At 39.2% G+C, this 71001-nt stretch overlaps 7 protein-coding genes across 18 annotated transcripts in view; 2 read left to right on the top strand and 5 right to left on the bottom strand.

Annotated features, from left to right (window-relative positions):
- Window positions 1-18597: 18597 nt before the first annotated feature.
- Window positions 18598-21664, bottom strand: LOC133740775 (probable receptor-like protein kinase At2g21480). Its single transcript, XM_062168724.1, has one exon. It carries the CDS (start codon window positions 21482-21484, stop codon window positions 18818-18820), a length of 2667 nt encoding a protein of 888 aa, XP_062024708.1. The 5' UTR covers window positions 21485-21664; the 3' UTR covers window positions 18598-18817.
- A 10109-nt stretch (window positions 21665-31773) lies between these two features.
- Window positions 31774-32442, bottom strand: LOC133737345 (uncharacterized). Its single transcript, XM_062164923.1, has one exon. It carries the CDS (start codon window positions 32440-32442, stop codon window positions 31774-31776), a length of 669 nt encoding a protein of 222 aa, XP_062020907.1.
- Window positions 32443-33177: 735 nt separating this feature from the next.
- LOC133739541 (26S proteasome regulatory subunit 10B homolog A) lies at window positions 33178-36552 on the top strand. The gene is made up of 10 exons (XM_062167325.1): window positions 33178-33383; window positions 33575-33694; window positions 33892-34028; window positions 34113-34274; window positions 34411-34497; window positions 34602-34688; window positions 34769-34906; window positions 35041-35232; window positions 35315-35413; window positions 36136-36552. Exons 1-10 carry the CDS (start codon window positions 33278-33280, stop codon window positions 36208-36210), a joined length of 1203 nt encoding a protein of 400 aa, XP_062023309.1. The 5' UTR covers window positions 33178-33277; the 3' UTR covers window positions 36211-36552.
- A 5002-nt stretch (window positions 36553-41554) lies between these two features.
- On the top strand, window positions 41555-44305 carry LOC133740128 (26S proteasome regulatory subunit S10B homolog B-like). The gene is made up of 10 exons (XM_062168051.1): window positions 41555-41645; window positions 41786-41866; window positions 42092-42211; window positions 42502-42638; window positions 42738-42986; window positions 43111-43197; window positions 43275-43412; window positions 43521-43712; window positions 43806-43904; window positions 44008-44305. Exons 2-10 carry the CDS (start codon window positions 41797-41799, stop codon window positions 44077-44079), a joined length of 1164 nt encoding a protein of 387 aa, XP_062024035.1. The 5' UTR covers window positions 41555-41645; window positions 41786-41796; the 3' UTR covers window positions 44080-44305.
- Window positions 44306-46136: 1831 nt separating this feature from the next.
- On the bottom strand, window positions 46137-53808 carry LOC133738390 (bifunctional phosphatase IMPL2, chloroplastic). Of its 8 annotated transcripts, none has more exons than XM_062165920.1 (13): window positions 53666-53808; window positions 52038-52193; window positions 51717-51766; window positions 50749-50834; window positions 50003-50665; window positions 49750-49828; window positions 49029-49123; window positions 48851-48900; window positions 48290-48414; window positions 47906-47972; window positions 47283-47372; window positions 46828-46939; window positions 46137-46641 (listed from the first exon to the last, which is right to left on the bottom strand). In XM_062165920.1, exons 5-13 carry the CDS (start codon window positions 50337-50339, stop codon window positions 46571-46573), a joined length of 1026 nt encoding a protein of 341 aa, XP_062021904.1. In that variant the 5' UTR covers window positions 50340-50665; window positions 50749-50834; window positions 51717-51766; window positions 52038-52193; window positions 53666-53808; the 3' UTR covers window positions 46137-46570. The 8 variants fall into 8 exon arrangements, with proteins under 8 accessions (XP_062021904.1, XP_062021905.1, XP_062021903.1 ...); XM_062165921.1 differs by having other exon boundaries at window positions 53669-53780; XM_062165919.1 differs by lacking the exon at window positions 52038-52193 and having other exon boundaries at window positions 53666-53800.
- A 6790-nt stretch (window positions 53809-60598) lies between these two features.
- On the bottom strand, window positions 60599-61855 carry LOC133735433 (embryogenic cell protein 40-like). Its single transcript, XM_062162838.1, has 2 exons — window positions 61094-61855; window positions 60599-60996 (listed from the first exon to the last, which is right to left on the bottom strand). The coding sequence occupies exons 1-2, from the start codon at window positions 61610-61612 to the stop codon at window positions 60787-60789; spliced, it is 729 nt and encodes a 242-aa protein (XP_062018822.1). The 5' UTR covers window positions 61613-61855; the 3' UTR covers window positions 60599-60786.
- Window positions 61856-68661: 6806 nt separating this feature from the next.
- LOC133736338 (uncharacterized) overlaps window positions 68662-71001 on the bottom strand; it is a 6831-nt gene continuing 4491 nt past the window's right edge. For 2 of the 5 annotated variants that reach the window (XM_062163794.1, XM_062163798.1), the window contains exon 5: window positions 70519-70810. The gene's annotated coding sequence lies outside the window, so the exon portion shown is untranslated. Of the gene's footprint in view, window positions 69019-70518; window positions 70811-70833 lie in introns of those variants that run through there. The other 3 variants (XM_062163797.1, XM_062163796.1, XM_062163795.1) reach the window with 3 other exon arrangements.

Raw genomic sequence — 71001 nt, 5'->3', positions numbered from 1 at the left:
AAAAATAAACTTAAACATACAAAATCTCTCTCTCTCTCTCTCTCTCTCTATTATCTTCTTGTGTTTCTCTATTATCTTCTTGTGTTTGTCGGTATATGTTTTAAATTTGGGTTAAATATTGTTTACTCCTTGAACTTTTGCCTGAAAAACACTTCAGTCCCTCGTTTTTTAATTTCACACGTTTAGTCCCTGTACTCTCAAATTTTGGACCAATAGGTCTTTTCCGTTAGTGATGAGCTCAAATGTGAGTTCTCAAAATTAACCCTGTTGACAATTGTTAGTATATAGCAAGTATGGATCGTTCTATCCGGGGATTGAGGGTGCTCCTGTCATTTAAACGTCAAAGAAAAGAATATTAATTAGAAGTATACAATATTTACTAAAATTACAAAGAATTAAAGGGGGTTTCGAAATTATTTATTTATAACCTAATTTAACTAAGTAATTACATTGACCAATCAACCAAGAATCAAAGATAAAATGGACAGATAAGATGTATGATGAAGTTAACAACCTTTAACACGAATTCAAGATCACAAATCATAGTTCACGAATCAAAACACATACTTGAACAAAATCAATCAAGAACAAACCATGAACGCATGCACAAGTTCTCTTTACTTTCCTTAGTTAAATTAACTAGATGAACGCACCATAGTTAACCCTATTAAACATGCAATGCTAGTGAGTGATCAATCCAATAACACACATATTCAACGCATTAAACACTTAGAAAGTTTGATTGATTTAAGAAATACACACAAGTTAGAACGCTAATCAAGCATGCAATTCTCTTTGTTGATTTACCTAAGTAATTATAGGTTTTCCACTTTAATTAACAAGACCTAGAACGCTAGCATCTTATTATGAATTCAATCATGCATTTCGAAACCTAAGTTGGCCATCAAAGAAATCGAAAACATGATAGGTGGGATTGAAGAACAAAACCAACAAACATTCAAGAACACATAATGAAATCGCAAAATACAAATATGAAAATCCTAAAACGAATTCATGCTTCAAGGTATTCGAAAACTAAATATCAAAACATATACTTTAATCTATCAAGAAATCGCAACATCCAATAAAACCAAAAATATAGAACGCTACATAATCTGATTTTTAAAGTACAAAACAAAGAAACCGAAAATAACAAGTTAAAGTTCATGGTTACACTTTTAAAGAAGCTTCAAGAACGCAAGAAGGTCTTCAAAGGTAGTGGACGACAAGGAGAGTCACGGCAAGGATGGATGAATGGTGGATGAACTTGCTTCACGGCTTCAAAGTCTTGAACAATTGGAGAGGCCGAAACTTTGAGAGAATAAAGGGAGGAATTTACGATTTTGATTCAGGGTTTTATGATGATTTCTCACTGCAAACATCCCTCCTTTATATAGTGCACGGCCTAGGTTAGGGTTTCCTAGGAATTCGATCTCCTCTTGTGACATCATTCGACCAATGAGAAAATTCCTTGAAAATTGGAGAACAAGTCATCTTCTTTTTGCCAAAATTCTTCAATGTATCTAGCCATGATTCGGCCACCATGCATGTAGAATACAACCAGGAAACCTAAAATGATTTTTATTTTCTTTTATTTTATTTTCCTGATTGCACACGAAGTAAATTTTCTCCCAAACTCTCCACAATTGCTCTTGCCGAAATCTTCTTGAATCTTCTATATAATTTAAGGCAAAAATCAATAAATATTGATAGAGGAAAAGACGCCAAGAAGGATCTAGAAACTCATGTGCAAGTCACATGCTTCAATCTTTGGGCCAAACTTCTCAATTGGACAATTTCAAAGCCCATTCCTTTGTTGCCGAAATTCCTTGTGCATTCTAGAACATTCTTAAGCAATCTTGAGTCATCTTGAAGCCACAGCATCTCCTAGCCTCACCAGGTATCCTAGCAGCATCAGGTTTCCTAGTCCAACTGGGACTCTGTTATTTCTCATTTCTGAACACCATTTTTCCGAGCTCACTCCTAGTTGCATTAGGATTCCTACTTCAACTGGGATTCCTTTTCCTGGTAGGATTAGGAAAGCTTCATTTCTCCATTTCTGCGCCACATTTCCTCCTTGCCTTTATTTCTTTCATTTCTAGCTCTTCTTAGCTCATTTCTTGCGTTTGGAGCTCAAATGTACCTAATTACAACAAAGTAAGTTAGAAATGATATTATTAAGAGAATAACTAAGTAAAATGTAGGGAAAATGACGTTAAAAACATAGAAAATATTAGTCCGATCAGTTAGTCTCCGTCCAAACTCTCTGTTAACTTGCTGATGTGGCAGTCATTCTACGGGAAAATGTCCATTATACCCTCATTTTTTTTATTTAAATTTTATTCTTTTCTCTTTCTTTTTTTTTCTTTTTTTTCTTTTTTTCTTTTTCCGGTTTATCTCTTCTTCCCTCTCCCCTGCAGAAACCTCAACAATCAGCACAATGCCTCCGTCGATCTCCTCAGCAACCTTCCCCTCCTCCTTCAAATAAACAAAAACCCATTGTCAAATGCTTCTCTCTCCCATTGATAAAAACCCGAGAGGAGACGAAGCTCCATGCCCCAATCATCAACAATCCATGAGCTCCATCCAATCATCACAGACAATGGCACGCGGTTCAACAACAAGGAACTCATATCTTTCACCGCTAACCTGGGCACCAAGATGAGCTTTGCATCTATCGCCCACCCCCAAACCAACGGCCAGGTCGAAGCAGCAAACAAGATAATCAAGAAGCTGCTAAAAAAGAAACTCGACGACGCCAAGGGTTTATGGGCGGAGAAACTCTTGGAAGTTCTGTGGGCTATCCGGACTACCCCAACTTCCGCCACTGGTGAAACACCATTCTGTATGATGTACGGTACTGAGGTCGTCCTACCCATTGAGGTCACCCAACCTACCGCTAGGGTCGAGGGCTACTGCTCCGAGACCAACGGCGAGGGCGTTAGCCTCGACAAGGACCTCCTTGAGGAGAAACGACACAAGGCCCATTTGCACAACTTGCAAAACAAGCAGCGGGTATCGCGTTTCTACAACGCAAGAGTCAAAGCCCGGAACCTCCAACTGGGGGACTGGGTAATGAAGGAAGTCATTCCACCGCCAACGGCACTCCGCCCAACTTGGGAAGGACCATACAAAATTGTGGAAGTCGCCCCGGCACCTTCTACTTAATGGACAAGGATGGCGTCACAACGACCCACCCTTGGAATACCGAACACCTTCGGTATTATTACAAATAGTCATGCCGCTACCCAAGAGCATCTTGACTTAGCTAAATTTTTGTTCTATATTTAGCTAAGGGAGGCTACCCAACGGGTACAACCCCACTTTTATAAACGCTGATCTGTCAGCTATCAATGAAACGAGGAATTATTCAAACCATTGTCACCAAGTCCAAGCACAAGAATTAACTGGCAACGCCAACAATATTCGGCGGACCACGTCCGCTACATCGTGCACTTGGAACAATTTTAATTCCTTTAATGTTTCGTTGATTGACAAAAGCCTAAGTCAAAACTCTAGCGTTATGTCAACATGCAAACAAGGCAATCATTACAAACAATCCCACACTTAGACAATTTCAGAGCAACAACGTTTCATATATCTAGGGTCGGGACTACCCGCCCAAAAGGCATTGTCAAAATTACAAAAACAAGAGGCCCTAGCGGCATTACGAAAAAACTACGATGCTGTCCTCATGGATGGTTAGGCGTAGCAGTGGCACTCTCCTCAACCACTGGCGGCTGTGGGTGCACCAGTCGACTTGTTTGTGTCCGAGCCACGAGCGGTGGGGCTCGGCGTCACCATAGTGCCATCTTCCCTAGTGTTGGCCGCCATAAACTCAGCACGGGACACTTCAGATTCGGTTGGCATAGGAGTCCGCTGACTATCATCTGCCGGACCGTGGTCACTCTCACCACTGCCAGAGTGTGCACCCTCAGTGTGGCCAGTGGCAGACCCACCCACTGGCACCGGCGGCCGGCTCGAGGTGTTGGCGAATTGAGACGCTTTGACCCAATCAATGGCTCCCTTTTGGTTCAGCGAGTCCAAGTTAGCTGCGGCACCAGCCTTCGCGGCCTCCATCATCGCTTGCTTATACGCCGCAGACTGCTTGAACGAGTCCACTACGGCGGCCTCTACGCGGCTTTTCTCACTCCCCAGCCTGGCGACTTCATCCTCAAATTTTTTAGCTCCGCGAATTTGGCGGCAGAATCCCGCTGGAGGATCTCAACTTTCTTCACCTTCGCCGGTAGCTAGTCCTGCAGCAGAGCTATGTCTTACTCCAGCTTGGACACATGGTCGTTCCGCTCGATGGCGACATTCAGCTTGCCGCGAGCATCCATAGAGTCGCAGTCTGCCTTGGTCAGGCGCCGCTCAACATCCGCCAGCTTGTCCTTCACCTCCTCCAACTCCCTCTGGAGACCCTTGATCTACTCCCTCAGCTGCCGCTCAATCTGATGCTGGCTCGACGCCGCCAGGAACAGCTCATGTAGCCCTACCGACAGATACCCAAAGGCCGAGCTGAATGGCGATTGGTCAATAGCGGTCGAGGGCACAATCCCCTCCAGTCCACCGAACCCCAGCCGCTCACAGATGTGGAAGAGAAACTCCCTCTTGGGGTCGGTCAGAAATTCACCGTACGCGGCGAAGGAGTCCAGACCGCTCGCATTCACTTCACCGCCAATGACCACAGTCGCCTTCGGCGGAGCCTGTCTTGCCTTCTTCTGCTGGCGGGCCCTAAGGGTCTCGTTAGTAGCCTCCGTCTCTTTATCGGGGTCATTCTGCCGCCGTTTCCTCTGCAGAACCGCTCGTGTCACGCCAGCGGCGACAGGCCTCGATGGCATCTGCTGCTCCGACCCCGCAATGGAACTTGGTTCCTTCGAGGGCACCACCCTCTCCCTCTGGGGCCCACGCCGATTGGCGGGCGCTCTCTCTGTCGGCTGCACAGGAGCAGCAGGGGCCTTGCTCCCTTCAGCAACCCTTTGCCCGTCACCACCCTCAACTGACGCCACGGTCTGGTCAGCGGGAGGAAGATGCGAGTGGTGAGGCATTGGCATCACCACAGGAGTCTTAGACTGGCTCACCGCCAGTGTCTGTGGATCAACAACTGTTTGTTGTGCCGCCAGCCCAGCGGCATACATGCTCTCCAAATAATTGTTAATCTCCGCGCGATCCATAGATTTGGCAAAGGCGTCACGGCTCGCTTTGTTACCCAGCGGAGAATCTACAACAAACACAACGAGTTAGCCTGGTACAAAGTGAGCTAAGGTTCGGACCAGCGGAAGCTCCTTAGCAAGGGCACGCGTCAACTGTTGATCGACCAGCAACTCTCAACCGGTGAGCAAACGAAGGTCCAGCAGGTTGCGATTCCTCCAACAGCCTTTAATCCTTGCCACGCGGCACTCTTCCTCGCGCGTCAGGTTAAAGCGCAAGCCCGCTACACAAAAAAAAAAAAAAAAACGAGGTAATGGTTAGAACAAAATAGAAGAATTATCATGCAAGCAAAACTAGCAACTCCGATCAGTGGAAGCTAGCAACAACCTCGGATAGGTTGGAACTCCGACTTAATCCTGAATGTCGGCACCCCATCATTCAACCCCGCTTGATATTCCCATCCCGCGGTCGCAATGCAGAAGGTCCCCTGCCAAGGAGATATGGAATCCTTCAGATTCTCGACTAGCTTGGGCGCCCCCTGGCGACGGCTCAAGTTCACTTGCCCGCTGCAACCTTGGCGCTTCACGTACACAAGCTCGTAGAACTGAAGTACTTCCGCCACGGTCGGCCCTTTACATCCTGACAAACGCCAAAGTGAGTTCATCGCCATCAGCAACTGCCACATGTTAGGACAAATTTGCCCAAACGCGAGGTCGAACTCACAAACCAAAATTTGGAAGTTTGGCAGCAAGGGAAATGTCACTCCCTGGAGGAAGATCGCCTCGTGCACGGCAGCATGCCCCGCTGGCAAAATCGACGCCCTCTCATCCTTCATCGGTGGTTGCAGCTTCAGAACCCCAGGCAGCCGAAACACCCGCTTCAACCGGTTCACGGCGGCAACAGTCATCGCTCCTCCCGCCTCGTCAATAGGAGTACCGTCGCGGAGGACCCAGGCTGACTCAATTTCCTCCCCGCCAGTCTCTCCCCCATCAGCGGAACCACTAGCGGCGCTATTGCTCGCTAACCGCTCCTCAAGCCTATTGCGGGCGGCAGCTTCCTCCGCTGCTCTACAACTCTCTAGACGCCCGGCACGACCCATTGCCACTTCCCAGGGTATGGTCTGTAGCGGCTCGATATCTAGCGGATCGGACAATGAGGTTCCTGCATGGGCAGAAGGACGCAATAAATATCCTATCCGCCACACTGAACGACACGTCAGACTCGGAATCCTCACTGCTCGAGATCTCTACGACGCTAGCCATCACAAACCCTAAAACCCAAACCAGTCAGTTCCAACAAGATCTAAACCATCCCTATGTCAGATTTTAGCCAAGAACATCAAGAACAACCATACCCAGAAAACCCAGAAAGTGCCAAAACAAGAACACAGCGCATATACATCCAAAAACCCAAATTCAACCATCTAAAAGATTCCACAAACCTCAACTGTCTATCAAACACCTAAACCCATCCCCAAAAGTCATCCTAGATCCTCAAAACACACCGGAGAGCGACAGAGATCACTTCAAATCACAAAAGCAGAAAATGACAGAAGCAATAAAACAGGAACAAGATTCAGATCACCAACCTGTAAAGATGGGAACTCTGGTGCGCTTGAAGATGCTCGTCTTCGCTTCAGGAGGTCTCCGTCCTCCAAAGATCGGTAACTTCACGCAAATTGCATAACTTTCTTCTCGGATCTCGGAGCGAAGCTTGAAGACGACGATACTGGTTCAAGGTGCAAAGTGTTGAACCACTCAGTTTCCCTCTCTTTTATGTCAACATCAAACCAATCTAGGCCATCCGCTACAAAACGACATCGCACGACAGCCGTACATGTGCCTAAGTGCCCAACGATCACACTTACTCTCTGGATTAACCGAGGCGACGTTACAAAATCCATAATTACTCGCATTAATGGCGAGGATGCGGGCGTGCTGAGGAGACGTTATCCCACACGCTAACCCAATGAAGGATGGCCACGTGTCGAGCGCCGTCAAATGAAGCGTCTATCCAAAGTAACTGTCCACAAAGCAGGTATACCAACCGTCTTGCAAGCGAGAGTCTCCGCTAAGCGCAACACCGCTAGCGGAACTTCTCCCTGTTCATCTCGCAAGCGAGAGTCTTTGCTAAGTGCAACACCGCTAGCGGAACATCTCCCTTTTCATCTTGCAAGCGAGAGTCTCCGCTAAGCGCAACACCGCTAGCGGAACTTCTCCCTTTTCTTCTTGCAAGCGAGTCTCCGCTAAGCACAACTCCGCTAGCAGAACTTCTCCCTCCCGCAAGCAAGACAGTCCGCTGAACGGCAACCAGCCAGGTCCCCGCGACAACTCTTGCCGCTTACTATCAGCGGAGGGACTTTCGCCAACGGCGATTCCCGAGGTAACGCCTCATTCTGACGACGACCGCCACACTGCGTTACAGTCAAACCTACGATGACCGCCACGAGGCGTCGCAGAAGCTACGTCCCTACGGGACAGGGGGACTTGTCAACAGTCTACGACGGCCCTGATCAGGCATGTTGACCCCCGCTACTCGGGTATCAAAGATTGGGCTCACTACCTAACACCCTCTGCTCCGAGCAGCTCCCCTCAACAAACAATACACCGACCAAACGGAGAACTATCTTAGCCGGGGAGTGGGGGACTCCCTGGGGGGCCTAGCAGGGGTCCACCCAAAAGGGTATAAAGCGTTTGCTCAGTAAGTCCATGGTTGACAACGCACTGACGCTAATTATGCTCTTGCAAGTCTAGCAGAAGTAACGCTTCAAACCGCTAGCCAACTCTCTAACCAAGATTGCCCTCCTTGACTGGGGACTTGGGGGACTTGTACTTACATGAGCATTTGCCGAGCATAATTAGCTAGAATGAGCCACGCTCATGCTACCGCCAGTGGTACCAACTACCACCAACGGTGTGACCTACGGAAACACAGCCAGGCAGGCTACCGTCTGAGCCCCGGCTCACCCCCAGATCACCGCTGATGCACCGCCACGCGCCGCGCCAAGATAGCGTCAGAAGCTCCAGAAGCTGGGAACTGAAGCATATCAGTCCTACATTGAAAACAAGGAAGAGGTCAGCCTCTTCCCAACCTATAAAAGATCCTCATTAATTACGCATTTACTACTTACCTACTGTTACGTTGTCAACATAAATACATTGACTAACTTAGATATCGGAGAAGAGAAGACCGCCCAGCGTGGTCTCCCTTTGACGCCTCTTTGTATTTTACTTGACAGGTAGCGGGAGTCTCGATCATATCGCAAGTAGCGGTCCGCCCATCGGACCAGCGTTAACCAAGGTTCAGCTACCGCTGAACTTTAGACATTAACATTTGGCTTGAAGCAAAGTACTTACTAATGAATGCTTTCCCCAGTTGGATAAAAGCTCTCAAGTAACGAAAACCATGTCCTCCCTCTTCTTTCCTGTTACAAATTTTATCCCAAATACACCAATGAATGCTCTTTTCTGCTTAATTACCTTGGATTGGTATTTTTTGCACACACCAATAGGCAGGTGGAAAACACTCATAGAATAAATGTGAATTGCTTGAGCAATCACTTTGATTAACACAAGTTTACCCGCTTTTGAGAGGAACTTTCCTTTCTATCCTTGAAAATGCACATCCAGTTTTTCATTCAATTTCTCAAATACATCTTTCTTGTCTCCTAATTGTTTTCGGCAATCAAAGATATTTCTCATAGAAATCAACAACCGATACATCTAAAATAACCTTATCTTCATTTTTCACCTATTTAGGAACATTTGGTCCGAATGAGAGAGTTGATTTTTGGAAGTGTATGCGTTGTCCAGCCGCACACTCATGGAGAAGAAGACATTGTTTCAAAGCAAGGTTCTAAAAAACGCTAGGAGCTAGTCGGGCGGTGACCCGGGGACTAGCGCCTAGGGGCCTAGGCAGAGACTAGGCGGTTTTTATTTTTTTAATTTTTAAATTATTTTTATGACCTATAATAATATAAATAAAAATATTTAAAGTCTAAAAATTAATTATAAATATAAAAATAGTCAAAATATAGAATAAATTAGGGTTTAGGGCCGCTTAGTCCCCGCCTAGCACCGCCTAGAACCGCCTAGTCCCCGCCTAGCACCGCCTAGCCCGCTTAGTCCCCGCCTAGGCGGACGCCTAGTAGCCCAGCGCCTAAGAGCAACGCCTAGGCTAAAATCCGATCGGTTCCTTACCGCCTAGCGCCTAGGAGCCGCCTAGGCAGTTTTTTAGAACATTGTTTCAAAGATACACTTCTCGGACCGTAACATTAACAAATAAGAGACTATTGTCCGCAAACAGCAAGCGTGAGATCGAATGTGCAGCAGGGGCTGCCCAAACAGCATGAATCATAGTTGTAGAGTCAACATGATGGAGAAGCCCAGATGTCTCTGAAAAAAATAAGAAACAGATATGGAGACAATGGATTGAAAAAGATGCAGACCTAACACACTTCATAATTAAAGCTACCCATTTCTCCACAAACCCAAGCTTCAGCATAACTTCTTTTAGAAAATCCCACTCCATCCTATCATACACTTTGCTGATGTCCAATTTGAGAACCATCTTTGGTGATGTTGTATTCTTCTGTACTCTAATAGTATGAACTGTTTCGAAAGATGGAATCATATTATCTTGGATGTTTCTTCCTAGTACAGATGCACTCTGAGCATAGGAAATAATGTTAGGTAGGTACTTCTTGAGTCGATTGGCCACAGTCTTCGAAATCAGCTTGTAGATTATGGAGCATAAACTAATTATTGGTCTAAATTCTTTCACATTCTTGAGGTTTAAACATCTTGGAATAACAGAGATGAGTGTATGATTGAAGGCATCAATATCTCTCCCTTCATTTATTCATGCAGTTTATTCAATACTTGATTGGTTTCTCCCATTATTCATCGTAGTGTCTCAATAATCATATCATAATTAGGGGGCGTATCTTGAGGTTGTTGAAGAGGAACTTGAGGTGTTTGATAAAATCCTTGAGGTCCTCGATTGTAGGTGTTATGCTTGGTGTTTTGGATATTGTCATCCACCTAAAGTTTGGATGGTTCGTCCATTCTTCATTGGAAGTGTTGAAGACTGCGTTGTTCCTTGGACGAGGTTACCCCTGCCCTTGTCCTTAAAGGCCTACAAAATTCACGCTCTCCCATTTGTGAGAGTCACAGTGAGCAATTTGGCTTTTAAAATTCTTGTGGCTTCAAAACAAGCGACGAATGAAGAAGGTGTTCATGCTCCAGCTTATATTGCTCTTGCTAATCCGATTGCTCATCAGGTAACAATATGTGATTTCAGGGTTTTGATTATTGCAGAAGTTTGATCCAAAATTTCGAAGCATATGAAATTTTTGATTGAGTGATAAGCCGTGTGTTATCAATCGTTTCATTGGAATGATAACAATTTTAACTTGCTTTGGGTTTTTTGATTGTGTTTTAGGGATCAGAATGGAAGGAGAAGGCGGAGACATTGGAACTGGAATTTCAGCAGTGCTATAAGGCTCAGTCTTGATTGTCGGAGCAGCTAGTGGTGGAAGTAGCAAAGTCCAGGACTTCAAAAGCTTTACTTTAGGAGAAACAAGTAGCAATTGCGAATAAGAAGAATGAGATAACAGAAAAAAGCTAGTAGCAATTGCTTCACCTACTTGAAAAAGAGTTTGAAACAAATGTTAAAAGGAGAATCCTTCACCTATTCCTTTATGGTTTACAGCTCCTTGCCAAACTCTAACTCAAAAACGTGAAATATATGAGAATTTTTTAATAACCCAGCAACGGCGCCAAAAATTGAGAAGCTAAAAACAAGTGCACTACTTAAACCCTGCAAAAAATTGAAGAATAGTGTAAGTATGGTATCTTTTAAGCCAGGGAATGAGGGTAAATCATACAAATCATGAACAAAAAATAAAGAAACAAAACAAAATCTAATTTACGAAAATAAAAGAAACCTAAACTCATTAGACCAAAAATTCCAATCAAACACAACCTAAAAACCTTAAACAAATAATGAAAACACAAAGAAAAGGATTAGAGATCAGATGTACGAAAACTAAAAAGAAAACTAAAAGAAAACGATCTGGGGTTTTGGGATTTGAAAACATATAGTTCAGTAAACAAGAATAGTTTTCCGTTTGTGAAAGCAATGAATAGAAACGCTAGAAACAAATATTTATCCACAACCACAAATGATCAAATCAAGTTATGAATCCTGATGTCCTTTACTATTGCCATGAGAAAATATCAATCAAGAAACAATTTTAAAGCAAACAATGTCCCTTATTATTTTCCTTAAGTTATTTAACCTAGTGAATGCACGTAAGTTAAAATCATTCGAATGCATGCGAGATCAAATCACTTAGTGAACGCACATAAGCAATATATTCAATGGATGCACAGATCATTACTCACAATGGAATTTGATTGATAATTATAGTCAATTATTACACAAAGCATGTCTAGTTATGAACATAAATTAATTGATTTAACTAGTTATGAATTAGGGAAACAAAGCGTTAACCTGATTCTAGTTCCAATTACATGCATATATTTCTAAGTTGCGCACCAAAGAATACAAACGTGTAAAAGAAAACAAAATTAATCATCTCACGAAATCGCAAGGCATAGGATATCAAGAACACATAATCATGATTATCACATAATATGGGGCTTCAAAATTGCCACCTAACAATAGAATTAGTTCCTCATGAGTTCGAAATACACAAAGGAAAGATAAACATTTTTCTAGTCCAAAAAGAATAAAAAACCGTAAAAGTAGGATGAGTTGATCAAGATGGCAACTCTTGGTGACGTCCCAAAGATCCAAAGCAGCACTAAGGTGGTGGCACATGAGGAAGATGACGATAAGGAATGGTGGTGATCACGGCTTGGCTTCTTCTTGATGTGTAGAACGAAAACTAGAGAAAACTTTGAGTGTTTGCATTGAGAGAATGAAAGAAGGGATGAAATTGACGTTGAAAGTTTGCCTTTATATAGAAGAATGTCCACCCTTGAGTCATTGTTCAAGTCTATTTCAGTTTTTCATGTTTCCATTAGAATAGTTTGCCTCTGTATTTTCTGATTGGTTGACAAAACCTTGAGCCAATTAAACACATCCACATCATCAAAATTGTGTCACAACACCAAGCCATATCCAAATATATCTCTAGGGAGTCTTTGACGTCATACATGTCTCAATCTTTTAGAATTATTTCCAAAATTCATCCAAAATCAATCTGAGTTCAATACGAACTCCAAATCTGATCTTTATTCATCTTTCTTTTGTCAAAAACGACTTCCAATCCATATTACCTTTATATAAGACATTTTGGACTTCTTCTAGATGCTTCTTGAATGTTCTTGACATCTCTCCTAGTCCACTCAAGTCTCCTAGAATCATCAGGACTCCTAATGCCATCAAGTTTCCTAGTTCAATAGGGACTCTTTTGTCAAAATATTTTCTAGATGTTTCCAGACCTTCTTGAGCACTCCCTCTTCAATAAGGACTCTTGGTCATACTAGGATTCCTAACCCAACTAGGTTTCCTCATCGAAGTAGGACTTCTAATTCCATGATCTTAAGAGTTTGAATCCAAGTCAGCTTATGATTTCTACTATAGCTAAAATTCCTTTTCCTAGTAGGATTGTGGGAACTTTATTTCTATCATTTTTCCTCATTTTTGTGTCCTTTGTGCTCACAGAGACTTTAATTTACTCCTAAGGTATCTCATTTGCTATAATGTACCTAGAAACAAAAACTAAGTTAGAAATGATAATGTAAATAAAATAACTTAGCAAAATGTAGGAATATAATAATTATAAACGTCACATATTATGCTCATATCAACGTGGCATAATCAGTTTTTAGTTTGGCTGCTGATGAAACATCAACTCTTGTTGTGGACTTTTATGCTCAAGAAGTAGTCGCAGTTTTGGGTTCTATAGGAAATTACCTTTTGGTTGTTGCTTTTGTTCTTGTGAGCAACAATATATTGAGGTAGTCGTTTTTCCATTTGGTGTTTTCACTTTCCGTGAGTGTCTTCGGGTGTAATCGGGTTTTGGTTTTGAGTGCTAAACACTTGTAATCTCCTTTTGATATTAGTGGAATCTCCTCACTGTTCCGCCCGTGGATGTAACCCTTTGATTTTGGGGTGAACCACGTAAATATTTGGTATTCTGGATTTTTTCTATTTATTTATCTTTTTCTGATACTTCATACCTGTTTGACGCTTCCACACAACAAGTGGTATTAGAGCTCAGGCTACGCTTGAGGCTATTTGATTCAATGATGAAGTCTGCTTCTTCAATGAAATATGAGATTGATAAATTTAACGGAGGAATGATCTCAACCTTTAGTGTTTGAAGATGCGAGCCCTATTAGTTCAGCAAGGGTTATTAAAGGCATTGAAAGGTGTGAATGCTTTGCTAACTACTTTGTCAGAATAAGAAAAAGGAGACATGTTAGAATGAGCACATAGTGCAATTTTGTTATGTCTATCTGATGAGGTTCTGCGTGAAGTTGCTGATGAGACGACTGCACCTGGATTGTGGCTAAAGCTGGGGAAATTATATATGACCAAATCCCTGACCAGTCGACTATATTTGAAACAACGACTATACATTCTTCGTATGTCTGAAGGTACACCGGTTCAAAGCCATATTCATGAATTTAATAAGCTTATATCTGATTTGAGAAGTATGGATGTGAAAATTGATGATGAAGATCAGGCTTTGATTTTGCTATGCTCTTTGCCTCTTTCTTTTGATAATTTTATTGACACCATGCAGTATGGAAGAGAGGCTATCTCTTTAGAAGATGTCAAAGCAGCTTTGAGTTCTAGAGAACTGAAGAAGAAAGTGTCAGAGAATTTGAATGATAATCAAGATCATGGTTTAGTAGTTCAAGGTAGAGAAGAAAGTAGTAATAGAGGAAGTCTGAGATCTAAGTCTCGAATTAGAAAAGATACATGCCACTATTTTCACAAAGAAGGTCATTGGAAACCTGAATGCCCTAAACTCAAAGATAAAGGTAAGTATTTTGAAAAATCTTCTGGTGATGATGCCAATTATGTGGATGATGAGTCTACTTTTGATTTTGCCTTATTTGCTGGTGATTCCTCTATTAATGCTTGGTTGCTTGTTTCGGGTTTCTCGCACCTTATGTGCTTCAATCGAGACTGGTTTGACAATTATCAGTCTATTGATGGAAGGTCTGTCTTTATGGGGGATAATACTCCTAATAAAGTAACGGGGATTGGAATAGTTCGAATTAAGATGCATGATGGAATTATCAGGACTTTGACAAAGGTTAGGCATGTCCCATATTTGAAGAACAATTTGATATCTTTGGGTACTCTTGACTCACAAGGCTATAAGTATTCGTCTCAAGGTGGAGTTTTAAGAGTTAGTAAGGGTGCTCTTGTTGTGATTCAGGGAAAGTTGATTTGCCATAACCTCTATGTACTTCAGGGTAGCACATTTATTGGTGCTTCATCAGTTGCCTCTTCATCAAGTCCATATTCAGATTTTGGTACAGGTGTATTTGTTGAGGGCCAATTTGGTCAGTTTTGTGAAGATCAGATAGTGAGACACCGCACTATTTTGAAGACACCACGTATAAAAATCGCAGAATATATTTGTGGATCCCTTATAGGGAAAGCGCTTTGCATGCTTTCTAACTTGGATAAGACTAAGGACTTTGGTGTTGAATCTGTTAGTTCTTGCTACTTGATTAATTGGTCTCCATCGTCCGCAGTTTGTATGAAGACTCCAATTAAGGTATGGTTTGGTAGTCATGATGATTATTCTGATATTAGTTGTCCTGTCGGTGCTCATGTGAGTGATGGTAAACTTGAGTGGGGGGCAAAATTTAAATTTCATGGATTTGCGTATGGGGTGAATAATTATGACTTGTGGTGTGTTCAATCTAAGTCACCCAAATTTGTAATCGGCCAAGTTATGAACTTTGAAGAGTATGCCATGCTATTGAAGGAGAGTCTATTGATGTAGGTTCAGGCCACGATGTCAGTAAGCAGGTGGAGCTTGTTAAAGCTTCAGAGAAAGTGTCAGACTGCACTTTTATTCAGCCTAGTCAGGAGGTGCTTGCTTTTGTTGGTGATATTGAAGAGAAGCAACTTCGGTTCTACAAGGTTGCTTTGTATGAAGAAATTCAGTCTGTTCGTCAGAATCATCTAATTTTGATCAAGCCAGTTCCTATTTGCAAGTTCAAGCTTTGCTTGGGCTTGATTGCTAATCGCAATTAGTACCCTTCGGGGTTTGATGGAGGAGACATTTGGAGGATATTTTTACTTTGGAGATTTTAGTTAATTTAAGCCAAGGTGGAGATTGTTGGTCTGTGGCTTAAATTAATAAGCCCATCAATTATCTTTTGGACTAAGCCCACATAATTAAACCCAATTCTATTAGGTTTTGGAGTTTGCCTCATGCACATATAAATATATGCTTTCTGTCACCAATTAAGGTGTGTGAGAGAAAAGAAAGGTCGCAACTTAGGGTTATTGAGAAGTAGCCGCAGTTTTGGGTTCTATAGAAAATTACCTTTTGGTTTGTTGCTTTTGTTCTTGTGAGCAACAATATATTGAGGTAGTCGTTTTTCTATTTGGTCTTTTCTCTTTCCATGAGTGTATTCGGGTGTAATTGGGTTTTGGGTTTGAGTGCTAAACACCTTGTAATCTCCTTTGGATATTAGTGGAATCTCCTCACCGTTTCCGCCTGTGGATGTAACCCTTTGATTTTGGGGTGAACCACGTAAATCTTTGATCTTATAGATTTTCTATTTATTTATCTTTTTCTAATACTTCATACATGTTTGACGCTTCCGCACAACAGGACCAACAAAGAGAGCCAACAGATCAGACAATGTATGTTGATGAAGAAGTACTTCGAGGCCTTAAACCTCATAGTAGGTTGACAGAGTTGGAAATAAAAGCCTATCATGGCGTAAGTTTGATGGATTGGTTGGGCAATGCCTCTTGCAAGCTTGAGAAGCTTGTCGTTAATTCGTGTGTAGAACTGGTCGGTCTACCTTCACTTCATTACTTAAGTGGATGTATTGTATTTGGATTTGTGCAGACTTTTTTTAAATGACAGACTTTTTGAAAAGTCCACAGACTCTTTAAAAAGTTAATAGACTGTTATGGATTTCTTAAAACCATTGATTTTAGCAACAAACTTTTATTGATCCATGAAAATCTATATAATTTATTATGAATGACTTCTACAGATTTCCTAGGATATACAAAATAAAATAAAATAAAAAACAAAAACAAAAAACAAAAAAAAATAAAACAAATGCAGCCCAAACACAAAACAAAATAATAACTTGTTGTCTCTTCAATGCTCCAGTATCTTCTAATAGAAATTGACTCAAATAAATGATTGTTAGTTTGTCTAGCGAGTTTGTTCTCATTCCTAATCTCCCAACAACATAAATATACAATATAGATCACTTGATGTTTATGGTTAATTATTCTCATCAATTTTGTTTTCGCCGATTAACATATATTGTAGCAATATTGGTCAATGTCTTGATCTATAATCAATCAATTGAAATTCAATTGTTCAACCTTTTTTTGAACCATAATATAAATTCAAATTAATGAGAATAATTAATTAATAAGATAAAATTTAGTATGGTTCAAGGTCTTAGGGTTAGACCGCAATATTTGAGTTTTAGGGTTTCATAAATCATTTTTATTGCTATTAGGGTTCGAAGTATCACAATTGAAAAAAAAAAAAAAAAAAATCACATTCAACAACTACAATGAACATGTTGGGTATCAAAAAAGGTTGATATCATAAAAGATTAGAGAAAAGACAAAAAATTAAGAAAGAGAGATGATGAAGGACAAACTTCTTTGTGCGTAGAGAGAAGAACTTTGATAGACCTTTTTTTTTTTTTTTTTTTTTTTTGAAGAGGAAACTTTGATAGACTTTTTGAAATCTTTGGTCTGGAGGCTGGAAAATTATTGGAGTTTGGTATGTATAGTTAACACTACAAAGTCCATGATTATCCATGATTTTCTAATTCCATAAGTATGAATGATATTTTGAATATCTCTGTACTTTTATTCATTTTTAAAAGTCCTAATTGAATACCCATAGATTTTGGTGGAATTCATGAAGTCTTTAAAAATTCTAATTGAATACCTCAAGACTTTATTTCTTTAAAAGTTCCACTAATTTCATATACAATACACCCCCCCCCTAAATTCACTCAAGAAGTTAGAGATTCAGGGCTACCCTAAGCTTGTATCATTGCCCCTGAGCGGACTACGTACCTATCTCAATTGAAAATTTGAGTATTTCAGAAGTGGCATAATAAAGCAGCAGTGTGAGCAAGGGGTAGTGAGTGGGAAAAAATAAAATATAATCCCGTATATAGTAGAAATTGATGGTCAGCGTATACCAACCCTGCCTTCTCCAATGCCATGAATCGAATTTTGTATCTTCATCAACTGTGGTAGCCAACTGCATGAGTTTGATTACAGGTACCTCAACTTAATGATTTTGTATTTGTTAACTAATACCATTGGTTATTTGATGTTCATATATCTCTAGCTCACTAAGAACCATAAGTTTCAATCTTCCTATGGTATCAAGGCTGGAATCAGCTAGCATCCCTTTGATTAAATTTAGCCTATCATATATCTTGTTGTGTTTGTTGTAAAGCTGGTCTGAACTGTAAAGTGCAGCCATGTTTTTAGTACGTACTGCTCCCATAGCCAATCTAGGGTGCCTTATATAATCATGTCTAGCGTTGAGGATTATAAAAGATCACCCATTCTGAAGCAGAATATGTAGAGTTAAGCCTGCCTATTGTCTATGATGTATAACAAAAATTCTTGTTCCGGAGAAAATCTGTCATGTTTTTGCATGAGTTGAGTATATCCTTCTCTTGGTGACATATACTGAGCAGTCAAATACAGAATTTTTGTTGCACTCAATATTTCTTGTGCCAAACAAGAAACTCAAATATCACTGCTATATTTGACCAAAAAAAAAAAAAGAATATGACTGCTATAAGATTTGTTTAGACAAGAGAAATTGACTGCTAGCTTGTTAATCTCATCTGTATATCTGCTAGAAGTCTGACATATTTTTCCGAATTGTAAATTTTGTTTTTGCTTTTGTAAATCGTTTTTGTCCCTTTCGCATATAACATGAGCTTTTGACTACTGCATGAGCTTCATTTTTCTTCGGTGCAGTCAAATACAGAATTTCTTCTTCATGAGCTTTATTGATTCTAGTTCAAAAATATCCTACAACATCAATTTTTCAGTGGTTTGCATAGGTCCAAGTGTCCGACTATGCAGTAGTTCATTTTTTTAATTTGATGTAATCTATGAGAACTTGATCGAAATCCATTTATGAATGATTCATTTTCAGGTTCATCTATGATCTATACTACAATGAAGTGAATACAAAAAAGCTATACACTTAAATACGTATAGGATTAATGGTACTGTACTAGATGTTATACACTCCTCATACCAGTATCATTACGGTATAAACATAAACAGTTCAATGACCCCAAACTCAAGAAAAAGAGGAACGTTGATCATCACAATCTGTTTTGGCTCCTTCATGGATTACACTGAAGAACTAGACCATGTGTTTGTCAATTAGTACTGGACTAAAATTTTAAACTTTTTACCTACCATTGAGGTTAGAAAATTGAGACAATATAGCAGTTCCAGATTGATCATTAATAGTCTGTTCTGTAGGGGGGGCTTCTTCCTCCAGGATAGCAGCCGGGAGAGGAACGGAAGCAGCGGCAGTAGGAGCGGCAGCAGCAGCATCAGTAGGAGAGGCAGATGCAGCATCAGCGGAGGGGGTAGCATTAATGCTGTCATCTTCGCCCTTTCCTTCGGTGAATGCCTCTTGAAGCTGCAGAGCATACTCCAAGTTCCACAGCACATCTCCCATCGTAGGCCTATCCACACCGTGCTCTAACAAGCACTTCTCGGCAGCCTCACCAAACTTCTTCATGGATTCAGGGTTGATGGTTCCAATGAGGAGAGGGTCGACAATCTTTTCCAGCAAGCCTTTCCTCTTCCACTGCATTCCCCAGTCGGCCAAGTTGACTTGCTCTCTTGGAAGTGCTGGATTTATAGCAGGCCTAGCGCACAATGCCTCGAGCATGACAACTCCAAATGAGTAGACATCGGATTTGTCTGTCAGTTGCTGCCTCCTAAAGTACTCAGGGTCCAAGTACCCAAAGCTTCCCTTCACTGCGGTACTCACATGATTCTGTCCCATTGGCGCATCTTTAGACAACCCGAAATCAGCAACCTTGGCAGTGAACTGGTCATCGAGAAGGATGTTTGTTGTCTTCACATCGCGGTGAATGATGCCTTGTGCTGTGCCCGTATGAAGGTAGTGAAGCCCGCGAGCAGCGCCAATGCAGATCTCTAGTCTTTGCTTCCATGACAGTGGTGGCAAGTTCTTACCATACAGATGATCTCTGAATGGTCCATTTGACATGAACTCATAAACCAAGATCATCTCTTGGTTTTCATCACAATAGCCAATTAGAGAGACCAAATGCCTGTGCCTGAGCTTTGACAACATTTGAATCTCTGTTTGGAACTCTGTAATCCCCTGTTCAGATTGTGGATTTCCTCTCTTGACAGCAACACTAATCCCATCATCAATCACGCCAAGATACACATTGCCAAATCCACCAACACCAATGATTTTGTTCGAGTCGAAATTGTTGGTAGCTTCCTGTAACTCCGCGAGAGAGAAGAATCGGCCAAGGCCCATAGAGGAAGAGTACATGCTCTTTCCCACTGAGTTCTTGCTTGACATAAAACTGCTGTCTCCAGCATGTACAGGAAGTAACCAAGAAGAGAAGCTGTTCCTTTTCTGCCAATCTTGAGGTCTCTTCTTCCATTTGTACACCATTGCCCCAAGTCCAATAAAAGCTCCAAACATCAAACCAAATCCGACTGCAGCCACCGCTCCCTTGTGAACACCTCCGCTGCTATCTTTTGATTCTTTTCCATCGACTCCGAACTCTCCATCCAAACTATTAACAGAATTGCTTATTTTCATAACCTCCAAACCATTTAGAATGGCATCCTGAGCACCACTCCCCAATTTAGACGGACCAATCTGGATTGAAAGCACGTCTTTTATCAATGAAGAGTTGACCACAATGTCCTTGTAGAATGGAATTGCCAAACCGTTGACGGTTTGTGACAAATCCAAATCACTTATTGCCATCTGCCCATTGATGTAGACATTGAAGTAAAGATTACCAAGTGTTTTGCTCACAATGTCGCAGAAATGCAACCGGATCAAGTAACCATATGCATTTTCAGCCTGAAAGTCCCATGTCACATTGAACTTTTGATTGCTGACACCTGCATCTTCCATATGCGCAGCAGTTGCATAAACTATTGGTGGAGCTATTTGGGGTGTGAGCCCTTGAGGATACTTGATAGTTTTGGTTTCAACCTTGGCACTTTGGGCCATGTTCTTGGACTTAATGTATGGCTCGTCCGGCAACCAGAACCGTCCTAATGTGTCATTGACCGGGGTCACTAGAGGTCCTCCCACGTTAATCCTGTACATATATTCGTACCCAAATTTGGACAACCCCTGGAACTGGCTCACTGGCTGAAGGTTGTTAGCCGTGTCCGAGATGAGATAATCAGGAGCTGAAACCACCTCAATTGCATTGATGAACGCCGCGGAGTTCTTCTGGGGAGAGAACTTGATCGAGAATTGCTGCTCGGTCACGTTGAGAAGGTACTCCTTGCGAACAACTTTGATGGTGTTGTTGTTAGCGGCCTCATTGAAATTGAAACTATGGAGCAAAGTGTACTTATCTGTCATGACATTGAAAGTTGCCTTCTGAAGATCAGACACAGAGTTTTGAATGGGATAGAAATAGAGGCGAACCCAATGCCACCCAGGACTTCCCATGTGGAACGTATAAGTGGCTTCACTTGTGAAAATCCTTGCGGTTTTGTAAAGAGGAGAAGGCACATCTGCCTTGTCATCAGACACCTTGTTATCATCATTTGCTTTCAAATGTTGCGATGATTGTGAATCAGTCTTGAAGGTCCTTCCATCGGGTAGTGTGGGAGCGTTTGCAGCACCGCAGTCGATGAGGAAGTTGTCTTGGGGGGTGAAGGTGGTGGGGGAAGGGTCAGAGAGGACAATGGTGGGGTTGTAGAGAAGTGCATAGACAAAGACCAGGAGGATAGCCATCATGTATCTCGACGTTAATGATGATGACAATGATGGCAAGGAGGATAGAAAAAGATACTTCTTTTTGGGTTCTTTTGGTGTCTTTTCTATCTCCATCCCTCCTGGGTGAGGAGGTTTGAGCAGAAGAGAACTCGGGGAATGTATTGTTGAAAAAGAGAGGTCTTTGTATCTATAATTGCTATTTTTCTTTGTTGGGTTTGTATTTTATATTTTTCTGAATTTTATTTTTTTATTTTCAAATGGTTCTGTTATTGTTTTGTTGATTATAAGTGGAGAGGAGAAGGTGACAGCCGACAAGGGCTGTGAAATCCCAAGAATGTGGCAATGTTTGTGGAGAGATATAGCTTTGCCTTTGCTTTGGAAGTTTGTTTTCTTTGATACGTACTCTATTTTTAGTAATCGAAGGGAAGTTCAACGGTGAACCATAGACTAACTCTGAATCGTTTCCACAAAAAAAAGAGAGACTAACCTTGAAATGGTCAATAACTGTTTCTCTGCCCTCCTCTTTCTTCTATAATCTACTGCTAAATAAGGCTATGGTACAGCTAAGGTTCTCTCCCTCTGACTAATACACAAGCAGAGTATAAGAGTGTGAAGTGGCGAAGTAGCAGATAGAGATTATATCTTTTGATGTACGAACATGCATAAGAGATTTTCATCTTTGAAGTCTAAATAATATTTTGAAATCCATATCTTTTGGTCTTCATCTTCCAACTCCAAAAAGAGTAGAGGAGTGTGAAGTGTCAAAGTAGCAAAAGAAAGAAAAGATCTTAAGTAAGCTCCTATTGGCTTCTGGGGATTTAAGCATTTTCGCTTCAATTTTGTGTATGTAAATATCATATGCGTATCTTTCTTCACTTCATCATTAAGAAGTCCTATCAGGTTTGGGAAATTAAAACCATATTTATTTTTCCCATACCACTTCTAATATCTCCTTGTGTAAAACAGATCTTTTTGTTGTAGGAGAATAGAATTGTATAGAAAATAGTTGTGTGTATTATTGATAATAGGAGCCCTATATATAGGGAATTACAAAGTACCGTAAAGGTAATAGAGTCCGAACATAATTAGGGAATCTATAACTACTCCTATTACAACTCTACGACAAACCCTAGTTTGTAGAGGCACACCTAATGTCGATTTCCTTCAACACTCCCCCTTGTGCCGCTCAAACTTGGTGATGACGCTTTGATCGTTGCCTCACTAAAAACCTTGCCAGGTAACAAAAACCCAGTGGGACAAAAATAACCCTGGTCGAAGGGCAAAAAGAGCACAACACGTCCTTCACTCTTCGAGATCGAACATGTAGACATCATGCCTCCCCCTGATGTCAATATCTCCCCATGATTGCTACAATCATGGGAGTTCGGATAACTTTCTCAATCCGATGCTCTTCACATGTTTCTCGAAGGTGGATTTAGGTAACGACTTAGTAAATAAGTTCGCTACATTATCCTCTGATTGGATATGGTTCACTTCAATATTTAGAAGTGCTTGTTGTCATTTTGATGGAGGGGAGGAGGAGCACGGAAGGTGGCATTTTGCCTTGTGGGGTCCGATCCCACACTTCCGTCATCTCTTTTCTTTGTAGGGATAGAACAAGCCCATATCAATCGTACATCTCAAGTATTGAAAGATTGTCTTTATACCAGTCCAATGGCGTTGCGTTCGCGCATGGCTACATCTAGCCAACAAGTTCATAACAATTGAGGTGTCCGGTCTTGTATTGTGCTAAGTACAATAATGCGCCTATTGTACATGAATAAGCACTCCTGCTATTAACACGTCTTCGTCATCATCCCTGGGACGAAACGGATCCATTTTAGGGCCAAGACTACGGACGACCATGGGAGTGCATTTTTGACTTTATCAAAATGGCTAAGCATCTATTGACACGGTATACAAAACTGTGTTCTCCCAAGGTCTTTCCTCTCAAACTCGGATTTCAGGTGTTCAGCAGTTTTCCTTAACTCACAAGGGTTCCAATTATGTTTATCAACATAAACCGCGACAATTGCAAATCCGGAACTTGTCATGGAAACGCGTGGGCATAGTTCATCATATCCCTTCCCAATCAAGTAGTCATTTTAGTGAGCATTTCAACCTCGTTGCAAATGCGCTCCGTGGTCTAGAGCCACTTGACTTGGGTAAATAAAGTCCACAAGAACCTTCATTATATTCCGTATCTAGATCCCCATAGAGATACGTAGTGACCACATTCGTAAGCTGCATGTTCAGTTATTTGGAAACTACCAAACTGACAAGGTAGTGGAGTGCAATGACATCCATTACGAGAGAATATGTCTTCTCGTAGTCGATTCCAGGGCGTTGTGAGAAACCTTGCGCCATAAGGCGAGATTGCCATCTCTTTCTCTCATCACGCTATCTAACGAAGACCTATTAATGTCAATAGGTTTTATGTTAGGAGGTGTTGGCATCTCAGGCCCGAAATCATTCCTCTTCGTTAGTGAATCCAATTCAACCTGGATCGCATCTTTCCATTTAGGCCAATTTTCTCTACGTTGGCATTCTTCAACGGAGTACGGTTCGATGTCATTGGTCTCAACAATTCCACGTCCTCATGTACACTAGTGTAGTTCGTAGAGATCTCTATATTCTCAGGAATTGGTTCTAACATTGAGGCGTCCCTCAACGATGTCTCTTGGACATAACCACAATCCAAAATATTCTCATGAGACGGATTTTGAGTATCAATGATCAATGGATCAAGTTGTGCCAAACTCGCTCTCTTCTTAGGGCGAGATTCCATCGAACCTATGGGTCTCCTACTCTCTCTAGCGGGACCCATGGCCTATGACGCCATTATGCCACCTTTGTGGCGTCACCATACTACCATCCATGGTAGTGGTGCAGTACCCATCTTCTCTGGGTGGCACCATGTCTTCTTGTGGGGACATCAATCCTTGCAGGCATGTTTGCAGCAGGTATATGTGATCTCGTCACTTTTAGGGGATCAAGATGAGACATAGTGGGGACAGACCACGACAATTCCTGTCGTTCCTGTTGAACATTGACGTTCTAATCTCCCCCTAACGACGGGAAGACTGTCTCATCAAAGTGACAATTCGCAAATCCAGCGAAATAGAGATCGCCTGTCAAGGGTTCTACATAGCGGACTTATAGTTGGAGACTCATGTCCAACAAATATATATATATATGCATTCGTTGCAATGACTCATGTTGATGCGCTGTGGCGGCGCAATTGGCACATGAACCGCACACTCAAATATGCATAAATACGAGATATTAGACTCGAACCCAGTCACTAGCTGTAACGCAAATAAAAGTTGAGTGGCTGCTATGAGTCGTAGACGAATTAGCATAGATGCATGCGATATTGCATAACCCAAGCGGAAATATTGGTGGGCATTACCAATGTCCGGGCTACCATCGTAGTCGTTTAATGGTAGCTTTTCCGCTAGACCAATTGGGTGTGGACATGGAAATATGATACTTGATATCAATACCCGATGATATGCAATAGTCATCGAAAATTGTCGATGTAAACTCTCTAGCATTATCAAGTCAAATTGACTGAATGGGATGATCTGAGTAGTGAGCCCGTAGCCATATGTTATGTGCTAGGAGTGTAGTATAAGCAGCATTACGAGTGGATAATGGCACAACACGTGACCAGCGTGTTTGCGTATCAACCAACACCATAAAACATCTATACGGTCCGCAAGTTGGTTGATCAAATCCATAGAATTCCCTTAGATTCTTTGTAAGAATGGAATTATTTCCTCAATCTCCTTTGCATAGGATGGTCTCAATCCTAAATAACAGGCTTTACAGAACGAAACATGGGCTTTATAATCAATCAATGAAGGTTTTGGTGAAGCCATAATGTCACAATAGACTTGAGAAGTAGAGAGAGGAGTTTATGGCGTCAATGCCATGTATTTGCCACAGGGGGTAGGCGGCGCCGGCCATGTATGGCCGGTCTTTGCACAATCATGGCGCCATGAGGCGCATGTGCAGCTCCTCGAACCAATTCGTGGTTCTTACTTTTCTTCGTTCTGAAAATGGATGTCCGTGTAAAGTCTTTAATACACGGATCATCATGTCAAAGCCTATATGTGTCAAAATTCCATAAGTCGTCTCTCATGACATGGTTAGATTCAATAACTCAAATAGTGGTTGCATACAACCCACTAGAGCGACACATAAGTTTCTCTAATACTCGTTTATGTCTGTAGTCATTAGAGGTGATGCAAAAGAACTCTGTCCATTCTCATAATGTGTTTCCACAGGAAAACCATTGGCTCTTATATAATAAAGTTCGAATTAAGGTATGTCCAAGACATTAAGTAAAAGAATTGACACTTTATTAATAGCCAATTATTACATCAAAGTTTCCAAAATCTAATCCAAAATAAAATCAAAGTAAGACACATTGTAGTTGTTTGGACCCAAAATGAACATTTTGGCCTGAAAGGGCGTGTCTTGGAGAAATTGAGCCAATGTCAGTGGCTCAAGCTATATATTGTCGACAAGCTCTAAATATATATTTAGAGGCTAAATAAAGCCTACTATGGAAGTATGACAAGTCAACTTTAGCATATTTTCCTACTTCGGCTAGGAAAAACCGAGCTAGACAAGGAAGGAGGGGTGGAAGACTAACCAAATGAAATCGAAATGTGCTGAAACTTTCCAGATCCATTCTAGACAGCCCAAGGATCATTTCTTATGAAGAGTGCAAGAGCTGTTTTTGAGTGGAAGGCCTTCAAACAATCAGCCCAATTTTCTACAGAAGCAAAACTGGAAAACTGGACCTGTAAGAGGTCCAGCAGCATTTTCGGCCCAACCACATGGAAGAAAGCTCTGAAATTTGGTCAGCATGATCTAGATTCATAGTGGAACATTTTTTATGAAGACATCGTGGCCAGAATCTGAATTTCTGATGGAGATATACATGAAGGAATAAAGGAGCCGAAAGTGCTTCCTTATCTCCCAAATTCATCATTCCTATTAGTGCTCCACCTCCATCTCCACCTCCCTTATCTCCCAAATTCATCATTCCTATTAGTGCTCCACCTACACCTCCACCTCCCTTATCTCCAATTAGTGCTCCACTTTCATTTGTTTAATGCCAAAGTAGTTGGCATGGTAGCCTATAAGTAGAGGTTACATTGAAACACAAAACATACACATTCACATTCAACAACAACATCTCTAAGATGATCTAAGTTCTCTCTGGAGCAAACCTCTCTAAGAGCAACTCCTCTCCTCTCCTTCTCTTTCTCTTACCGGTGATCTCACTCCTAGTCCTAGTCTTCTCAGAAGCCGACTTTCAGTGCCACCAAACCCTCTGTCAACGTGCTTCGGTCCTAGTCTCCTCGGGAGCCGACGGTAGTGCCGCGACCACAACGGTTACAGAACCAGCCAAGCAAGGGTAACGCCCTAGCAACCCAGCCAAGCTAAAGTCACGCTTTAGCAAGATCTCAATACTTCCCGGTGATTTCGCTTTGCTCAATCTGCAATATTGAGTATCGACTTGTGAACAAGAAGAAGCTCAGCAAAAGTCCTCGCCACGAGGCACAAAGAATCCCACGACGAGGTTGGTGCTCTCCTCGTCCACAATTGCTTGAAAGAAGTCAGGTCAAGGGACACCCCCGACGACCGCACCCGAACGGTGCTGGCACGCCCGCGCAAGAAAAGAGACTGTTGACCAGCTGCAGCAAAATTGGAGCCAAACAGTAGTCACTCTATCCATTTGGTAACTCCAATCAAATATGACCAGGAAAGTAGAGAGAGATGTTGGTGGAGCGAGGCTCTCTTAAGTACCAATAATCTCAATGACTTTCCTAGACATCACATTTTATTGGGTCCGCCACATAAGAAAGAGTTAAGACAATTGTCATTTATTGACTAAGGCAAATTGCCATTACAAAAGTTCTTGGAAAAATAAAAAGGACTAATCTAATCAAAGTCTGTTGCATCCATGTGCAATTCATCTTCAGCTTTGAAGTCCTCTATGGTGAGATTGACATCTCCACCATCTTCTTCTTCTTCTGCAAGGTACACTTCTTGCTCTCTCATGTCCCTATATGCCCTGTATCTTGCAGCTAGTTCCTCGCTTGCCTTGCATTGCTTGAACCAATGCTCAATTGATCCACATCGATGACACTCATCATTGTGGTTGCCTCCCTTTAATTGAGGTGCACGTTATCGTGCTGATAACGTGTTGTAGGAGAATAGAATTGTATAGAAAATAGTTGTGTGTATTATTGATAATAGGAGCCCTATATATAGGGAATTACAAAGTACCGTAAAGGTAATAGAGTCCGAACATAATTAGGGAATCTATAACTACTCCTATTACAACTCTACGACAAACCCTAGTTTGTAGAGGCACACCTAATGTCGATTTCCTTCAACACTTTTAAAATTTTTCTAATCTAAAGGTAAAGTTGCTATTACTACATGAGGAATTTGATCAGTACTTTCAGTTTAATTGTATGTGTATATCAATGTTTTAAAACGCCAAGACGTAACTAGATAGAGGCATTTTAAGGAAAGCCTCACTAATGCGTTAGCCTTGAGACGAAAGGCATATGTCTTATTGTATAAAAGACATGTATGTATGTAATTATAAGGTTAAGAGGTTTATATATAAAAAGTATAGCAAAGAAAATTGTTAATTGTCAATCATTCATAAAAGTTAGCTAGAACCGTATGATTCAACAAAATCACTCAAATTTACTATATACTAAAGGTGAGTTACTGTTTCTAAGGGCCCGAAATGGAGTGATGCTTTTGCCCTATCTTTTTTCTTAAGTTACATCTTTGCCATTCACTCTAGGTATAAAAACCTGCCGACAGTAGAAGACTAAGGTTCAGGTTTCTTCGCTCTCTCGCTCTCCTCCCTCTCAACTTGATAGCAGTGCTGATTTTTAGCGCATCGAAGAAGAAGAAAGAGAAGAAAGGGAACATAGGACTTCCGAGAGAGAGAGAGGAGAACAGAAAGAAAAGTCAAAAGGTCTGGGCTTGCTAAGACAATAACAAAGAAGAAGAACCAGAGTTTGTTCGCATAATCTCATCATCATCAAGTTCGATCCCCTCTGATTTAGTCGAAGAAGTTTCTTCCTGGTTTTTTTTTTTTTTTTTGTCTGTTAAGCTGGGCGAAGTCAGAAGATTCAGAATTTTGATTCTGTTTGAGATTAGCATACGAGTATATAATGAAATCCAAGATTCAAAGTTGAAATTTCAAAGAACAAGCATGATCTTTCTTGGTTGTAATTGTACAAGAATTATAAGTTCTCACTTGTAACTTTGCAAGTTAATTACTGCAATTACTAACACTAAGAATACGGTCATCGAAAGTTTGAAACAGAACACTGATTCTAATTTTAAGTTTTCTCAATCCAAAATTAAAGAGTGATATATTTATGGAATATAACAGAAAATTAACAAGTAAAAACCATTATATATATGTTCTGCGAGGTTGGAATCATCCTGTATGCAGGTTTGTCAAAGAATCATAATCATTGCTACCTTGTAATACCTAAGCTGAAGAAAAAAAATGAAAGCTTAGGTGGGGATTTGTATGCAGGTCTAGTGTGCAGTTCATTTACTGTTGATGCTTCCCATATGAGGTCCTGAGTAGCTCAAAAAATAAAATAAAAATCACCCAAGATCTTGAGTATTCTTTTGTTTTTCGTATTATCATTGAAACGAATGGTACATGTATTATTGAACTATAGCATAATTATAACCATAATTTTTCTAATCTAAACTAGTTTTTCTCCAAAAAAAGGATTGCTCTCTGTGGAGAACGAACGAAGAGAGGCAGCCAGTCCGAGGTCGACTTTCAGCGATTTCCTTCTTGTCCGGTGACGTCGCTAACATGGTGATGATGCCGAACGGGTGATGGAAGGAATATGGTCTATTGACCTCTGATTTTGCTTTGCTTGCGGTTTGGTAGCGAGGGTTTTCAGATTTGTTTGGATCGAAGCAGCGGCGGACTAGCTCACTGATTCAGGAAAGACGAGGATGGCGGCGAAATGGATTCGGTCCCAGATGGCGGCGGCGGCTGTGCGGGCACCATTAATGAGACTTCTTGCGGCTTGGATGTAAGGGGATTCGTCCTTGGATCTAGCTATGATGCAGGGGACCTCTTGATGGCGGCGCATGATGGTGGTCTTTCTTGAGGCAAGATGACAGCTTGTGGTGGTGGTCTACGGCAGGGTGGACAGTTGTCGGCGGATGAGTGGTGTGCAAGTTGTGGAGATTGGATGAAGCTGGGCTTTTGTTGTTGGGCCTAGGGCTTGGCAGTCCAGGTCTTGGGCTTCTAAGCACTCTTGTGTACCTATGTTTTTTTGCCCAAATTTAAGTTTTATTTTTTAGACTTAGCCTATTTACTAGGTTTTTTCATAGTGTATAGGCTTGCTTTTAAATAAGTGAGCACTAGTTGTCAAATAAGTGATGCTAGCATGCCACGTCCTAGACTTGCCCATAGAGTTGGCAAGGGAAGGTATGTATCCGTGCCATTCTGGCTTAAGTTGAATGAGAATTGATTTGCGAAAAAAATAGCATAATTATAAACCAATAATCTGATACCCAAAAGTTATTACTCCACCTTAGAAATCTGAGATCTCGATCAGTTACCAACCCAAATTTTGCTGATCTTAGCTCTGAAGATACTGAGTTGTTCATTGACGCGTTTTCAAACCAAACTTGAAATATTCAAACTTTGTCATTTTTAATGTCTAAGTGTACACATCAATTGCCCATCCAATCCAAAAACAAATTGAGCCTTGGAAGCTCATGATTTTCTTTGTTATGAATAATTATGACAATGGTTTTTCAACTCCATTTGAAATCACATGTTTTTTCATCTTGATAGTTTCTTACCCTAGTCACTCAATAAGAGATTAACATTTTTTTTTTTTAGTTGAAAATGTCACACTTTTATAAAGTTCAGCAAGCAGTACAATAACGACTTGCCCATAGGGCCGTCAGAAGAAGCCATTACATAGAGCACACTACACTAGCACACCCCTCACACAAGTGTACTACTCAGCACACCCACCTTTTAGTATTAAGCTCAGACAAAGAAAAATTAGAGCTCTGAAGAAAAGTAAAAAAGACAACAGAGCCCCAATTTTTCTTCGCGTTCTTTCCCGCTCAAGCCAAGAAAAATACAGACCCACCCTCTTTTTGGACAAAAAGAGAAAGACCCACTATTAAATTAAAAAATAAAAACATAGGCCAACAATGAACCCAGAGCCCAACAGAAATTGACCATATCCAAGGCCCAATTTCCGCAAACCCTAGAGGAGAAGACAACCCTGGTGTTGCCGCCGCCACCTCCATGTGGGCCCAAAACCTAGCACTACCGCTGCCGCCACCCTCTGGGAAACCCCGGCCATTAACCGAGCCTCAAAATCTTTCAATATCTTTAATGGTTCTCACTTCTCGGTGCTTATACATGACTCTAGCAATCTTCTACGTCAGACTTAAATATTGAATATTTCATCACATAAATCTCAAGTTTTTATTCATGTATTGAGCTCTCTAGCTTTATGTTCTATTTTATAGCAAATTACATCACTTCTCTTGATAACTTGTGATCAGAAGATCAATCTAAACTAATTTCTATTGGTTTGTTTTGTTTTGTTTTTCCACTTAGAGAAGTGTAATCTATTTTTATTATTATTATTTTCTTGAAAAGATACATTTTTTAATTTGAGGACAAAATTTAAGTTGAGGGACAAGTCCCTTCGATAAAGTTATTATTATTATTTTTTGAATCAAGGAATACTTCATTCATAGAGGTGAATTACCTCATTGTTTACAATCATCTTTAAGTAACTCCAGAATGAAGTCTGGAGGTTGTACTAGCCAAACAAATGCATTACTAGCTTCATAGGTCGAGTTAGCTAAACAATGAGCTACTCGATTACAAACCCTTGAGTATGCTGCACTACAATATCAGTTCTTTGATGAAGTTCTTGGCGAATATCATCAATTATATATGCCCTCATCATATACATGAGTAAATTGCGTGTCTGCAATACTCGAGACAGCCTCCAAGCAATCTCTTTCGATGACAATATTGATAACTTGCATTCTTGCCAACAATTTCAAGCCTTCTTTTATAACACAAAGTTCCACTTGTCTTGCAGAGGCTACAGCTGGTATAGGGGTTGCAAAAGCAGCTCAAAAGTTTCCTGTATTCAACCTCCCAAAAAGAGCAATTTGGATAGTCTCTGGCCTTGTACAACCTTTCAATCAAGGAGTAAGGATTGGAAAATAATCTCCAGGCCATCCTTGTTTTCCAAGCATGGCTAGGTTGTATGCATAGATGTTTTCAAAACCCATTCCACCTTCAAGTTTCGTTAGGCACAATTTCTCCCAACTCAATTCTTGTCATTAGTGTCTTCCCAAAAGAATGATGCACATAGCTGATGAATGTCATCACAAAGAGTTTTTGGCAATAAGTAGCAATTCATTGCATACAATGACATAGTTTGAGTCATTGCTCTGATGAGAATTTCTTTTCTTGCTGCACTCAGGATTTTTGTCTTCCAACTTACTAACTTCTTTGTCAACTTTTCTTTGATGGAAGCAAAAATGGCAGACTTGGATCTTCCAACTCTCATAGGTAATCCCAGATACTTGTCATGCTCTTTGACACATTTAACCCCCAGAATAGCCGCCATTTGTTTTTGTCTATCTTCCTTGACATTATTACTAAAAACAACACTGATTTTCTGAAAATTCACCTTTTGTCCTGAGGCCTTTTCATAAGTATCAAGAATCAATTTGTATTGTAGACATTCTTCATTTGTAGCAGAGCCAAAGAGTATGCTGTCATATGCAAAGAAGAGATGATGCAAAGTAGGGGCTTGAGGGCACATAGTAAGTCCCTGAATGGTATGTTGTTGCACAGCTTGTGATATCAACGCTGACAACCCTTCACTGCATAAGATGAACAAATAAGGTGATAAAGGATCACATTGTCTGATGCCTCGTGTAGGAGTAATTAGAGAAGAAGGCTCTCCATGAAGGAGAATAGAATAAGCCATAGATGTTATGCAATTCATGATGATTTGAATCCATTAAGATGCAAAGCCCAACTTTGTTAGAATAGCATGAATAAAAGACCAATCAAGTCTGTCATCAGCCTTAGAAATGTCAAGCTTTAAGGAGAAGAAACCTGCCTCTTGATTCTTTAACTTGTGCATGAAGTGTGCAGCCTCGTTTGCCACTAAAGTATTCTCAGAAATTAATCTGCCCGGGACATAGGCACTCTGCAGTGGAGACACAATTTCAGGAAACCAGGTTTTTTGACACAACTTTTGAATTGATTCTGCAAATAACATTGCAGAGAGGTATAGGTCGAAAGTGCATTGCTTCCTTGGGGTCTTTGATCTTTGGTATCAAGCAAAGATAACTAGATAAGTATAGTTTGATTCCGGCCACATTTCACCCTGAGTAAGCAAGTTTCTCACTGCCAAACAAACATCATGGTTGACAATACCCCAATATTTTTGATAGAAAAACAGAGACTATGTCCAGGGCTTTTCCAAGAGTGCATCTGGAAGAGGGCTTTTTTGATCTCCTTCGATAAAGTTATTGGAATAAGAGAGTGATAACATATTTCAGAGTGATAACAATCAAACTTCGGGGGTAAAATCGCCATTTCCTCTCCGCTTTCGCTTTTGTTGTTTCAATTTCCGAGTGAGAGTAAAACAGTAAATCAGTAAATGAGTATAGGTTGCTTGCTTGATAATACAGCTCCCCCACATAAAAGGTAAAAACCGAAGCTTTATTAGCAGCAGCTCTCAGATTTCTTCTTCTTCTTCTTCTTCTCCCCAAAAACCTCGAGAGCCCATTACTCCTCCCCTGCACCGCCGCGAGATGACGTCGACCGAGACAGAGGACGCCCTACGACGTCGCACCGCCATCACCGATTACCGGAAGAGGCTGCTCCAGCACAAGGAGCTCGACTCCCGAGTCCGCGCAGGTCAGATTCGCACCCTCTTCTATCCAACTACAAATGTTCCCAATTTGTTCAATTTTTTAGTCTAGGGTTTCGATTCACCCGATTCTGTGCCCTAGCTGTTAATTTTGGTTCTGGGCAGTGGGTTTTTCTGTGTGAATTGGGAAATTTAGGAATTTGTTTGGGCCTGAATTGCTTTGTTTCGGGTTTTGCAGTGCGGGAAAACTTGCGAGGAGCTAAGAAGGAGTTTGGGAAAACTGAAGATGATTTGAAGTCGCTTCAAAGTGTTGGTCAGATTATAGGGGAAGTTCTGAGACCTCTCGATAATGAACGCTGTGAGTAAAGTTTGGACCTTTTTTTTTGTTTACAACATTAACATAGTTCCTGGAAACTCTTGGTGATTATGATTTTGTTAGGATTGATCTGCCTCTTAAGTAGAAAATGGAAACTTTTGGTGGTGAATGTGATTTTGTTAGAGTTGCTTTGTGTTTGAGAAGTGTCCAAGTGATTATGTTTTATTTTATTGCTTCAGTGATAGTGAAGGCGAGTAGTGGCCCTAGGTATGTGGTTGGCTGTCGCAGTAAAGTGGACAAAGAAAAACTAACAGCGGGCACTCGGGTTGTTTTGGATATGACTACTCTGACTATCATGAGGGCTCTTCCAAGAGAGGTAATTATGATTCTATTATTGATGATATGAATTGACATTGTATCTGTCTACCCTTGAACATTCTTGCTTAATTTTGACTTGCAGGTTGATCCAGTAGTGTATAATATGCTTCATGAAGATCCTGGTAATGTTAGCTACTCCGCTGTGGGAGGGCTAGGAGACCAGATCCGGGAGCTTAGGGAATCTATAGAGCTGCCTCTAATGAACCCTGAGCTCTTCCTTAGAGTGGGCATCAAACCACCCAAGGTGTGTTTTATATAGTATTGCTGACTTCATACTATTAGTGACATGTTCAGTAATGTTATCACGCTTACACTAGCAACTTAGAATCGTAGGATTTTCATCAAGAAATAATCTTTCTTATTTTATTGAATTGTTCCAGGGTGTTCTTCTCTATGGACCTCCGGGAACAGGGAAGACATTGCTAGCCAGAGCAATTGCGAGCAACATAGATGCCAACTTTCTAAAGGTTAGTTATTTGTGTCTGTGGCTTTTATACTGAGCTTTCACTTTTATGCAACAGCGTGCTTGTTGTTTTTGTTTGCTTATATATACTATTTCTTGTGGATCTAGGTTGTATCAAGCGCCATTATTGATAAGTACATTGGTGAAAGTGCAAGATTGATTAGGGAAATGTTTGGTTATGCTCGTGATCACCAGGTTTGTGCTTGAAATTTGTTCAGCATTTTCTGTGTATATTACTGTTAAAAGCATACCTTATTTGTTGACTTCATGTCTAGCCCTGTATCATTTTTATGGACGAGATCGATGCCATCGGTGGACGGCGTTTTAGCGAAGGGACCAGTGCAGACCGTGAAATCCAGCGAACACTCATGGAGTTGCTTAACCAGTTAGATGGATTTGATCAACTTGGGAAGGTACTTGAGTTCTCATTGATCTTGTTGGTTATTCAGATTAAATGGATGCAAAGTTAATTATCTGGTCGTCCTTGTAAAAGCTTGTAATGGCATATGAGCAATCATATCTTAGCATGTTTTGATGGTTCTTGTAGGTGAAAATGATAATGGCAACAAATAGACCTGATGTTTTAGATCCTGCACTTCTCCGACCTGGGAGACTAGACCGGAAAATCGAGATTCCATTGCCTAATGAACAGTCAAGAATGGAAATTCTTAAAATTCATGCTGCTGGAATAGCTAAACATGGGGAAATTGATTATGAGGCAGTTGTGAAGCTTGCTGAGGTGAGCATCAAATGCTTCTCTATTGAAAAAAGTTATTTTCATCCTTCACCCCTAACAATTTGACGAATTGTCTTTGTTTCAGGGCTTTAATGGAGCAGATCTGCGGAATGTCTGCACTGAAGCTGGGATGTCTGCGATCCGTGCTGAACGCGATTATGTCATTCATGAAGACTTCATGAAGGTAATGTGTCGAACAGTGTACTATACTGTTGTGAATATTAATGAACAATGAACTATGAGATGAACTAAGCCTAATTTGATGCCAGCAACTTGTCACCAGTCAATCATGTGCCTGAATTGATGTCTGCAATCTGTTATGGGCATTCCTTGGAAATTAAATTATATTGGATCATAAGCTAGCCGGCTAAAAACAATGGAATGAAAGAACATGTTGGTGTTCTTTAAGAGTTGTCTGGTTCATGTCGTATTGGGCCATACCCTATGCTGTAGCTGTTTTAACCCTGAATGTGAGGGGAAAATCTGGATAGCCGTCATGTGCCTTAACTTTATAGATTAACAAAAATATGTAAAAGAAGTAAAAGGAAATTCATTGGTGTAAAATGAGGCCCATTTACTTGGGTCGAATGTCTTGGTTGTGGAGTAGCTTTGTTTGCCCATCAGTGCCTAAGGTGTTTGACGACCTACTCTACCCGAGTTCTGGAACCAATACCTTTCCCTTAAATTGCTATGATCGTTACTGTATTCGTATTGAAGAGATGCGACAGTGTTCGGATCATTGTGCAATGTCTTAATAAAATGCCTAGTGGTAGGGAAATCACATATTTATCTTGACCTGTAATTCATTTCCTCTGGGGTCAAATATATATTGTGACATTTCATTATTTTCTGTAGCATAGATTGGTGACAAATATTGTGATAATTGTTTATTTCATAATGTTTCAGGCTGTAAGAAAATTGAACGAAGCCAAGAAGCTGGAATCAAGTGCACACTATAATGCTGATTTTGGAAAGGAATGAGGCCAACTTTCAATCAGGCCGAAGAGTTACTAAGAGAGAAACTCCAAGCATGTGCTGTCTGTTGGACTGTTTTATTTATGAAAATGTGGGTGGTACTGCAATATAGGTTTCCAAGATATCTATTACCGCCCCCATTCCATTTAGACAACATTTACTCATGAGTTCATTAGATTTTCGTATTATTGTTGAACAGTCGTTTGTTGCCTACTTTACTGTACTTTTAAGACATCTTGTGTAGTTAATGTCAGTGTTGGCTCACAATTAAATTGTTTCTCTGATTTTCACACAAGTCATAACTTGTTCATTGATCCATCTCTTTATGCTAAATGACCTGTTCTCTGATTTTCTTTTATTACTCATTGATAATACCTTTGATGATTTTATAGGCTTGTCCCTTGCAAATTTTCTGATAATAATTGCAATCTTGGTTAGTTTTGTATGAATGTTTATTGTGTTTTATCTTCCAAGTGAGTGAGAGGCAAAGTGTCCTATGGAATAGGCTTTCTTGTGGATTTAACAAGCCAAGAATCCATGACAACTTGTGCAAACAGCAGTTTAAAATATATTTTCAGTCGACACTGCTTCCGCTTCTTTCTTTCTTTCTTTTTCCTTGGTTATACACTGCTTCCTCTGTTTTTCTAATTCTAGTTTCAGTCAACAATTTGGGATTTTGGGTTATGGTTCTACTTGCACGAAAACCACTAAATTTTTAAAGAACTATATGCCATTTTGTCTGTATGTTATGTTGGAGTCTGTGCAGTTGATCATGATTCATGGTTGTATTATTCTGGGTACTGTTGGGTTGTGGGGAAGTTTAATAGGGATAACATGTTCTTTGATACTGAATATATTTGGTGTTCAGGGAGAGACTCTTTAAAATGAAGACTTTTTAATCAACAATTGTGAGATTTATTTTTTTATTATATTTCGACAAATTAGCCGTTAAATGTTTAGGTATGAAAATTTTCTTCTAAATTGCTAATTGTTAATGTACCGAACTACATCAAATCAATAGACGAATCAAAACTGTCAAATTTGAACTTTTCAAGTTCATAAATTATAAATCACGATTATGAATGTTTTAACGATTTTTAATTTGATTTAAAATTTGCATAAATGATTTACGAAATGATCTACACATGAGTATCTAAACATTTAACGGTTGATTTGTCGAAGTGTGATAAAAAAGTGGGTCTCACAACCGTTAATTAGAAAGTCCTTTTGAAAGTGGTTCTCATTAGAGTCCTGTGGCGTTCATGCTTTTCTCCACATGTTAAGAGCAACAACCACAAATTATAAGGAAAATTTTAGGTGTCGAAGTTGGCAAAACATCCTTAAATATTGAAGATTGGAAAGTTTCATGGCGTCCTAATAAGATTGTACCTATGACTTTGGAAAGTCTCATTATTGTTTGATGATCACTCATGCATTGTGTGGTAGATATAATACACTTGCAAACCACAACTCAATTGTCCCATTCCCCTAGTTCTATGTCATAGAAATGGTAATCGATCAATCATGGTAGCAATCGAAATCCAAAATATTTAAATCAATTTTTATCATCTGCTGGAATGTGAAGATCATAATAAGGAAATAGAACGAAGTGCACGGAAGAATCTGGCTGGATACTATTTTTATTTTCAATAAAGGATAATATTGGAAAAATATTTTATGCTGGGTATACTTGCATTTTAGCTGGGTTCAAATAGCTGGACCTTTTACGTATACTCTACTTACACTCTTTGTTTCTCAACTTTGGTGAATACTTCCCATAGTGCACTTTTAAGTTTGGGAAAAAGTCACAAACAGTACCCCAATTTAAAGTCATTCTACACTTTAGTACCTCATCTTCTAAATATATCACTTTGATACCTCAACTTATTATTTATGTATAAGATTCATACACGCCGTTAATAACACCGTTAACTCAAGTGTTATGTAGCTTTTTGCTATGGGTATTTTCGTCAATTTATGTTTTCCCACCAAAAATTCCATGGGAGATGATCTAAAATTCCTTTCTTTTTGCTGAAAATAAATCTGTCATCAAGGAAAATATTATATTTGGGTTTATGGAAGATCAATTTAAGTTATTGTACTGGAAATTTTGACTTATTGTTATGATCCCAGGAAACATAATAATTAAAATGAGAAGAGGTGAGAGATTTATCGTTTTCAGCCTGCTAATTCACAAATAGAGAGTGATTTGGATAAGATCAAATTGTCTGCTAGCTTTATTAATTGTTGATTCTATATCATCTTATTTTAGCTCTTCAAATGTAATTTGTTGGGTAGATACTAGTTTTCTTTCAAGTTTAGGGTTTGAGTCTTTCCCCGTTTAATTGAAGAACTCTTCAGACAAAGAAGGAAAAATGCTTGTTCAATTCATTATGCATAATCAATTTCAATACCAATCATAACAGATTGTCTCTAGTAGAGTTGTAGAAATTGCTTGAAACTTTTAGTATTTATGGTTGTTGTAGTTATTTGCTTACTCTTTAAATATAGATCCATCATCCAGGGTTATTTGGTTTCATCGGCAATGAAGAAAGATGTAGCAAGTGTTTTTGTCTTTTAATAAAAATAAATATGAATTAACGGAGTGAGTTTTTATTAAATGGCAAATAACATGAGATTTTTGGTGGAAAAATATAAATTGACGAAAATACCCATGACATAAAGCTACATGACACTTGAGTTAACGGTGTTATTAACGGCGTGTATGAATCTTATGCATAAATAATAAGTTGAGATATCAAAGTGATATATTTAGAAGATGAGGTACCAAAGTGTAGAATGACTTTAAATTGGGGTACTGTTTGTGACGTTTTCCCTTTAAGTTTTAACTAGGTAGATTTTATTAAGCCACCCTACCATTTTTTTTGTTTACCCTACAAATATTTGAATTATTGAAAGACTATATTACCCAAATGCAAAATGACTAATATACTAATTTTCTAAAATTCAAATATGTAAGGAAAACTAAATACATAACTAACTAAACACAAAACTACTTAATTTCTCTTCTGATAACATTAATCTTCATTTTCTCCATCCAAATTTCAATTTATTACAATTTTCTTTGGTGCGGCTATTGCCACCCTACCATTTTCTTTATTCACCCTACTTGCTCATTAAACCCTACATTTTAATTTCAATTAATAAATTTTCTTATTTAACCCATTTCTCTTTCCAAGAATATCTTTATATAAAGTTTCCTAATAGTAAGTTTCCTAATGTTAGGGCTAACAACATCACTTCTCTTGAATATAGTATAAATTGTAATAATACACACACACACACACAGTATAGATTATGCAAGAATATGCTCTCCAGCTTTGCATAGTGGGAAGTTTTTTTTGTTCATTACACCCTACATTTTAATTTCATATTAACAAAATTTCTCATTTAACCCATTTCTCTTTCCAAGAATATCTTTATATGAACACCGAAAGTAAAAAATTTAAAACACGAAAAAAAAAAATCAATCTTTTTTTCATTACTCATAGTAGCACTTACTAATTTTTTAATATGGATTGAAATAAACGAACATTGAAACTGAATGGAAAAAATTAAAAAAATGGAATAAATAAAATTATGATTTATATTTTAGTACGTCTTTTTAATTGATATAAATTAAATGAGAAATTTTCGTTAAACAAAATTTCTTTTTTAATTTGATATGTCAAATGATGGAGGATATTCCTGGAAAGATAAATGGGTTAGATAAGTAAATCTAATAATTGAAATTAAAATGTAGGGTGTAATGAACAAAAAAAATTATAGGGTGGCAATAACCGCACCCTATTGTAAATAACAAAATAAAAAAAAGATGTTTTTAAAAAAGGTCTAACATATAACTTGCCACTCTTTTTACCATTCTGCAGATAACTTCCCACTATGAAAAGCTGGAGAGCATATTCTTGCATAATCTATACTCTGTGTGTGTGTGTGTATTATTACAATTTATACTATATTCAAGAGAAGTGATGTTGTTAGCCCTAACATTTTTTTTTTACCTTTATAACCTCAAAGATTAAAAAATCATAGATTACATTTTAATCATCAGGGATAAATACGTCAAAATTAAAATAAAATAATAAACAAAATAATAAATAGAAGTAAAAGTTGTTTAACATGCATCACCCACTCCCACAAGCATAACTCTTGCACTCATATTGCAACTTAGGGTAGTCTCAGGATTGGGAACAAAGTGCCACCTCTACTTGGTTCTAGAACCTGGCGAAGACTATTCTCGTCTGGCAGCGGCACCCTATCGTCAGAGGTGGCCTTGCCCACACTGATGTTGTGAGGTTCGTGCTGCCGGACAGGTATTTGCTCTCTATTGTAGGTCTAAGGCTTTCTGGGAGTATCGGGCTTGGAGATTGCAACAAAGAAGTCGGCGTGAATTTCTAGATTTGAGGCTTCGTGGCTATAGAGGTTGCAGGCACTGATTCAAGGAGTGGTTTTCGGTGCCTATCCAAACTCTTGTGGTGACATCGATGGGAGTTGTGGCGGCTTGGGGACTAAGATGTCCTAATCCTTTAGGGTTCGGATTTGCTTCAGTTATGCCCGATTTCGTTTGACCTCGTGGGTGGTGGCGTCGAGGAAAGGCGTCGGAGATGTTTCTGGTTTTGGTGATGGCAATCATGGCGGTGGCGGTGACTGACTGGTCATGAAGTGGGTGTCTGGGCCTGCACTGGGCCTGTCTGTTGGGTCTTGGGCTGGATTTTTTCCTGTTGGGCTTTAGGGCCGCAGGTTATTGCCATGGGCCTTTACTTTGTCATTTGGGCCGAGTGTTTAGACCTAGGCCTGTTGAATGTAGTAATTTTTACTTTCAATAAACCTATTTTTATGGACCTATTCTTGTTAGTTCCTTAATGTGCGCTAATGAGTGTGGTTGCTTATCTATCTGCTATGTTTTTCATAACTTATGGGCTTACTTTATTAAGTGAGCACTAAATATTTAATGAGTGGTCTATTCATATATATCACTGTGGTGTCCCACAACCTCTTGCCTGTCTAGTCAATTGCAGCGGAGGAATATGTAATGGTCATTTTAGTTTGAGAATTAATAACCATCATTGATAGATTGATTAAAAAAAAAAAAAAAACCCTCTTGCACTCATCCAGTCTGTAGACATTTTCTAGTGTTTTTTATGCCATCCAAATATCAGGGTTATTATGGTATTATACATATAAAATTCTCTTTTTTTTTTTTTTTTGAAAGGTATAATCCTTTTCTTTTGCAGTAAGAAATCTTCTCCCTTGAATAGAAGGACTAGCACAATTTTGCCTTATAAAGGCCATCCTACAACGGGCTCCTAAACAAAATAAATTTAAATCTAAAAGTCTCTGGGCTACTTTCCGTCTCCATCAATTTTCGATCTATCTCAAGGTGTCCATTGTTAAGGTTTCTCTATTGGCGAAGAAGATAGGTATTCCTCCAGGTCCTTCATCTGTTATTGTTTATGCAATTAAGTTTAAAATCATGGACATTCCTCGTGCGTTGTTTATCCAACTTAATTGTGATTAACCTTAAACCCTAAACCCTTCTCCTTCTTGTTCTTTTATTCAGTTTCTGCTTCAATGACGACGAATGTGGATTACCGGAGAAAGTTACTAGCACTTAAGGAACTGGAAGCTAAAGTAAAGCAAGGTTAGATTCACCACGTACCAAAACCCTTATCCCTCATAAGAAGATCGTTTTCTTCTTCGTTTCTCTAATAGCAAGAGAATTGTCTAAATTGGTATATTGTAATAGCATGTTGCAGGGTTTGCATGTATTGATTATCTTGCTTTGTATTGATATATGGTACAATTTGTTGTAATGTATTGAAGAAGTTTGAAAGTTGGATTCATGTTTGGTTTTGTTTTGATGCAGCACGAGACGAATTGCGGTCCAGAAAGAAGGAATATGAGAAAACCGAAGATGATTTGAAGTCCTTCCAAAGTTCAGGACAGATTGTAGGCGAAGTTCTGTCGCAGCTCGATGATGGACGGGGTAAGAAATTCTCTTTCCTTTTGGCAATTGCATAATGCCTGCTTGTTCATCCCACATGTGATTAACGAATTCTCACCCTTACTTGTTAGAATTATGAAAGTCTAAAGATGAGAATTCGTTAGTCACTAGTAGAGTGAAGGAGCAAAGTAGCATAGGTGTGAAGCTAGAAATTACCCATGAGCTATATCTTAGGGCTCATCGTTGTAAACTCTACTTGTAAGAATGCTATATTTTGTTAGGTTTCTTTTTCTTTGAGTGGAAGTAACGATCTTTTCTTTCCATTGCTTCAGTGTTAGTGAAGGCAAGTAGTGGCCCTCGGTATGTGGTAGGCTGTCGCAGTAAAATCCCCAGAGAAAAACTTACATCGGGCACTCGCGTAGTTTTGGATATCACTACTTTGACCATCATGAGGCCTCTTCCAAGAGAAGTAATTATCATCCAATTCCCATTATTTGAGATAGAGTTCTACATTTAGTTCTGTCTCTAGCTTTTTCAACATTTTTACTTATATGTTCTTGATTTGCAGGTTGATCCAGTTGTGTATAATATGCTTCAAGAAGATCCAGGTAATGTTAGCTACTCTGCTGTGGGAGGTCTATCCGATCAGATACGAGATCTTAGGGAATCTATAGAACTGCCTTTGATGAATCCTGAGCTCTTCCTTAGAGTGGGGATCAAACCTCCCAAGGGTGTTCTTCTCTACGGACCTCCGGGAACAGGAAAGACATTACTGGCTAGAGCAATTGCCAGCAATATAGATGCTAATTTTTTGAAGGTTAGTAGTACATTATTCTTCTTTTTCGATTTTTACGACTGTGGACTTTTGTTTTTATTTTATTTCAATGGGACTAAATCTTTTGTGTCTATTCACATGTTTATACTATTATACATGAGTATAGGTTGTATCAAGCACAATTGTTGATAAATACATTGGCGAGAGTGCGAGAATGATAAGGGAAATGTTTAATTACGCTCGTGATCACCAGGTAATTGTTGAGCAGTTTTCAGATAGGTATACTCTTATAAAAGGAAATATGCTAATTCTTTTTCACTTGGTGTCTAGCCGTGTATCATTTTTATGGACGAGATCGATGCTATTGGTGGAGCGCGTTTGAGTGAGGGGACCAGTTCAGACAGAGAAGTGCAGAGAACACTCATGGAGTTGCTTAACCAGTTAGACGGATTTGATCAGCTTGGCAAGGTACGTATTTTTTATTTAGTTCAAACCAAGCTAGCTTGTGTGTCATGCTACCATATATATGTTGGCATGTTTTGATGATGAAATTTTGGTTATACTTTGATTTCTTAGGTTAAAATCATAATGGCAACCAATAGACCTGATACTTTAGATTCTGCACTCCTGCGCCCTGGGCGTCTAGACCGAAAGATAGAGATTCCATTGCCTAATGAACAGTCGAGAATGGAAATTCTTAAAATCCATGCTGCTGGGATAGCCAAGCATGGGGAAATTGATTATGAGGCAATTGTCAGGCTTGCTGAGGTTTGCACCATATACTCGTTTAAATCACTACTCATAGTTATGGTTTATTTTATTTGCATCCTTTATCAATTAGATGCATTGTCTTTGTTTCAGGGCTTTAATGGGGCTGATCTACGGAACATATGTACTGAAGCTGGAATGTTTGCCATACGTGCTGAACGGGATTATGTTGTTCAAGAAGATTTCATGAAGGTAAATGAGAGTTCGAACCACATGGACCAAAATGGTTTCATATCTAATTTTCTGTGGCATAAAATTTAGACTTCCTTAATTGACATTTGTTCTAATGTTTCAGGCTGTCAGAAAATTAAACGATGCCAAGAAGCTCGAGTCCAGGGCTCACTACAATTTTGGGAAAGAAAACTGATGCCGTTCAATGACGGTCACATATATACTAAAGTAATTTTCCGATCGGTAGTGGAGGAGGCACACAATGCAGTCTACTAATCTGAGGTTGATTCGATATGCTATATGAATATGATTGTAACAGTAACTTTTGTTGCTGAAATATTATTGTAATGAGTGTTGTTGGTTGGAAATTTTCGCAACCTTTTCATATTCAGGCATTGGCCGGGCATACTCCCAAGTAAATAACTTCGTCCATCCCATAATTTCTCAATTCTTACCACCATTCTCTTGGCAGTCAACTTTGCCTTGGCAAAGAAGGCTTTGTTTTAAGATATCATACATTTACAGGTCTAAACTTCAAATAACTGCAAGAAAACTAAACATTGAGTAAATGCATGTGATACTTATTCATTAAAGGTTAACGGAAAGTATGAGGTTTATCCCTTCGTTCAAATTCTGTTTCTTTAGCCTTTTTTGATAACATGACCAGAGAAATTCCCTCCCGTGTCACCGTGCGTCACAAAAAACTTGTGTATTCCATAGCATGCTAATGTTGATGACTTGTAATTCACATTGTTAGTATTTCAGCAATATGTATTGACTACATGAACCATAAATATTAGAGAGACTCGTTATTCTGTTTGTGTATTGCAATTTTCACTTTCTTAGTATTTTGATTTGAGTAATATCAAAATGTAAATATGCAGTTCATATCTTGGTTTACATTTTGATGAGATGTTGGAGAAAATTAGAGTTGAAGGTAGTGTTGAAAATTTTGAGTAATATATCAAAACTTAGATTTGCAATTTATATCTTGGTTTACATTTTGCTGAGATGTTAGAGAATATTCTAGAGTAAATTTTTTTAGAATGTAAAGGTAGAGTATTAATCTAGGATTTAACGGTGAAAGTGTCCTGCATTATTTGCATCGATTAATTATGTTTACTATCGATGCTGAATGGGAATATGTCATCTATGATTTTAAGAGACACTTCAGACTACATAGAGTAGAGTGGTTTCAGACACTGAGAGTAAAACCGTCATTACACTGTCGTGGGGAACAGTCCGTAACAGTGCTATGACGCTTAGTATATAGTAAATAAATGTATAATTAGGGATTAGACAAAATTATATACTTTTTTTTGTGCATTCTCCACCCATAGCCGATCAAATCTGCAGTCAAGGCCATGCAGTTTATATGTTCTGCAGCGATGTTCACCATGTATTAATGGTTAAGCAAACACAGTGGCTCATCAACTCCTTCCTAAGCTAGCTCTTGCTTTTTTACATCAAACATGCTCAAAAACAGTTTAACTATAGTCCTTCTAGAAGCGAGTTCAAACCTAGGCAAGTTACTGAACAAAACCTCTTAAAGCAGGTTTCAGTTGCGTTGATTGGAAGTTCATCTGGCACAATCATTTCAACTAAAGCTATTCTACAATTCTCTTATGTTCGATTTCTCATTACTGAACCAACTTTACTTGTGCTCGCATCTCTAATGAACACTTGCTGACCCTTTCTCTAAGTCTACAATACCAGGATATGGCTTGCAAACATCTGTGTCTACTAAGACTGCTAGCTAGTTTCATTATCATCACAAGTCAAAATTTGAGGACAACAGTGACATTTAGCACGCTTTTTAATTCTCACTCGCTGCATCTTCCCATCAATAGGTTCAAAGATCAACTTAATCTTCTCGAAAGTGATCCCAAGCCCTCGACCTTGTTTTTGGAGTGGCAGACTTCTGTGCCCTCTTCCTCCAGCCTTGATTTCGATTGGTTTGGTGGTCAAGTTGTTGTCATTATTACTTGAGCAGCTTTTAGTGTTGAAATTGCAGGAATAAAATTATAATGCTCTTCCTTTTTCATTTTTTTTGGTAATTTTGCTTCCACTGAAAAACAAAAATCACCGTAACTATGCCAAAGAAACAATAAATATGCCCTATCTATCTTAACAAAATGCTTTGAACCAACTCACCAAGGAGCATGCAAACCGGGGTAAAAATAAAATAAAATAATAATAATAATAATAACATTGTCAGATCACTTGAGCCACATATTTTGCTTGAACCTTGAATGAACAAGAGTAACGCATTTACTCAACAAATCAAGTTTTCAAAGGACAACTATTGCATCAATGCAACGCTTACAAAAGACACTCCTTTTCAATTCCTTTCTCCCACAAAACCATTAAGTTAAAGGTGATTTTGGGTTCTTTCATTTTACAACTGAAGATAAGGCAGTCAAAAAACGCCACCAAAACCCAGATATATGAGGGAGCATCTCCATTTAAATTTCATATTGAAATCTGAATAATTGTGCTCCAATTACGCGCCAATGTATATCATACGAATTCGATCAATGCAGCTATTCCTAATTACCCTCTGCATTTAATTTCTTACTCATTGATCAATCCACCGAGGTTCATGATGTCATACTTGCTGTTGGTATATGAACTTTAAATCCCAACAGAGAAACTGAAGCATTTTACCAACATATATTGATATATATTCATTGCCATTGTAATGAATTTAGAGCTTGTTGGTGAATCTGTTTATCTCCAGCTGCCACTACATTAAAACCTGGAGGACACACCGAAAAAAACATTAATGAATGTACGCAAGGACTGCTACAACAGCATCCAACTTTGTAACTCAAACACTAAAAAATGATCCAATCATGGAGAGATAAAATATCCTAAAGTCATATCAGGAAGAACACATCCTAAAGTCATATCAGAAAGAACACTACATTAAAAGTACTCATACTTGTTGCATGTGAATTGGCAGAAGCCTCCCACAAAAGCTGATGTCCTTTCCAATCAGTTATGACACCCCCAGAACCTTCTATCACAGGTATCAGTGAAAGAAAATCGTATGGCTGAAAAACAGTAAAATTATTATGAGATAAAAGCAAGACATCGGTATAGCCGGTTCATTAAAAGTAAGATCAGCATGAAAGTGCAGACAAGCGAAATGCACATGCTATAGAGGTATCTAACACATTATTGTAAGATAATAAAACTCCTGTTTATATTTTTCCTCCGAGTCAACCAGAGAGGTCATGGGAATAGCTGACACTCATGTCATGCACCAGGCATCCCCTGTTTGAATCCCTTATCCTCCATGTGGATAACTGTATTTCTATGGCCAAACATTCATAATAGAAAGTGTACTTGAGTATGAGTCATATTTACAATTCAACAAGAAAGAATTCAGCTTACCTTGAGACCAGACTCAACAACAAGATCCACATAACCAGAAGCCAGAAGGGCATAAGCATAGCAGTCACATCCATACAATGGCACTTTAACCTGTAGATCGGCCATGGAGTATATAAGAGAATAGACCTGCTTGGACTAACTGTATGCAATACCTAAATTTCTAATTTTCACTTTAAACTTCCAGATGTCTAATTATGCTAGGAAAATTTCCAGAAGAGTCAATTTCAGCAAGTTTTTTCAGAAACTTTGAGTGAGTTTGTTTACTCTAAATATTGCTCAGTATCACATTACAACTTGAAATGGATTTAGATCATCCCCTAAAACAAATGTACACCACAGAAAGTAAAACCAGGGGAAAACAAATTCAAAATTATATATACCAATTACTTTTATATTGCATGTACCCATGATGGATGATTTTCTAATATATAGCTAAGCCCAGCCCAAAACAGGTAAATTGCCCAACTTTTTCTTTTTCCTTTCATGTTAGATCTGACCCTGACTTTCTCGTATAGCTCACATCTTAATAAAATATTTCTCACCAATACCAGGCATTATTCTCCATATCACTAGATGATTATAATCATGTTTCCTCTTAATTTTATGGACTAACTGAAACATACCTTATTTCTGACGCGAATAAATGCCTCTTCTGCTTCTGCACTGAATAGATGTGGACTTGTAGTGTACCTAATAACGCCGATAATTTCATTTATGAGAGAAGCCACGGCACTAAAAGTAAAAAGGTTATGAATCCTTCCCTCACAAGATATGTATGCCAATATTTTACTTTCAATACAATGTGAGATACAGATCACATCATTCACTTCCTAGTTTCTACACAATATGAGTAAGCCTTTATCAACAGAAATCCGAGATTTACTTTTCACTGAATGTGAGTTGGAGATCAGGTAATTACTTTGCACACAATCATCATTTACTATAGAATAGAATAATAGTCACACAGAGAAGAAAGGAGAAAAATAAAAAGATAATGTATATCTTACAGATAAGCTTGTGCCAGGTTTGCGCATGTGCGTGTCGACACTACTTTTCCATTCAATGTAGTTTTCCTTCCACTTACCCCGAGCCATCTCTCTCTTAAAATAGGCTGATCGATTATACCAAGGATCTGGAGATTGAATGTACAATTATCATCAATCAGGAGTAAGTATATACTCTTAGAAGTTGAAACACATTTTGTACAAAAACCCAAAATTCAGTGTGCAATTTTGAACTTGAACATATGAGTATATATTATACTGCATGCATAAAACAAACAAAAAAATTACTTTCGATCTGACAAAGGACATGAAAAGCAATTATCTATTCATTTTCTTATCTTCTCTAACGATACATTTTATGAAAGCAAGAGCCATCTTCTGTTCCCAACTATTGAATTCGAAGGGAGAAAAATATTTTCCTTGAAACACAAATAGCACAATCTCATATCAATTTTATTTATTTTTGTTTTAGAAGGAAGAAGCTTGTTCTTCTTTCATGCATGTTGTAGGCATGTAGCAGATACACTGATGAAAAAGAGAAGGCTTATAGTAGGTGATTCTTACTGGTTTGCCCCGCAGTAGCAGAGAAATAAGAGTACCAAACACGGGTTTTCCTGGGAACAATATTAAATTTAATTTAATTTAATTTAATTTTAAAAAAAAGAAAGAAAAAAAAAGGAGATTCAGCGAGGTAAAATGTGGAAAAGGCTTAGTTATAACAGTAAGTTATAAGAAAAAATACCAGTGATAAAACTTTTTGTCCCATCAATAGGGTCTAATACCCAAACATAGTCTGCATATGTCTCTTTGCACCTCCACCCATTCTCCTCTCCGTAACTGCAATTATAGGTCTACAATAACTTCAGAAATAACAAATTTTACAAATAATAAGTTAGCATTCACATAAGTTGAGTTTCGTCTTAAATTCCATTTGGTTGTCAAGGATAAAAAAGAACTACAAAAAAGATAAATGAGAAATATACATTCATCCGTCCAAAGAAATTACTTAGCTTAGCTTGATCATAACTTGCCATTTTCTTTCTAAAAACAAGATAGAAAAAAATAGCATAATGATCAAATAATATCACGTTTAACCAGTTGACTAAGATGACGGATGTAGGATCTAAGTGTGTGAGAATATGAACAGTACAAGATTTAATTGTATGAACTCAAAGAGATGAAGGGAAAACTGGAAAGTGATATTTAACAGTATTAACTCAACCCACAGAATCGAGCGGTTCCTAGCTGAGAATTAATCGTTAACTGTGCAATTGCAAACAACAATTCTTACACTAATGTACGCACAGCAGTAGGCCTACTACACCTTAACTAACTCGAGCATATCTCTTAGTTGCACTGATTATATTCATCACCAAAAAGTTGCAAACATAGTTGCAGTGAATAAAAAGACAAATTCAACTAGATCATCAATTTAGGTTTCTTGCAAACCATAACGAACTTACACAGCATGAGAAGGAAAATTCTCTGATATAACTGAAATCATATGTTCCTCTGCTGTTTGATCCGCAATGGTCACAGGGCCTGCAGCACAGCAACAAATCAACCACTCAATAATTCCTTTAAATTCCAATTTCCCTCATTTTTTATATGACAAAAATAGCAAAACAATCTCAAAGCAGAAACTGTCATTTCCATAATCAAAGATATTTTCTTTTCATAATAGTTGATGTTTAATCCTTAGTTAGAGAAACTTACTGGAATCTTCTTTATCGAGAATATCGAATTTCTGCCGGAAATATTTCCGAATAACTTCGCCGGAGGCATCGGCGACTTTATTGGCGACAGCGGCAAAGCGATTGAGCTCACTCTCGTCGACACCAGGCGGGAGGGGAACGACGGCATTAGGGAGGTCGGAGGCGGAGGCCATTGCGACGAGTGTGGATCGGCAACAGCTGAAAGGCGGGAGATGAGCGAGCAAGAGTGAGGGATTGGGAGTTGAGAAGCGGAGAGTTGGAGAGTTGGAATTGGGAATGGGAATGGGAATGGAAGGGTTGTGGAAGAAGGAGAGGGATTTGGGAATCTGGGAGAGCATTGCGGGTGACGAGTTTAAGTAGGTGGGAAAGGGCTTCAACAAGACAACGATGTTACGATGGAGTTGGAGCTGCCAAGCTGAGAAACACAGGTGCCCTGCACTTTATTGGGGTTTAGCGGCCTTCCTTCTTTTTGCTTTTGTTTTTGGTTTTATACTGGAAAAGTTACCCACGCTTTGCTGCGGAATTTGTTCTTATCAACAAATTAATGAAGAGTAATGTTACACAATTTTTCATTGTTATCCTAATTTGGTTATCTTTCAGCTAAGGCTCCAAAACTAAACAACTAAATCAATGCTCCCATGTTATACCCCAAATGGAGGCATTCCTGAATTTCAGAAAACAAATTTATTTCAACTCAGAAGCAAGATCATAAATTCGACAAAACATAGGTTTAATCATTTGACCAACCTAGAGAGAAATGTCTGCGACTAATGAAGCTGAAATCAAGGCAGATCCTAAGTTGTCTTTTTTTCTTTCACCCAATCGCCACTCTCCTGTAAATTTCAGTAAAATCAAAAGATAGGTAGATAATCAAAAAGAAATATGAAAAATAATTTCTTTAGAAATGAAATCTTTTTTCTTTGTTTCCAGGATAACTTTTTTATTAGATCTTGTCTTTAATCAAAGATTTTTACCAAAACTATTCAAAGATCAATACATATGGAAGGAATAGTTACTTAACAAGTGTGATCGTAGAATTACATGATACATTAACAAGTGTGATCGTAGAATTACATGATACATTTGAATACTCACAAATTGCAGCCATGATATAAACATGAGAACTCATGAACTAACTTCCTATGTTTAGGAAGTAGATACAGAATCAAAGAAAAGAAAAGGCTATTTGTGAAAGTCACTGAATTTCAGAAACGAAATTCATTTCAACTCGGCAGGAAAATCACAATTGAACAAAAATACATATTTAATTTGTTTCAATTAAATATATATTTTTGTTCAATTTTCCAGGCTTAAACAAAATTAACTCTCCGCATCAAAGCTCAATTAAATTTGTTTCATCCCCACAGTAAAGGGAAAACAGAAAAGGATAGGTCAACTATATCAGTCTGAACTTTGCCGTAGATGAGCTTAGGCAAGCTAGCTAGATGGGCAGCAATATGCAGCATGGGACAAGTTTAAATTGGACCAGCATATATGAAGGGGTCACTTTCTCTTCTATGATGACCTATAATTATAGATCTACCACGCCAAGACCATGAATATGTAATGCTCTGTGCTTATAACAAAACTGCAAGAACATACACCTCGGCAAGTACATATTTTGATACAACAAACCTTAAACCTAAACAACCCAATCAAAAGCAAAATCAGATAATACAGAACAAAACAAAGATAAATAAAACTAACAACCAAACCTCTTTTTTGTTTTCCCACTTCAAAGCTCTCCCCCTTCAATATGCACAATCTGCAAATTAAAAACAAAAAAAAATAAAAATAAAATAAAATAAAAACAGATTCAACCTATAAACAATTCAATTAAAAATTTCGAACTAAAAAACCATAAACACAACAATCAATTAGACTAGAAAGGTTGCCCGCGCTTTGCCGCGGAATTTGTTGTTGTGAACAACTTATAACCATTAAATTATGACTTCATTCTACTGAAATAGGAATGAAGGTTGCTTACATGTAATGCAGGGTTCATTCAAAAATACATAGATATTCAAATTACTTACATTATTAGAAATTGAGAATCAGACCCTTTACAGAGGAAGAGCTCATTCCTTGAGAAAAAATTCTAAACCCTAAACCATCCGAAGCAGAGTAATTATTCTCTCTCACAATCCGAAGCAGCAACCAGTGAAGGAGTTTATGCCTCACGGGCACAAAAACTGGAAAAAGATGCGAGAATAATTAGAAAGATAGCACATGACCTACAACCACCTTCAAGCAGTTTACTTCCTCTACTACTCTTTCTGTGTTGGAAGGAGAGGGTGAGTTTGGAGGTGGGCTTTTGTTGTTGGCGACTGAAATAGTCACAACAGAGTGACACAACTTGCAACCCTTTAATAGATTCCTAGTTTGAATTGAATGTACAAAAGTTTTAAAGTGACCCGAATAGTAATAGTAATAGTAATAGTAATAATAATTCTTTTAGTTTTTCTTTTCTTCTTAATAGACCTTTAAAACTGAAAGCATAGCACACTAAAAGCAAAACTGATTTTGATTTATCTTATGGTCCCTGGAACATGAAGCAAAGCTCCGCCACTCTGAAATGCAAGTTTAATGTTATTTTTATAATCATATTGTTTACATAAATATCAGGATTGAAGACTGCATTAAGTGTTGAGAATCATGACAGTGATAGTATGCTTTTCATTTCAATATTGTCATGCTTACTGGTGAACTCTTTTTTCCATCAAGCTGATGATTAGTTGACCCCTGTGTTTCAAATAAATTCATCTAAAAGCTGGGTTTTTTTTTTTTTTTTTTAAGCAGAAGAACAGATTACTTTCTTTAATCAAGAATACAAACTGGAAAATAAAAGATAAAATGAAACATTAATAATGGGGATTTAGAGATAGGATCATTGCTGGGTAAAGGGAGGCCCTTAGTCTATTAAGGGTAGGTTTAGTTGGGTGAAGAGGCTCTTCTGAATCTAGGTAGGTCCTATGCTCCAGTCTTATTTGAGAGTTCACTTGAGCATCTCAAACACAATAGTGGCACTGCTTATAAGTTAAACCTTTCACACACACACAGAGAATAATAATCACATTTATTTACTTTCACAGACTGAAAGTAAATAACTCTCAAGAGAAGAAAAAGAAGCAGACTTGCAACCCTTTAATAGATTATTCCTGGGTAATCACAGGAGCAGATGAGATCAAACCCAGAAGAGTGGTCCTCACAAAAGCCGAACTCTTGCATGGCAGAACCAACCGAGCCATTTCAATTCAAAATCCTAAACAAAGCTACTGTAATCCCAATAAAGATTCCAACTTTAGCTTGGAGGTGAATACCCAGATGCCTAAAACCCAATAAAGATGCCCTTAAAACCTAGATCAAAAGGACCCAGATAGAAAAAACAGACCACATTGCTACTTCTTATAAAAACATATGGATAACACAGATTATGGACACCAAAAATCAGAGAAATACTAAACAGAAATATAAAAAATAAAAATGGGTTCAATAAAATATGCAGAAGATTTGAGAGAGAGAGAAATTGGATGGCTTCTTGTTTGATTTGAGGTATTTTCAGATAATAATTTCCAGGATTTCATCCATACTTTAGCTTCAGAAATAGTGAAAAACAATAAATCAAGACGTAGAAACAAAAGAAAGAGAGGGGAAGAAGATAGACCACCGGCACGGCGAGCAGCGTTGACGGGCTTTCTCGTCCTTCTTCCTGATTGGGAACCCGTCTTAGTCCTGTGAGAGATTGATTGAAGAGCCGCAGTTGTCACTTGTCTGAGGAAGTGAAACAGAGAGAGCAAAACACGAGGAAGAGAAGCTCAGTGGCACAGCCGTAAAAACAATTCAAATGAGGGCAAAATCGTCTTTCGCTCACGGATGAACAGTTAACTCATCTTTTATACATACATACATGATACATGTATATGTACTAGCAAGATTGCCCGCGCATTGCTGCAGGATTCATTATTATGAATGAATGAAAAAGAAGTGTTGTTTGAGGTGGAGAAGATGTTTGTATATTTGTCAATATTGTTTAGGCCGGTTTCTTTTGACGGTCACCGGACTTGATATCACCAGTGTAAGGCTTGGAATACAAATTTAAAAATTAGTCTTTTATTATTATAGAGCATTTTTCAGTCCCCTAGAACAATTGTAATTAGGAAGTGTTTTATTTTACTTGATATATATCTTCCAGACATAGATCAACCATGTGTAGGACTAGGACTGTAAAGTAGAGCTGGTTCACAGAGTGGATGGATGGATACAATCAACTTTCCCCATAATCACTCTGTACGTACAAAGTTCTCAAAAGCACCAGCAGCTTCAAAAGATCTAGAGACAATAGGAAGCATCTGATCTTTACCTGAATTGTGTATTGAGCTAATATCATGAATTGTGTTTGTTTTGCATTTAACTGAAAAGCAGTACAGCTCAACACCGTATATGCAATTCCTTAAATTAATTTATAGACTGTGTGTCACGGAATGAAAATTATACAGTATATAGCAACACTTGTTTCTCCCGAATTGAAATAGAAACATAAGAACAATAACTTGCCCGAGCAGAGAGACAGAGTTCTTGCACTTGTGCTTCTCTCTCCCGAATTGAAAACAACCCTGCACAAATATATAGCAAATTAAATTGAATCACAATTTCAAGGACGACCCATGGCTGCCTCGATCAGGGTCTGGGACGACCCATGGCTGCCTTTACCGTACAATTTCAAGCCTTTCACTTGCCCTATGGAGGGGTTTGATAATCTGATGGTACAGGACCTGATTGATAATGAAGAGAAGGAATGGGTTCTACCCATGATCGAAGAATTATTTACTGAAACAGAGGTGGACCTTATTGCTAGTATCCCGTTGAGTCTTCGTGCTTCTACAGATAAGTGGGTGTGGCACTTTGATAACAAGGGTCTTTATAGTGTGAGAAGTGGGTACCATGTCTATCGAATGACAGAAAGTCTAGCAAGTATGGCTTCTACGTCTTCTGGAGGCTCAAGAGGCACTGCATGCATGCTTTGGAAGGGTATTTGGGGTGCACGTGTTCCTCCGAAGGTTCGGTCTTTTATTTGGAGGTTGAATAGAGGTATAATTCCTACGAAGGCTGCTTTGATTAAGAAGTGTCCAATTCCGGATGTCCGATGTGTATTTTGCTGTGATTACTTAGAAGATGACATGCATGTGTTTATGGGATGTAAGAGAGTGGTGGACTATTGGCTGCATGGACCTCTAAATCTAAAGGTATGTACTCAGAATGGTGGTAGTATTAATGATCGGCTATTATTTATGCATGACTCTTTGTCTTCCACTAAGAGAGACTTGTTCCTTATGTTACTGTGGGCCTTATGGGTCGAAAGGAACAATGTCCTTTGGAAGGGAAGTGTTTTCCACCCACTTAATACTGCAGCTTGGGCGTCCAAAATGCTCGAGGACTACCAATCTTTGCACCCCGTGACGGTGAAGAAGAAGACTAGACTGCAGACTAAATGGCAGCTTCCCCCAAGTGGAAGGCTCAAGCTGAACACAGACGGGGCTTTCTTGGAGGCTACGGGACAAGGTGGAGTTGGGGCTGTCATCAGAGATGAGTATGGTATGTGTCTAGCAACAATTGCACGCCCCTTTTCCCGGGTTAGATCTGCATTCCATATGGAGTGCGAGGCTATGAGAGCAGGACTCCTATTACTTATTCACCAAGGTATGGTTGATGTCGACATTGATACTGATTGTGCTTCGGTGATTACGGCCCTAAATGGGAGCATGGAGGACTTCTCTGAGGTAGGGTGTATAGTTGAAGATTGCAAGGCATATTTAAGTGCTATTGCTTCTTTTTCTTTACAACCTATTTTTCGTGAAGCAAATGGTGTGGCCCATAGATTGACACATCTTGCTAGTGTCTCTTACCTAGATGATTATTGGTTAGATGAGACTCCTGTGATTATCCAGGATGTACTCTATGAGGATTCTTGTACTAGTAGTCGAGGTGTAGGTAACATGTCCCCCTCACTGTACAATCATCCCTCTTATATTAATAATAATAGCGGGCGTGGGGCTGAGCCTCCCAGTTAGGCTGGGTTCCAAACCCCTTTTTCAAAAAAAAAAAATTGAATCACAATTGAAGTATTTCTAATAGCTAAGAAATTTCAGAGTTTACTCAAAAAAAAAAATAATAATAATAATTTCAGAGTCAAAAGATACACTGACTTGATATCAGAGCAGCATTAACTGTTCAATCACAAAAATATAAAATTTAAAAAGAAGAATATTTTGCACACTTTCTTTGGAAATCGTTTTCCTTATTCTGAAATTAGAGAATCAAATTGACTAACGCACAAACATCATATCGAAGACTTTACCCAGAAAGCTCTTTCTTTTCGATTTTGATCTAACTGACTCAGCCCCAAATCTCACACTTATGCTGCGAATACCAAAACTGATGAGAACCGCTTCTGACTCAGCCCGAATCTCACACAACCTGGGAATTCAATCTATTGAAAAGCATAATTGATAAATTGAACAGAAATTATTTTTTGTATGTATACATTCCAATTCATGAATCAGATCAATTGAACATGTTTGGCTCCAATTTTGCTGCAGCTGGTCAACAGTCTCTTTTCTTGCGCGGGCGTGCCAGCACCGTTCGGGTGCGGTCGTCGGGGGTGTCCCTTGACCTGACTTCTGTCGAGCGATTGTAGACGAGGAGAGCACCAACCTCGTCGTGGGATTCTTTGTGCCTCGTGGCGAGGACTTTTGCTGAGCTTTCTTCTTGTTAACACAATCGATACTCAATATTGTAGATCGAGCAGAGCGACATCACCGGGAAATGTTGAGATCTTGCTAAAGCGTGACTTTAGCTTGGCTGGGTTGCTAGGGCGTTACCCTTGCTTGGCTGGTTCTGTAACCGTTGTGGTCGCGGCACTACCGTCAGCTCCCGAGGAGACTAGGACCGAAGCACGTTGACAGAGGGTTTGGTGGCACTGAAAGTCGGCTTCTGAGAAGACTAGGACTAGGAGTGTGATCACCGGTAAGAGAAAGAGAAAGAGAGGGAGAGGAGTTGCTCTTAGAGAGGTTTGCTCTAGAGAGAACTTAGATCATCTTAGAGATGTTGTTGTTGAATGTGAATGGGTGAATTGTGTTTCAATGTAACCTCTATTTATAGGCTACCATGCCAACTACTTTGGCATTAAACAAATGAAAGTGGAGCACTAATTGGAGATAAGGGAGGTGGAGGTGTAGGTGGAGCACTAATAGGAATGATGAATTTGGGAGATAAGGGAGGTGGAGCACTAATAGGAATGATGAATTTGGGAGATAAGGAAGCACTTTCGGCTCCTTTATTCCTTCATGTATATCTCCATCAGAAATTCAGATTCTGGCCATGATGTCTTCATAAAAAATGTTCCACTATGAATCTAGATCATGTTGACCAAATTTCAGAGCTTTCTTCCATGTGGTTGGGCCGAAAATGCTGCTGGACCTCTTACAGGTCCAGTTTTCCAGTTTTGCTTCTGTAGAAAATTGGGCTGATTGTTTGAAGGCCTTCCACTCAAAAAAAACTCTTGCACTCTTCATAAGAAATGATCCTTGGGATGTCTAGAATGGATCTGGAAAGTTTCAGCACATTTCGATTTCATTTGGTTAGTCTGCCACCCCTCCTTCCTTGTCTAGCTCGGTTTTTCCTAGCCGAAGTAGGAAAATATGCTAAAGTTGACTTGTCATACTTCCATAGTAGGCTTTATTTAGCCTCTAAATATATATTTCGAGCTTGTCGACAATATATAGCTTGAGCCACTGACATTGGCTCAATTTCTCCAAGACACGCCTTATCAGGCCAAAATGTTCATTTTGGGTCCAAACAGAACAAAAACGACTTTTCCACCAGCTTGTTATTCTCCTAGAATAGTAAGGGCAAAATCGACTTTTCGACCTCTTATGAACAGTATAACAGTAAACTCGGCTTTAATATATAGTATAACTAGAAACAGCAGCCGCGCGATGCCGCGGATTTTTATAATTAATCGATTTAGTTGTAGTAACGCATTTATTTTTTTAAGGAATGAAGTAATGAAAAAATTTTCTTATCCTGAAAAACAGAAGCATTTCAAAAGAGAATTAATTTTGTTGCTGAATAAACAACTTTGCTCATTGATTGATCATGAAAGAGAATGCGATTGAATTCTCTTCATGTTGCTATGCTCTTGGGTTGATCTAGCGCTTCTCTTCTATTCAGTAATGAAAGTCATCCAAAATGATTTCGACATGATTATTACATTAATGCTCAAATCTTCACATTTAATTCTCAAAAACGCAAGCATATATTCGTGGTCGATCCCCCTCTGTTTGGTAACTGCATTTCAGCTCGAGTGTTTACTATGGCATGTACCTCCAATCTGTCCTTGATGGTCGCCCACTGGACATTCCGTAATTCCACTGTAGATTAAGATTTAGAGGTTTAACTTGTATTCAATTTGAAACTGATTGTAAGGTTTAGTTTGTTTTTTTTTTTTTTTTTTGGTCGAAAGGTAGCATCAATTAACAAGGCTCAAAGCCAAACAACAGTACACGGGACACAGCCCAATACAGACGAAGTCTGCAAGCATGATTCACATGGTCATCTGCCAGAACAAGCAAGACCAGAGAAATCAACATACAAGAAAGAAAACAGCTGAAAACAAAAAGGCCAAAGCAACCCAAAAAATCCAAATGCTAATCAAAGCTTCTTCTTCATCTCCAACTTGCAGCCACTATAGCAGATTCGACTCTGGAGCTCCGACGGAAGTCATGAGCAAGGGCTGGTAACCAAGGGTGGTCGGCAGAGGTGAGGATACGGACAGAGCCGCCATACATTCTCCAGTTGACCGATTACGAAAAGATCTCGCAAAAAAGGATAACAACAACCAAACCAAGATAGATCTTAGCAAAGAAACCTGAGATCTGAAGAGGTGGTTGCAAAGGAGTTCGAACTCTTCCATGGCAGAGCAAGGTAGACAAGAAGAAGGAGATATGTTCACGGTTTGGACATCTTGAGGAGCAAAGGCAGAACAAAAACTGAGAATGACCATGAGAACAAATCTGAGAATATATCTTAGAGATTCAGTTCTAAGATCTAAGATCTAAAAACAGATTTGAACAGTGAGGACAAAATCAGCTGCAAAAGAAGAGGAAAACAAGGAAATCAAAACACCACTTGGGTGAGGAATCACCACAGAGGATGAGGAATCACCACAAAGGGTGAGGAATCACCACATGGGTGAGGAAAATTTGGGGAAGAAAAGGTTGCTGCAGAGAAGAGAGAGCTGGGTAAGAGAGAAGCAGGAGCTTCTCTCACTAAAATGAACAGTACACTACACGACTCTCATCTCCCTTTAGGTAAAATCTCAAATAGGTTTAGTTTGGTTATTCTTAACAAATTAAACTGGACAAAATGATATGTTTCATATCGAAAGAATATATTGTCAGTTATTCTGTGTTACTACAGTGTTGAAGGCCCTAGGATATATTAAAAGAAAAATATGGTTGTCTAGAGTAATCCAAAAGTAATGTATGTTGTCATAGTAATCTAGATGATGTAAGACACTGAATTCAACTAAAACCAATGAACGCAAGCAAAATCCTCAAAAAATTTGTAACATTTATTAGACCATTAATATAAAATAGGAATGCATGTTAGCATGTATTTACCAATGTAGAATACCACTCCCAGTTCAGAATGATGATAATGATCTAGGATCCAGAGAAGTTTCTCCGATCTGAGAGCATATGACAGAGAATGTCAGTAAACAATCAAATTTAAACAATAATGTATGAAATGTAAGAATGATGGTACACTATTTCTGGCAAGTGAAAGAGGGGTAGCTGAATGCTGGCTTTCTTTAATTTATTTACTTATTTAATTTATTATTGTTTTTTTTTTTCTGATAGATATTCACGTTTTTCTATTTTAAGGAACATGAGATTAGGATGATAACATAAGAATGTTAACGCTTAGAACCTATTTATTTTGAAACATCATACAACCTTTACTTAATAAGAGCATAAATAAATCTGCTTGCTATTTTCCTATGATCGAGTTCGTACACTTATTTCCAATTGCACGTTTGTCTTTTTCAACTTCACTTCTCATGTGTTCGTAATGTTTTTAGTTATTGTCATTATATGACCAATCAATTATAATCATATTGTAAGAAATACATAATCAATTATTGTCATTATGTGATCTGTGAGTGATAGACATTACTGAAAGGTTGAAGAAAAAAAGGTCGAAGAAGAAGAAAGGTGCAGGGGAAATACAGAGGGTATACGTACATGTTGTATTGATAAACAACAGTACGTAATTGGTTGTATATGCGTCAAAGTATATATCTTGATCGAACTAATTGCTCTGAATCTCAAAAGTTGCATGAACTCTGAAATGGAATGCTGGTTAAAAACGCAAAACTAACCAGAAACTTGGATTAATGTTGCAACCTAGCTATCTGAACGAACCTGCCTGTTTAATTAAGCCTCTCCATATATAAAATTGTGTTTTCTTTTTTGTTTGTTTCTACTTTTAAGGAATGATTTGTGTTTCAGATAAACATATCCAAGTGCCCAAAGACTAAAGCAGACCCTTACAATTGATTTAACTAATGAATACACCATTACAGAAACTAGGCAAACTTCTTTATTACATTAATGCCTTCCAAGGCATTACCTAATTCACACCCAGCTAGCTAGCTAGACACGAAGACATTCTAGTTTATGATACAAAGCTTGCAGTTGCAGAAAGCTGCATGCTAAGGTCAATTCAGTGGGGATGGTGACCAGGTAACTTCTGCTTGATCTTCTCCATCATGCCTTTCTTCTCATGCTCCTGAGGAGTCGTCGTGGGGGTCTTGAAGGCCGGCCCCGCCTCCGGATGCTCATCCTTATGTTTACCGCTAAAGGTTTCCTTTATCTTCTCCTTCAGTCCCTTCTTCTTCCTGATCCTCCCTCCTTGCCCATCATCCTCCTCCGACTACAATACATCAAACGACATTCAAATTAGCGTCAAGTCTATCAGCTAATTAAAAATTCATGCATGATATAAATTAATTTACGACAAAATGTCTTACAGAACTAGAGCTCGAGCTGCGACGGTGTTCACCGGCCTCACCGGTGTGGCGCTCCTGTTGTAGATGTTCACCTACAGTTTTGGGTTTTCCAGTACCATGCACGGCATGCTCGGTGATAACTTCGTCAGCCTTCACTCCAGCAACACCACCGGTCGTCCCCGTACCTGACGGGTGGCTACCGGCTCCGGTTCCTGGCATGTGCTCACCGGTGCCCGGAACATGTGCACCTGTCCCCGGAACATGAGAACCTGTGCCGGGGATGTGTATGCCAGTCCCGGGGATGTGGGCACCGGTGCCCGGAACGTGTGTGCCCGTGCCCGGAACGTGGAGACCGGTGCCTCTGGTTCCGATACCGGTCTGCTGCTCTCCAGTACGGATGGCTTGGCTTTGGCCGCCCTCGGTGGTGGCGATACCAGTGAGGTGCATGGGGCGGCCTTGCTCGTCTGTCAGCTGAACTGGGTTGCCATACTGGTCGGTGAGCGGGATGGGGTTGCCGAACTCGTCTCGGATTTCAGCCATTTTTGGATTTGGAAGTGTGAAAATGTGAGAGAGAAATCGAAAATGAGCAAGTTTGATGAGGTTTGGGGCTTGTAACTTGTTTTAAAAGGGCAAAAAGGAGGACGGTGGAGAGAAGGGTGTGGCTTCCATGCACGTCACACGTGGAGTTTCAATTGGCAGAAAAAGCCATGAACAGCATGCATATGCATGGATGGCCACGTTAGAAGAAGATTCCACGTGGGGCTCTATTCAAGTGACACGTGCTTACAGTGTGTTGTCGCTTTGTGCTGTTGGATGGAGCAAAGGAATCAATCGAGGCAGATAGAGCGATAGAATGATATATTATCTATATGTTCCAAGTGGCATACAGATAGTGGTGTTCACCTGGTTCGTTGCTGACAAAAAAATTTATGCTCAATAGTCCTTAAATTTACATTCAAAGATAGAAAACAAAACACTTCATTTTAATAATAATCTTCTAAAAAAATAAAATAAAGGTGGCATACAGAAAATGAACTGAAGTTATATTTGTTCAAAAAAGGTGAATGAACTCAAGTTACGATTATTAGCGTAACAAATCAAAGGTTTTTAATCTCTAAGGTGTCGCATAAACTTATCTAACAAAGTTTGGGAGAAAATTAACAAATTCGATCAGGTTTGGAAAGAGTTGCAAGCTTTGATAAATTTGAACATTTTCTATTGAAAATAGATTGGGAGGACATGCATAGAAGAACCATAACAATTTTCAAGTTGGAGTTATCTTTTATTGGATGATGATGATCTACTTTAAAAATTGTCATATGGAGACGAAGGTTATCCTTGCTCTATCACACATTTTGGTTGAACTTCGTCAACTAATAGATCGTGTTATTGGTTGCTTATTAGTAGTACTGTCTTACGGTTTGTTACTTTGTTACATGCATTTACTGATAGGAAAATGATTTGTGGCTACTGATATTGAATCTTAGTGTTTGGAATATAATAAAGGTGATCGACTCAACTAATTTATTGTGTCTCCCGATTTTGTTTGCTCTTTATATATAGCTGTGACTGATTGAGTGTTCCAATCTAAATTTCTAGTTATGTTAGCTTGTTGTCTTCGGGTTAGTTTGCGTTAAGCTTCAGTTTTTTCATGTATGTTCGTACTAGTTACAACTTAGGTGGCTCTATCTTAGTGTCATTTATTTTCTTATAACTTTTCTATGAACGATTTGAGGTTCACAACAAATTAAAAAGTTATTTCTTTTATCTTTCCCTATTTTTTTTTTCACTTTGATCGTTTGAAGAATAGTTTTTTTTTTGTTGTTTTTTTTATAATTTTTTTTTTTTAAAAGATGATCAAAGGATTTCACTTCTACCCCCATGGTGACTCGAACCCATGACTTCGTCATTAGGTAGTGGGTGCTCTATTTGAAGAATAGTTTGAAACGGGATCCCCTCAAATTGGGACATTACTTGGCTGACCAGCTTCATACGTGTGCCTATAATCATTTGACACGTGTCCATTCCAATAAATTACAACAAAGACCAAAGCTAGGCCTAGATCGCTCTCACTTTCTCTCTACCTCCTCCTTCACCATCTCCATTGTCTGCTATGCTGTCAACTCTCGACGCACCCATCGAAGAATTCGACTGTTCTCATGATCATCTCATCTTCAATTCAGCCTTTGATTGAGGTTCTCTGGCATTGAGTGTGTGTGTGTGTATCCAGCATAAGTGAAACACTGAAATGGCTATGGTCCTCCGGTGAACAAGATCAGCGCAAACGGAAAATCTCGAAACTTTTTTCTTTTTCTTTTTCCGAGAGGTTTGGTTTTTTATTTTAAAGATTTTCTTTTCATACTTTTTGTAGTTAGTTTAGATAAACCATAGTAGATGATGGCTTCAGCTGCTCTTAACTGAGACCAAAGCCATCTATTTTATGTTTTTGGGAAAATCTGACCAAAACCACGTCGTCCTCCCCTTCTCTTCCAACCTTAAGAGAATTCTGCATTCCTCAATTGTAATCCATGAGAGATGAACTTCAAAAACTGAACCGGTTTGGATCTACTTTATTTTTTGTTTAAATCGAGAAAATTTGGGTTTTGTGGATCTTGAAAATTGGAAGTATTGGTTTCTTCTGGATTGTATTTTTTTTTTTAAGGGGATCGGAAGAATGATCCATTGATATAAAATCATACGATCTCACTCGGTCAAGCATGAGAGGTACAAACACCCCTCATATTACAATCATTGCTCAAGTAGTACATTGACTGCACATTAAAAATGACTACTAGCCTAGACTACTACGCCTTGAATACTAAGAAGCTACAACACCAAAAAAATCAGTACATCCGCCTAAGACCCTCATGGTGTACATCAGTATTGATCCTAGGACACATTGTAACGTCCTAGAGAAACAAGGTATGCAAGGCCTACTGCACCCACCCGTAAAAGAGGGCCTTATTAGACAAAAAGAGATAACAAAAAAATGAAGTTGGGCCCAAAGCAAAGCCCAGACCCAAAAGCACTCAAACCTTAGCCAACTCCAAGCTGCAGCAGCCACCACGCCTCCACCACGGTTACGAGACTCTAGCCACCGCCACGAGTAGCCGTCGGCCACCGTCCACTCCTCCATTATCGCCAGCACACCGACAAGCAGCACCACCTCCCCAAAACACCTTCTCCCCGCATGGTTCCGAAGCACCCATATCAAATCGGAGAACTTCGATCCAAAAGAGCCCGTCAAAACCCCACCTCACACTATCCTGCCAACTGCTGCCGAACAAGGGACAGAATGCCGGTACCACCAAACTGCTCCCGCCAGAGCCTCTAAGCGATCAGAAGAAGCAGGACCACCACAAGGCTTGCAAGCTCGTCAAGGCTCGAGCTGCGCCGCCTCAGCAACAGGCTGAGAAAAGGCCAACAAAAAATGACCCCGCCCGGTAGCACTCACCGCTCCCCGACAAGGCTAAAAGCCTGGCACGGCACGGGAGCCGCCGGACGAAAGCCTCCAAGCTTACCCAAAGAAACCCTAGCCGCCCTCTTCTTTCGAGAGAGAGAAAGAGCATGCAATCTAATATTATTTTCTTCTTCTGGATTGCGAGATTTTCTATTGGGACCTCCACTTCTTTTGAATTATTGAATTACATATATATCCTCTTGTAAAATGACAATTATAGACAATGATTTTAATTAGAGTTAATTACTGGTTACTCCCTATACTTATAGGGTTTCGTCGTTTCAGTCCCTGACCTTCGAATTTCACTTAAAAAGTCCCTGAACTCGCAATTTCCTCCCATTTCGTCCCTGCCGTCAAGCTCCGTCCAAATTGCCCGTTAAATTGTTGACGTGGCATTCCTCACGCGCTGAAATGTCTAATTTACCCTCACTTACTTTTTTTTTTTAAATTTATTTTCTTCTCTCTCTCTCGTTTTTTTTTTAACCTCTTCTTCTTCCTCCTCTGTTTATCGTTGTCTTCTTCTTCCAAAAACATACCCAGCTCTCTCCATCTTCACTTCCTGCTCCCTCAACCTCCTCCACTTCTCTTCCTCCTTCGAACCCACCTCCACAACATAATCAACATTCACTTTAACTTCCAGAGACCATTCACATAGGGCAAAACAGATGCAAATATGCAATTCAATCAATCAATCGATTAAATTCTCATTCATAGAGGCCAAAACATATGCAATTCAATTATTAATTAATCAATTGATTCAATTCACATCCAAAATAGATACAGAGGCCAAATATTGATATTTCAAAACAGATACAGTAAGCAAAGTCATCCAAAATAGCTCGAACCCAGCAACTTAATCGAACCCAAAAACACCATAGCCCAAAATCAAAAACTTAAGAATGAGAAACTTAATCGAATCCAGCAACTTAACAAGAGATTCAAGAAATTCGAACCCATAAATCGAGCTTGAAGAATCACCGAGCTTGAACCCAGAAATCGAACCCAAAATTTCTCCAAGCTTGAGTCACCGAGCTTCACAGAATCACAACTTGAGGAAGAGTCAAAGAGAGCAAACCAAGAGTGAAGAGTTCGAGCCTTCGATTGAAAAGTGTAAACCTAGAAATTGTGAGATTGTGAGAATCATGATTCATGAGAGAGGCAGCAAATCAACTAAAAGTCTAAAACCCAAAAATTCGACTTACCAGCTAAAAATCGAAGAACCCTATCTTCGATTCTTCGTCGATTTGGTTTTTAAGTTTTAATCCTCTTGCCCTCCGCTGCCGAAGCCTCCCGATCTCGACCTCACGATCGTCTCCACCAAGCACCTGAAGAACGTCAACTGGAAGAACGACGACCTCAAGCCCTACGCCGTCTTCTGGGTCAACCCCGACCTCCTCCTCGCCACCAAATCCGACGACTCCGGCTCCACCCGACCCGTCTGGAATGAGCGCTTCACTTTCCCCCTCTCCTTCTCCCTCCACGAATCCTTCCTCACTCTCAAAATCTTCCACTCCAAACCCTCCGACACTCCCAAAACCTTAGTCGGCTCTCTCCACCTACTCCTCAAAGACCTGACTCGGATAAATAGAGGAGGAAAGAGATGGATGGAAGAAGAAGAGGTAAAAAGAAAAAAAGAAAAACAGAAGAGAGAGAGAGAAGAAAATAAATCTGCACAACCATCGATAACAATCTGCACAACCATCGATCACAATCTGCAAAAGCCGCCGTCTTTCCACCACCACCTCCTCGTCCTCCGCCGCGACCCGGACCGCTCCGGCCACCTCCCCTGCAAAGACATATGGGAAATTGGGATCGGGCTGGACCGATTCGTGAAGGTAAGAGAAGAGGAGTGGTAAAGATTTGGATTTGGTTGGATTTGATCAGTTTGGTTTAGGTTGAGGTTGGTATTGATAAGGATTTGGTTTGGTTTAGGGGAAGGAAAGAATCTGAGGATGGTTTGGTTAGGGATTTGGTTTGGATTTTCGCTGATTCAGAATTGTCGGTGATGAGGAAGAAGAAGACGGGGAGAAACAAAGGAGGAGAGAGAGCGTGGTAGGTAAAAAGGAAAAAGGAAAGGAAAAAAAAAAACAAGAGAGAAAAAAAGAAAAAGAAAAAGCAATTGAGGGTAAAATAGACATTTCAGCGTGAAATGGATGCCACGTCAGCAATTTAACAGACAATTTAGACGGAGCTCGACAGCAGGGACCAATTGGGAGGAAATTGAGAGTTCGAGGAGTTTTTAGGTGAAATTCGAACGTCAGGGACTGAAACGACGAAACCCTATAAGTATAGGGAGTAAGCAGTAATTAACTCTTTTAATTAACTAGTATTTTCTTTACAAGCCTTTCAACCTAGTTTTCATTATACAGTGGTTTAAACCCTACACTTGAACTAGGGGTCATCATGGGCCGGGCTAGGGCCGGCCCTACCCTAAATTTTAGGGCTTAGGGTCGGGTCGGGCCGGGCCTAGTCAAAGTCAACAAAATTTAGGGCCGGGTAGGGTCGGCTAACCCTTACCTACCCGAAAGGCCCGAGCCACTAGGCCCGGGTCGGGCCGGCCTTCCAAATAGGGCCAAATAGAGCCGAAATGGGCCTAAAATGGCCTTAATTTGTTTAACAAAAAGAAATATATATTTTTTATTTTTTTTATCTCAAAATGTGGCTCAATGGTTATATAAGTAATACAAGACTCATTGTTTTTTGTTGATCATATTTAATATAAATATATATATATATATATATATTGGAATTAACTTATAAGTTATAACATTTATAAATATTAGTTAAGATGGTTATGTTCAATTAACTATCTCTCTAAATCTCCCAAAATTAATTGTTGTTTAACAAAGGAAACAAAAATTAAAGAAAATAAAGCTTAGAAATCAATTACAAAAAAGAGATAAGTTGTATGTTATAGACTAAAGAGAAATATATTTAAAAAATAGAAAATTATTAGGGCTTAATTGGGCGGGCTTAAATGGCCGGGCCGTAGGGTAGGGTCGGGCTTCATTTGCATGACCCTTACCCTACCCTATTTGTGAAAGGGTAGGGCCGGCCCGCCTTAATGCAAGGGCCGGGTAGGGCTTCGGCCCTACGGGCCGGGCGGGCTTAGGGCCAAAGGGCTAAATGATGAGGCCTAACTTGAACAACAACTACAAGAGCAGCACAGTGCAAAGATTGGGGCCGATCTACTGAGCTATGGTAGTGCTGGTGTTTTTTTCTTCTTTTTTTTCTTTTTGTTCTTCTTCTTCTTCTGTGTTTGCGATACCCCTAATTGAGTTCTCTAGCGTCTCCAATATTATCTTTATCATCACGATGATCATTATCAACATGCATGACCATCATCATATATACAAGAAAGTTTTGCATCCATATCTAAGTAAATGATCGAGAACGAACAAATATGATATCAATTAATTAAGGCCACTGTGTATATATATTTTCTTTGACGATGTGATCTGCAAGTATTTTTAGATAATAGTGTACGACCTATGTCAACATAAATAATATTACTACGGAATAATTAAACAAATTATTATCTTAATGACCTTCAGTGTGTATAATCACCACATTGAAGCATTGTTTCAATTAATAGGAGCATAGGAGTTAATGGGTTCACTTTTATATATAAATATTGTAATCAATCTGTGTGTGCGTGCTGCAAGTATGGTTCTAGCTAGGATCATGATTTATTTTACTTTGGAACTATTCAATTAGGGCGCTACTTAATTGTCAGATTGTGTTGTAAATATTTTTGTTTCAATTAAATGAGAGAGTTCTGACCGTTTGATTCATGAACGAAAGTTCTAGAAATTTTGTTTGGGTAACTTTTTGTGTTTGCATGCAAAAAAAAAAAACAAAAACAAATGGAGGTGTAGTGAGTGAATTAGAGGTATAATGAGTAATTTATTGTTTTGTATGTGAATAATATAACTAAGGTTATTTTAGGAATTCAAAAGGAGGTCTAGTGAGCAAACATTGGGTACTTAAAAGCAAGAAGGAGGTGTAGAGAGTAGAGAGGTCAGATGAGCAAATTTGGAGGTCTCAATAGAAACTTTGTTGTATTAATTGTGAGGATTTTGATTATACTACGTCTGGATTGTCTCTCCCTCTCACATGGTTTAGATCCTAATTGAACACTAATTAAGTAATTAGTCATCATTAAGTTCATCAATTAATGAATATATGCAGTCATACTTCCGGTTAAGTAAAAATGAATCAATCAAGCGAATGTATGTATACATATTTACCCTCACCAGCTGGCTTGGAATTATTGTATTGCAATTGATGAAGCACTCGGTTTTGGGAAGCCTTAAACTGTCCGAGCTGAAAGTCCAGAGTGAGTGGGCTTGTGGTCGGGGGGTTTACTGGTGCAGAGATACTGTTTGGCACTAGAACAGCTGATCCCATTGTTGCAAAGTTTGCGCCATATCTGAAATTGAAGTGAACCGACGGCAGAAATGGGAAGCCAAGACCATCAGCTGCACTGAAGATTAAAATGATCACTGAAGAAGTAAAACCCTATTAAGAAAGCTTAGCTCAAAATATAATCATATCTTTAATTAGTACTACTATATTAAGAAAGCTTAGCTCAAAATATAATCATATCTCTAATTTATACGTCATGGTAATATATGGAGGAATTTACGAGAAATCCGCGATCAGGCGACCGGCTCGACTCCCTAGGAAAGTAAAACTGGAGTCTTTTGATTGCGTGCTCCCGTGTGAAAATGCAGCAAAATAACCCCCTGTATCGGAGTGCGAGTCGCCAAGGCTAAAAATGCCCTTAATCTCCACTTCACACGACGAGGATGATAACTTGGTAAGAGTACGTAGCCATGATGATGAATAATAGTACTGAGTATTGCCATTGTTGGAGCAAGGAAAGCTGGTTATGTAGGAGAACTCATCTTCTTGAATTACTCAGTCACTCGCCACTATGATTCATGCAGTCTCCAACTTCAATATCTATGGAGGCAAAGAGGCTTGGGTTGGGGCACAGACCATCTGGGAAGTTAGACAAAAACCTAACATATTGAATGATGTGACTAGATGTCTAGATTAGAGAAAGTTCTCTTACTGTATCTATGTCAATCACAATTAATCTCACCATGCATTTTGGGCAAGGAATGGGTAGAGGTAATTCTGTTTTCTGAAATGAGTTCATGAAGGACACTGTTTTGTTTTGTGTAAAAATATAAATTTGTACACACAGGTGAAATTTGAGAGTGGTATTAGAACAACGAAAGTCAAAACCTAATAGACAAACCCACAAAAGCAACATAGTAAGCCCATCACATTCATGAAAGTAAGTTGTGGCAAATGGAAAGAGTTAAATCATAGATATCTGTAGAACATCTTTTTTCTTTTTTCTTTTTGAAATGCTGTAGAACATGTCTTGGTCATGTATTAATCCAACATATCTAGTAATGCGGAATCAAATCTAGTCTTTTGATTTAGCTTCATTGTATGTTAAAACATTATACCATTTTCTAGCACATCACATGGTACTTCTAAACCACACAGTATAAGAGTTCATAGAGCCACACAGCCAAAGTGAACGGTTCAACTACAAATCCACAATTAAGATGAGGAAATAACAAATTTTCAGGCGTATAAAGATGTGATATTTTTTAGCAGAGCAAATTCCATTTTCTTCACCTTTAAACTCCTATGAAAAACTTCAGTTGCAATTCAAAAAAGTGAAAATAACATCAGTTATCACAGAATATAGCAAAGGTTGAATCACGTCAGTATCGAGAATACATTCCCAATCAAATTTTTGTAAGTAAAGTAATGAAATGAGGTAATAAGACTTCTTTAGATCATCAAACTTTGAACTTTCTAAGTTTTTCGTCCCCTGCGTTTTCGCTCTAATCAATATCTACAACTAACAGAAATCTCTGTCAATGAAAATCGCATAGTATTACAAGACAACCCCCCTGCAGAAAGATTTTGTTGCTTTTTGGCAAATCCAGGATCCATCTACCATACATAACTTCATTTTGATATGAATGCAATCAAGCAAAAACAAAAGAATCTGTACAAAAATACGAATCAGATCATAAATCATTTATGCATTTCCATTTCTAATTCTTTCACTATAAATCACTGTTCTATATATTCCATGTTTTCTTCTTTACAGTGTAACTCCAAAAGCTAACCCTGTTGAATGTCAAGACTGTATGCAGTTGCAGATGTTTACAGTGACACGATATGTGTGCTCTTCACAACCCTTTATCCAACTGATATTTCAAAAGAAGAACCAATACTGGAATCTGTATAAAATAACAATTATAAGTCCAACAAGAACCAAAAAAAGAATTCCATTCTATGTAAGACAACATAGCTCCCATATTTGGACATGAAATTTTGACTTCAGTGCCAACTAAACCTAATCCAGAACATACCATGTTGATAAATTATGGTTTTGAGCCAAAAAGTAATATAGCTTTTTACTAATTACATG

This window comes from Rosa rugosa, chromosome 3 (genome assembly GCF_958449725.1).
Source record: "Rosa rugosa chromosome 3, drRosRugo1.1, whole genome shotgun sequence".
Lineage (NCBI taxonomy): Eukaryota > Viridiplantae > Streptophyta > Magnoliopsida > Rosales > Rosaceae > Rosa > Rosa rugosa.
Note: the sequence above shows the minus strand (reverse complement) of the source record. Positions and strands in the feature narration are given on the sequence as shown.

Bases quoted from the DNA above. Each gene is read 5' to 3' on its own strand.
- LOC133740775 (XM_062168724.1), bottom strand. From the start codon at position 21,484: ATGGAGATAGAAAAGACACCAAAAGAACCCAAAAAGAAGTATCTTTTT.
- LOC133737345 (XM_062164923.1), bottom strand. From the start codon at position 32,442: ATGGCTTATTCTATTCTCCTTCATGGAGAGCCTTCTTCTCTAATTACT.
- LOC133739541 (XM_062167325.1), top strand. From the start codon at position 33,278: ATGACGTCGACCGAGACAGAGGACGCCCTACGACGTCGCACCGCCATC. The intron at 34,498-34,601 runs GTTAGTTATTTG...TTGTGGATCTAG, and splicing joins TAGATGCCAACTTTCTAAAG to GTTGTATCAAGCGCCATTAT. The intron at 34,907-35,040 runs GTACTTGAGTTC...TGGTTCTTGTAG, and splicing joins GATTTGATCAACTTGGGAAG to GTGAAAATGATAATGGCAAC.
- LOC133740128 (XM_062168051.1), top strand. From the start codon at position 41,797: ATGACGACGAATGTGGATTACCGGAGAAAGTTACTAGCACTTAAGGAA. The intron at 43,198-43,274 runs GTAATTGTTGAG...CTTGGTGTCTAG, and splicing joins ATTACGCTCGTGATCACCAG to CCGTGTATCATTTTTATGGA. The intron at 43,713-43,805 runs GTTTGCACCATA...TCTTTGTTTCAG, and splicing joins CAATTGTCAGGCTTGCTGAG to GGCTTTAATGGGGCTGATCT.
- LOC133738390 (XM_062165920.1), bottom strand. From the start codon at position 50,339: ATGCTCTCCCAGATTCCCAAATCCCTCTCCTTCTTCCACAACCCTTCC. The intron at 47,373-47,905 runs GTATGTTTCAGT...GCCGATCTACAG, and splicing joins TTATTCGCGTCAGAAATAAG to GTTAAAGTGCCATTGTATGG. The intron at 46,940-47,282 runs GTAAGCTGAATT...ACTGTTTTTCAG, and splicing joins TTGTTGAGTCTGGTCTCAAG to CCATACGATTTTCTTTCACT.
- LOC133735433 (XM_062162838.1), bottom strand. From the start codon at position 61,612: ATGGCTGAAATCCGAGACGAGTTCGGCAACCCCATCCCGCTCACCGAC. The intron at 60,997-61,093 runs GTAAGACATTTT...GATGTATTGTAG, and splicing joins GCAGCTCGAGCTCTAGTTCT to TCGGAGGAGGATGATGGGCA.